The sequence below is a fragment of the Saimiri boliviensis genome, chromosome 13, assembly GCF_048565385.1.
Source record: "Saimiri boliviensis isolate mSaiBol1 chromosome 13, mSaiBol1.pri, whole genome shotgun sequence".
Classification (NCBI taxonomy): Eukaryota; Metazoa; Chordata; class Mammalia; order Primates; family Cebidae; genus Saimiri; species Saimiri boliviensis.
Window position 1 is genome coordinate 21,355,307 of NC_133461.1, and position 72,089 is coordinate 21,427,395.

Below are 72,089 nucleotides of genomic sequence, written 5' to 3' on the forward strand. Positions count from 1 at the left end.
TATCTGCATTAAGAGGAACAGTTTGTGGGTTTGTGGGTGTCAGGAAAACTTGGCTGAAACAGATATCGGTTTTATTGTGGAAGAACACATAAAGCTTTCTGAAGATTAAACACTAGTACGATCATCAACTGTCTTACAGAAGCCGATTTAAAAAATTCATGTATCTGTTCCCATCTTTGGCAGAATAATAAGGGAAAAAATAAAAAGACTATATATCAAAGTTTACATTACCACAATCTACTTCATAAGGCCAAATAAAAATAAGTTTCTTTGTATTATTCATGACAGGATGTTCCTGATACATCCTCATTGACAGATAATATGAATGCTGTACTGTCAGTGATTTCCAATATTTTGCATAGCAGACTGCTGCTTTTCCACCAGGATTTCCTAGCCTGCATGCTCCTATGCAAAATAAAGTGTGCTTGGCAGTTGATTTGGCTTTATGTCAAGCATTTTGGTTTGGGAAATATGAAACTTGGGACTGGGTCTCCGAACCCAAGTATAAGAAAGAACGAGTTTGCCCAGTCCCCTGGAACTGAAAAATACATTTGACATATAGAGACCTCAGATAACTGGAGGATTTAAAGAAGATGGTTTTCCTAATGTGGGTTTCAAAACTTCTTCTTATAGTCCCTTGTAGAAGGTAGATGGAACATTGTCAGGTAGGTAGAAATTAAGTTAGAGTCACCTCCAAGTCTAGGGAGGGAGAGCCATGGTAGCTGCACATGTGAAGTTTTGGGAAATGGCTGCGTATTTTTATCCAAATCACTGGAACAGTTGGTGGGAATGTCCAGGAGAGTGGACAAAAAAGCCAGAGAAGAATGTCATTTGGGTTTCTACTGGGAACTGACCTGATGACAAAATACTAGAAGAAACCACACACAGTCAAAAATAGCCATGTCCAAGCAGAGATCAAAGAGGGCCAGAGCTGAATTACTTGCACCTCCATGTACAGGGCCAGTTAGGTCTAAGTTCATGAGCATAAAGCCAAAATAACTCCTTTTGGTGGCAATTAAATATGCAAGGTGAGTTTTTCAATACTTGCTTTCAAACCCCTCTCTGATATGGACATATATCTGGGTTATGAGGATCCCAATTTGTGGAATGCAAATTGACTAACTCAAAAATTTGGAATAACCTTTCTCATTATGAAGTCTGAACCCAATTCAATGCGACTCATTTTCAGATCCCAACAGATGTAAAGGGGATTTTCGCGGTGAGACATCTCCCAATGAAACCAATATTACCACCATGTGGGGCTGAACTGTGTACATTTTCACAGTTTAATGTATACACAACTGTTCCACAACTGCTAACAAATAGGCACCCATGCATAAATAAAGTTCACTGAACCAAAGGGGAAGATCTAGCTCAAAATGAAAAATGTTGCTATTAAGACCACAATGCATCACACTGCTAAATTTTTAGCCTCATGCATAAAATTATAGCACTGATTGGCAGTTGCTAATTATAATACTACACTGTTAACACAGAACAATTAATTGTTCAGACCAAGTAGCACAAATGTAGAAAATAATTATTCTTTTCAACAGAGCAAATGAACACAGATTGTTTCTTCAGCAAAATATGAAACTGTAAACTTTGGGCTCATTCTGCAACTTTCCCCAATCCAGCATAAACAAAATCCAAAGGGGGGGGGGGAAAAACATACATTTTTCTTTTTAAGCGCACCTTTTTTCATCTATTACAAAAGCACAACCTAAAATGTATAAAGCTTTTTTTTTTCTTTTTTCTTTTTTTAAATCACAGTTACCAAAAGAAACAGTGAATAATTTATTACATACGCTATAATAACATTACTCTAAACACTATTGTCTATGAGGTATATCTGAGAAAATTCGGTAAGGAATTGCGCGGTCTGCATTGCCAACGTGCCCGGGTTCATAGTAAAGCTTTGGAACCGTGAAGAACTAGAAAAAAGGGAAGAACGAGGGAGGCAGAGGAGGAGACACAGAGAAAGAACCTTTGGTATTAGTACAAATCTTGTTCTTTGCAGGGTTGCATTGCAAAGCACCACAGTACAATAAGCCCACCAATTGACTGTATGGAGGCCCAGTTGAAGCTGAGGTATTCACAGGAAGAATTAAAAAAAGCACAGAGAGGTCCAGACTGGCTAAATCGTTGCTTTGGTTCAAGCAAGGCACTCGTCCCGTGGTTATGTCACACTTTGCAAGTGAAGCATGAGGCTGGGGTGGGGGGGTTGCTGAGGAGGTGTCTGCCAAGTGGGGATGTTTTCTGTGTTCAGGCTGCCATGGCTCTTCCTAGATCCTCTCTCGTATGGGTGTAGCAGTAGGAAAATTGGGGAAGGTGATGTTTGCTTATAGGGGAGTTCTGCTGCTCAGTGAATCAAGTCATTTTTGCTCTGTCTCCCAGGGATTCTGAGAGTTCTATTTCCAATAGGAATTTGGGAAGAAAACCAAAGCAATGTGTTCTTTGGAAGGAAGGCCTTACAGGTCTGCCTTGTATAGGGAGAAGATGGGGCTTTGAGCTTGTTTAGACAGGAGGGAACTTTCACATCAGGTGGCAACTGAAAACTTCAGAAAGAGGGTAACAGTGTTTCAATCTGTGATCTATATTCCTCTACTAGCTATGCTTTGTTGAGGCATGGAACTGATGAGTTGATTGGTCTTTTCCTCTCTTTGCTTCTTTGCCTAAATGGTCTCCTTAAAAGCTCAAAGATAACTACATTATGTGAAATGCAAAAGAGCAGCACCCAAAAAGAGCTATATGGACTAGAGGTGGATCTTTGCATGTGTCTAAAACCCATTTGGTCAAAAGCTGAGAGACAGATTCATTGGCTAACACACAAATCATGTTGATGAATGGATCTTAATAGTGATTTAATCATTTAATGGAATCTAAAGAAACTTGCAGAAGACCAATTAATTTCATGAGTAAGAAGGAAAGAGAGAAGCTACTTTAAGTAGCCATTTCTTAAACTGGCATATCCATTCCTCTGTAATTTTGGGGTCATTTTTCATTTACAATGAATAACCCTTTGTTATCAAATGATGTAAGGCTTAAACTTCTCTCATAAATACAGAGTTGGCTTACAAATGAAATGTCAACACCTATAACTGAAAAGGAAAAGGCTGAAGAGATTAAATGTCACATGTGCCAATCGTGGTCAAATTCCCTTTCTTGATAAATACTGACTTTAAAATACCCATGATAATTAAATCCAACAAGCCAAGAATGGACTTTCTTCTCCCTCTGAATTAAAAACTTATTTATACAATGCTTTGTAATGGAAAAGTTCAAAAGTGATCACACTATTGGAATCAACATGTATTTCCTAGGGCAAAAAGTCTTTGTATTGCAAGGCATGCCACCTTCATGAAGCCGCTGATCACATGTGACTACGTTGAGATACTAATGGGACACTGAAAATGCTTGTGACTATTTTTACAGGCTGAAAATGTTAAGAGAGAAACCTCAGTCCCTGTTCATTGCTAACGGATGGCCACTGTTCTATTTGTCCATGTGGGACCTGTCTCATGCAGAGGCAGCACTGCACAATAGGTGGAGTGCTGGGGCAGGAACCAGGAGGCGTGTTTGGCTTTCACTCTCGAGAGTTATTTGATTCGGATAACTATTTCATTCCTCCAGGCCACCAGGGCTTGGACTAAATGATTCCTAAGGTCTCTTCCAGCCCAACTACTCAATGATCAGAGCTTCTGAGGTTCAGTAACTGGCAACCTTCACTGTGATAGCTCCCAGCAGGGACAGAGGCCACGGCTAGGACTGAAGGCCATTTCCAAACAGTTTCCTTCCCCAATTTGGAATCAGAATTTAAGGAATCCAATTACAGCAGCATCTGAACTCACATCCTGAACATGCGGAGGGGACAGCAAACAAATAAGACAAACACAGAAAATATCCCTTTCCAAATTAGCAGCCGCCGTCACATAGATAATTATTTCTTTGGGGTATCTGAGCTGTGGCTGTACATACCATATGTCAGAGAAAATCGTTCAAATTATAAAAGAGCACAAGCAAAATGCAGACCGCACAGAGAAAGAAATCTTTGGTATCTTTGGTGTCATCAACACGATTAAAATTACAAATGGAAAAAGTCAGTGAGGTAGCCTTCTTTGGTTCTCACTAGAAATAGAAAGTTTTTCCTTTTTTTTCTTTTTTTCTGCTTTTTTTTTTCTTTCCTTTTTTGTTTTGTTGCTTTACATACACACAGAGTTCATTCTTGGAAGCAGCTAGTGTAAGGGTTTCTCTCTTTTTGCTTAACGATTTTTTTTAAAATTTATTTTTCCAGTTTCTGTATAGAAGCCCCGAAATCCAGGCTGGTGAAGCAGGGTCTCGGCTTATGTTTTCTGAATGCACAGGTTCAGGTTGAATAGTCATTGCTTGTCCACAAAATTAGCTCTGTTGTTCTGACAGCAAACAAACTGCAGTGCTCTCTGTTGTTTTAAATAAAAAATATAAACTATATAGTGCACCTTTCACAGATGCTGAATAAGTTAAATAAATAAGTTACAATATGAAGGCTCTGAGGGCCACAATAATTAAGAAGTGAAGTTCACCTGGTACCAGGTGGGGCTGCGAACTTAAGTTAAATAATTTAATAATTGTTACTTAGATTATTTTAAAAGCTAATTTAAGAGGGAAGAATATCTCAAATTCTCTTTTTGTAACCTGTATTTCTTCCCTGTCTGTAACAGAATTTCACTGCTTTATAAAGCAAACTAAACTTCAAGAGTATTCCAAGTAGAATTTTGCATCTCTGATGCACCATCGGTCTCGATTTTGATAAATAAGCACAAGGACTAAAATCAAACTAAGAGAAGATGGTCAAATAATTACCCAAATCCTATACATTTATGTACTAGAAACTAATTTAAATAAGTTAATTACATTAATGATACTCAGATTGTTGGGTCATAACCCAAAGAGTCAAGATAAAAAACATTCTGTGGGGCGGGGTGGGGGGGTGTCTTCATTTTTTGACTGACAACATGTATAACCTCTTTTAATAGTCTAAATAAAAATAGAGCAAGAAATTATAACCTCTGAAGCTTTCTCATGTTAAAGACCACTTAGATGTGACAAGCATGAAAAATATCGCCACTCCCCACTAGCTAATGCAGCCTCCCCAGGACTGCAGTTCCACTGTCACAACCCTGGAAACCAGAGCCCACTGTCTCCCCATTGGTTTGCGCTTGACTTTACTATTTTTTCTTCTTTTTCTTTGTTTTTTCTTTTTTTTTTTTTAATCCTTTCTGTCCTTTTTCAGGTCTTTGGATTTAGCTTTAGTTATGAAAGATCCAGAATAAAGCTATTCAACCGAAGTCATCAAGCATAGATGTCATCCTAACACAGATGATTAAATAATATAAAAGGTTTTTGAAAGTTGAGTTTATCTTGGATGGGCCCAAATGAAATTAATTCCAAGTGTACAAGATGAAGATGCTGGGATACTTTTGTTTTCCCTGCACTTTGGTTTTCAATGTTACAATAAATAATGAAAACAATGTACATTGTAAAAGTACCACATACATGTTAGATGATGATTTAAAATCTATTTATTGTAACAGATTACAGTTTATATGTATGAAACATGTCTGCACACACTTGTATGTACACAGTCTAGACACCTATAGGTAACGTGTATTGTTTTAAAGATGTCTGTGAGAATACATGTTAAAATATGTATCTAAATTTGTATACATCCAAGCCAACAGACTGTATAAGCTTTAGGCAGACTTATCTGCCAAGGTTTATGTGATGCGAAATGCCTGCTGCTAAAGATGGAGCAGAGTGGAAGACTTCCATAGGATGAGCAAACTGGTAACAATGTGTTTTTTTTCTTATACACATTTTCTCCACTAAAAAAAAATATTAGCTGGTTAATTCCAAACAACTAACTCCAAAACCTCTAAGGAAAGCTTGGGCTCTAGCAATAACTGCTTCAGGCTGTCAGTCATTTTGGTGTCTGAGAATAACGAGCCTCATTTAAGGTCCCGTGTGATTCACACAACAGCCCATCAGCCACAATGGTAAGTTCTGGATCTACCTATGTGAGGTCCTATATATTTTAATAATGACTTTTGTATTTTATAAGTATTCTGAGACTTTCTAAAACAGATAAACCCTCCCTTCTTTCCCTCCCTCACCTTGGAAACAAACAAATCATTGATAGAAAATAGGCATTGAGTCATCCATATTTAAAGCCAACATCATTATCCTATAAGACTTATACAACCAACTGGGGTGCCATTCTTTATTCAGTAAGGATTTTTTGTGGCCTTATTTTCAAATTAGAATCTCCTGTTGTTTCAGAGGTGACTTGGTCTTAGCTAAAGATACAAAATTACTAATCTATCCAGTTTGGCAGACAAGTATCAGAAAGTTATAGGTACATCAGCTCTATCCCTTCTCCTACCATTTCCGCTTACTCTTCCTGGTTAGGCTAAGAAGTCCGAGTCACACAGCATCAGCAACAACAAAAACAAAAACGTCAGCTCTAACCTGTTACGAATCTAGAAGGTTATCGCCAAAGTAGTTGTGTCTGGACCTTGTGGTCCACCTCCACCCCATGTATCATCTTTTTCTCCACTTTTTGATAGCGTCCATTATTCTTCAACAACATTGCAAACAGGACTTTTCTTCTTAGATTTTAAAATATCCAACTAGTCAAACTCCCGAAAATCCGAGTTCACTACAAAGGCATACTGTCATGACGCTTTGGTAATGATAATCAAACAGACATTCCTATAATCCTACAAACATTTTCAAAAGTGGGGAAGTTTCTCCCTCTACCCAGATAACAGTGATTTTAAAATTCGTTCGACTTTAATTTACTGGCACTAGTAGGTGGATGCCCAGTATAGACAAGGGAAAATAACTGATTACCTAAAAAGTATTTAGTTTTGGCTTTGAAATATGTTGGTTGACTTAGAAAAGTAAGTGTGTATGTGTGTATCAGATTAACATTCCAAATTTTTATTTTATTTTAGCTTGAATTGAAAATTATTTTTGACTTCCTAAAGCCTACAACTGCCAAGAGCCTACAGGGGGAAAAGGCAGCTTAGAGGCAACTCTTTCTGGATTTCTCCAGAGGAAGTGCCATGCTTCCTGGCTCAACTAGCCTGTACCTTTATACATGGTGCAAGCTAAACACTTCTTTTACATTTTGGAAAAGCTTTTAAATATTGGTGTTGAGTTTTTATTGTTGTTACTGTTTCCTTTAAAAAAAAGTACTGTCTCATTATTATTATTATTATTATTATTTCCTGGAATGAAATAACTACATCCCTAGTACCAAAATCACGCTAAAACAAAAACAACGCAAGCCTATTTGTGTAAAGGAATGAAGGAAATTATTTTTCCACTTAATTTCTGTGAGAGTTTGGATTTCTGTTGCCTCAAGAATAAGAAATTTGGTTAACCGTTCCTTCACAACGTCCCTTTTGCTGATGGCTGCGGAATGCCTGGAATTTTCCTTGGATTGAGGTGATGGATCCTAAACTATAACCAAATCCAAATGAGTATCTTCTCTGAAATTATTAACTTAAAATAAAATTTAAAAATCCTTGAGTGAACTCACTGGGTTAAATTCCATTACCTTTCAATACAGCATCTTTTTCTGTTAGATTTCTAACAAATTGAAATTCTGCAGGGCTTAAAATTTTGACACATAACTATACAGATACACACATATTTATATATGTATGTAAATAATTTTTTAAAAGCAAGAACTTCTGTCTGGTATGACATTATCTGGCATGAGACATTTGTTAAAGCTCCCGGGGAAAAATTCTTGCCTTTTTTTTTTCAAATATTATGACATGTTCTTCTGATCACCAGAGGACTGGTTTGACCAGTGTTGAAATATCAGGTCACAAAGGCAGCCTCTATTGGTCTAGACATCTTCAGAGGATGCTGGAGACCCAAATGCTGAGATTAGAGTGTCAAAGAATCACTAACCAAATCAAGCAGGCTCCACTCCTCAATCCAGTCTGGAAAAGAGCAATCATTTCCATTGGCTACATGTTATAAGGACTCGTTTAGAAATACCCAAGTTGAAATCAACCCACCTGGGAACATTCCTCTGCTGAAATATGCTCTTTTCTTAGTCCTTTGACAAAGGAAACATGGAGGATGAGCAAGGGACAAAAGGACACAAGGGAAAAGCCAAGGAACAATCTCCCAGGCAGGATGGATGATAAGCATTGTGGAGAGTTCTGTTCTCTCACAGCCCCTGCACAGGGAGACCCACATAGCGAGAAGGAGGAGCTGGCACAAAGAACAACAATGAGGCTTCCCAGGGGCAGGACTCTGGGAGTCTCCCCAAAACTGCTTCACTTTTTCTCTCCAGGATTGAGACACTCTCCCCCACCCCACCCAACACCACTGCCCACCCCAGTGCCAGCTGTGGTTGCACATAGGCTTGTCAAAATACAAATTGGTAATTACCACCCTGAGGAAATCTATCAACCCATTGCAACAGAAGCTGGACTTCCCCTATGAGAAGTCCCTTTGGTGGATCTGCTCACCGAGGGGGTCTGGCACACCTAGATGGGACAGGGCAGCTCCTGGAGAACAGATTTCTGGGCTGGCCTCATATTCTATAACTGGTGAAAATGGATCAGTGAGCCTTCTCCAGCAGTTACAGAAGATGAGCACCCCACTGTCAGGGCCCAGTTCTGGGCCGAGTCTGGCGGATGTACCTCACTCACCACCTTGTCAAGGCTGAGGCATAGAATAGAGATGACTCCGAATACAAATAAAACTCATTTACACCATGGATCCATTTATCAACAGGTTAAATGTTGAAATGCTTGATCTTGACTTTAAACCTTTCCCAGAAACTTCCATAGAGATCTGAATACTTCAAATCATCCACAGTGGCAAATTAACTCTGGAATGGCATGAGAAATGAGAAAAATTCTGAACTGAATACTTAACAAATGAAGCACTGGACAAAAACAAGACATGAATTTGGACAGCAATAATTTTGGGTTATCACCAATGTCAAGTTGATCTATATACGTATTTATATATTATATATATCTTTCTTTAGAAATGCAACTTTACAGCTGAATTTTTAAAAAGCTAATAGAAAAGTAGAAACTGGCAATTATTTTTACATGTTTCCCCCCACCCCCAAATGAAGCCCTGTTAGGATGTAGCAATCATGTGAAAACGAGGCTGTAAATTCCTCTATAAACTCTTTGGTTCTGTGGCTCAGGAGAGGATGCATCAACAAGACCCCTATCCCTGACCCTTACTCCCTTTCCCTCCCCTGATGATGAGACTCTGAACATAGAAGGAACCAAGTCTAAGGGTTAAGCAAAGAACATTCAAGTGATAATGTTATTCCCTACTCTTTGCTGAGCAGAGAGACAAGAACTGTTCAATATCTCAGCATCTTAAACTCGGAGTGCATGGAAACTTCTGAGAGATTCCATGTTGGGGTAAAAAGCTATAAACCAAAATTAAAGGGAAACAATAAAATCAAATAAATGGCCCTTTCCTTTTGTTGCTCAGAGAAACATAATTGATTACCTTTATACAGATCAATGGCGCTATTAGTATTTTAGCCAGGCAAGAGGAGATAATGAACTGAAACAAAAGGTGTGAGAAATCCTCATCTTTGGTATTGTAGCTGTTGAGGTTTCTGTTGCTCTGTTCCGTGTTCTTTTGAAAAACTGCATAGGCACAAATTAAAGACAATCTTCAACTTTAAGATTACCGTGTGAGTTGTCAAATGAAGCAGCAGCCACTGAGGCTCTTCCTTATTTCTATCTTTGTCTCAACCCTTTCTTTAAAATCTGCTTCCAAAAAATGTCCCAAGAGGTCTGTTTGAACAGTGTGTCTCACTGTTTCTTTTTCTTTCTCTTTTTGTTTGTTTGTTTTTTTCTGGCGTGCTTCCTTCTTATTGGTGGTGATTTCCATTGATTTACAGATTTATTTATTCATTTTTAATGGGACAGTTTTGTTTGTTGCAGAAGTAGGTGCAGAAAAAGTTTCTTTGGTTTCGATTAAATAATTCATAAAAAAGTTCAGTCTCAAGTGTCTGTAAAGAATCTTTGCAGCGTTTGGCTTGCTTTGAACACCCCCATGGTGCCCACCTGGGGCCATTCACTGGTAAATATGCACATTGTGACTTTCGCAATCTCCCAGAGTTCTGTAGGCGCTCTTCCACTTGCTATGGGAAGGTGACAGCTGGCATGGCACAGCCACTCCACTGGGTGGCTTGGCTAACGTCTTTGGCGTAGCTGGTCCGCTCAGCCCGATGGTGCGCCAAATGCGAGAGCTGAATGCCATTCGGAGTTGCAGAGGTTTTCTGATTTCTAAAAGTAATCACAGTATTTTTAGGCTAGAAAATGACAAGTCACAAATGTCTTTGGTTTGCAGTGTTCTGCTTCTTTGGTGTGCTGTGTTTTCTTCAGATTTATTCGGCTGTTTTGCAAGGATGATTCAACAACAGAAGAGATTTAGGACTCGATGACAGTCATGAGTAACATGTATGGAGGTTTGATTGATTTTTTTTTTCTGGCTAGAAAACACAGAAAACATCCCTACTAATGGTATAGATGAGGAAAAACCCCAAATCAGAAAGAGTGAGAATGGATTACGTGGTGGTCATAATGCACAGTAGGAGGGACCAGATGACTGATCAACCATGAAGGACATATTAATGATCTAAAAAAATCTAGATCTTTTAAAATGCTGCATTTGCTCCATGTACCATAACAGTTAAATTGGCCTCCTGAGTGTGCGTCTGCATTACATACAACAGAATTTGTAGCAAACTGCAATGTGCTGGAAGCCATATTCTCATCAATTCCCTAATGACTTCACAGTAGATGTCTTGAAAACCTAGATGTGGTGAACCCAGAACCTTTCTTACTTCTCTTTATCTTTGTTGTGCTTGATACTTTGAGCTCAAGTGAACCGATTGGTTTTTGACGGATCCAAGACCATATGAGATTTTCAGGAGGTAAAAAAAAAAAAAATTGTAAGCTGAATCAACTTGAAGCTTTCTAAATCATTCAATGAAAAGATGTCTGAGCTGGAAAAACAGGTCCTTGGATTGTTTTTCTAGTGTCCATATTTAAAACTTGTGCTCAGTAACTACCATTCTGATGTTTTTTATGTTATGGCTGTGAACTTGGACGTACTGTGGTATAATGAGGCTAAGCACGTGGAAAGCAAATGAGGTCATTCTTGTTGCTAGATTCTTCTCTTATTGTTGCGTCTTGGAAGCCTAAACTCAGAGTATTTACATAGGCCAAATTCCCATTGTTACTCGTAGGAACTCTGACTGCAAGAAACTGACAGGACCCGAAGTGGGACTGATGACATTTTAAGTAATCCTGAGCTTGGGTGACACCATACTGGAATTAACTCGCTTCAGGAAGGCCCCATTTGGGTTTCTGGGATGCTTAGCATGCTCAGAGGACAGTGTCTGGTTGTAAGAGATTAACTTTTTGGCTTGCACTTGGACTCCATAGCCATTAAAAACAAAAAAACACCTGGCCTATGATTACAGCTAGAATAGAAGTTTCTTTGCAAGAGAATTGTGCTTTCAAATCACCAGTGAAGGGCCCCAGCTAGGAATCCGGTGTTTTTCCTTTGTTTTCTTTTGGTATCTGTTGTCCTCATTTGGAGGTAACTTGTGCCCAAGTGAGAGTCCTTCCATCATGCTTTGGTACACGTGCTGGAGGTGGACGAGGAGCCCCCGGTGCTCAGATCGTCTTGCCACTTCTCCAGGCTGCGGCGCCGGGCGTTCATGAAGAAGTTGCTGACAGTTGTGAGCTCCAGGCCCAGCTGCTGGGAAATGGTGATCTGCATCTCCTTTGACGGGCGTTTATTCTCCTTGAAGATGGCGAAGAGTGTTCGGCGTTGGAGGTCAGTGAACACCAGGCGGGATTTCTTCTGGGAATTGTTCCTGTCTTTGTTTGGTTCTTGTTCTTTGCGTTTGCACGCTGGAAGGGAAAGAGAAGAAGGAGAGGAGTCAGTGGGCTCACCCGAGAAGGTGATCCATGGAAAACATTGACAAAGCTGTACAGAGAGATGTAAACCGTTAAACTTTATTGTGCGAACTGCCCAGCTGTCAATAACCAGCCTTTCCCGTCATCCCGGGGTGATGGAAGGCATCAGAGAATGAGTGGGGGATGGGAGAAGCGAGAAAGCAGCAGGGCTGTTTCACATAGTCTGGTTTTGAACTAACTGCACTCGTCTTTCCCTTGCTCCAGCATATTCTTGAAACTCTTCATCTCTGAAATCAGGTGCTGTGAAGGCAGGGAGGACTCCAGACCCCAGGGTAGCGGAAGCCTGGTGAGGCAGTTCCTCTTTCATATTCCCCCTCTCGAATTGTTTACAGCTGACTTGAAATTACCTTTTGGAGTCAAAACATAAAAGTGCATAGTTTTTCAAAATCAAAGCTTCTACCCACGTGACTCTAAAAATTGTTAACAGAAGGAAATTAGAAGTGAATGATGGTATCATCCCAACCCAAATTCCTTTCATCCAGACTTTTGAAAAATTAGAACAGAACAAAACAGAAGACCAAGGGAGGGAAAGACCATAGAAAAACTGGTTTAGCCAATTCTCACTTGGCTAGTTTGAAATTTGAAGCCAGTACAAAATGACAAGGGATAAGGGTGGGGGAAGAAGCCCAACATTACAATAGGACTTCAGGCTTGTAGGTATGTCAGTCAGTATACGCAAAGTCTCCGATTTAGCACAAATGAGTATCCATGCCTGGGTTGACATATGCAGTCAAGGACATTATGTGTCATGACCTCTCCCTTAGTCTAAAAGTTCCTAGAAGGCAGCAACCAGGTCTCTGTAGTACTCCTGACTGCCTCTTTTCGGAGTGTTTGGGACAATGAGGACAAATAGCTTCTTGACTCTTTCAGGGAATCTGTACACTTCACAGACAGGTTCGATGTCTCAGAAAAGTGACCTGTAAAGGTTAAATAATACGGTATTACAAATCACAATGCTAAAACATGAGAATGTGTGTTAAAATCACTTGAAATGGCTGGGTGCGGTGGCTCACACCTATAATCCAGCACTTTGGGAGGCAGAGGTGGGTGGATCACGAGGTTAGGAGTTTGAGACCAGCCTGGCCAACATGGTAAAACCCCATCTCTACTAAAGATACAAAAAATTAGCCTGGTGTGGTGGTGTGCACCTGTAGTCTCAGCTACTTGGGAGGCTGAGGCAGGAGAATCGCTTGAACCTGTGAGGTGGAGGCTGCAGTTAGCCAAGATTGCACCATTGCACTCCAGGCTTGGCAACAGGGCAAGACTCTATCTCAAAAAAAAAAAAAAAAAAAAAAAAAAAAAAACAAAACAACAACAAAATCACTTAAAATAAATCCCAGCTCCCCCTAAAGGTGTGGTGGGAGTGTGGCCTCAACAGAAAGAACTGGGGGAAGGCTGGGAAGGAGCAGAGGCGCAGACGGGGCAGTCACCCTCAGAATCAATCCCACTGGATATTCTGGTTGGAGGTTGAGAATCCCTTTGCACTGGACTGACATTCTTCCAAGGCTGGCACCCACGGTACTGCTCAGATGATTTTCTATGCTTCTCAAAGCCCCGGCTTGTATATTTTGTTTCCTGGCCTTCAGTCACAGCATTTCCTACTCATTGAGTTCTGCAGGCAGCATCTTACGTGGAGAGTCTGCTACAGTGTCTGAATGTTTATGTCCCCCTCAAAATTCATATGTTACAATCCTAACATCCAAGGTGATGGTATTAGAGATGGAACCTTTGGGAGGTAATTGGGCCAAGAAGTTAAAGCCCTCATGTATAGGGCTAGCGTCCTTATAAAATAGTCCTGAGAGAGACCTCTTGCCCCTTCCACCATGGGAGGCCACAGTGAGAGTCTTTTCTATGAACCAGGGAACAGACTATATTGCCCGACACTGAATCTGCCAGCACCTTGATCTTGGACTTCCCAGCCTCCAGAACTGTGAGAAATAAACTTCTGTTGCTTATAAGCACTAAATTGGGGTATTTTATTGTTGTGGTTATTACTGCAGCCTTACCACACAAAAACAGGATTTAACCTGAAGACAAACACTTATGGAAAAGATATTTGGAAGCTGAATTTCCTACCTAACTGGCCACCCTCCCTGCCGGATGCTGTGTGCTATAAAGTAATATGAAGGAATCACTTCTGAAATAATCAAAATGCACTGATACTCTCAGCAGGAAGAGGAGAGCCCCTAAATGGGAAAACTGCTAGGCTGTATCAGCTTTGCTAAACTCTTTCTTCCAGATCTTCCTTCTCTCATTTCTAAAAGTATTCATACTGTCTTCAAAAATTAAACACACACACAACACATCCACATAAAAACAATCTGTTTTTATCTTGAAACTCATTCTCTTGGGGCGTTTGGGCTTTCTTGGATGAGGAGTGCCTCCCCTGCAATGGGAGCTCAGACAGAAAGGGCTAAGATTGGTCACTGCCATCTTTCTTCCAACAGCTTACTGGTAACCATTTCTTCTTTGCTCATTCCTGTAAGGACTGCATATTTTTGTTGGATTCTGATGATTCCTGTGTGGTGGTAGCATACAGAAATAGCCTATGTCGGGTAACCTTGTTTTGAGGTCTACTCTCTCTTGCTCAGTCTGAAGTCCCCTACAGAAGTGTTGCTAAACTTTAAGGTGCATGGGTATCATCTGGAGGGCGCATCAAAGTGCAGATTCTCATGCAGTCAGCCTGGAAAGGTTCTGGGATTCTGCATTTCTCATGAGCACCCAGGTGATGCTGATGTTGCTGGTTCACATGCTTCAGTTTGAGAGGCATGGGTCTGCCTGATTTCTACAGTCTCAGAGGAGCATGTTATGCAATGGAAAGCTCTGGATTCAAACCCAGGCTTCCCCACCTCCAAGACCTGGGGCCTTGCAAATTACCTAACCTCTTGGTGCCTGTCTTCCTCATCTGAATAAGGAAATAAAAACGCTCAGTTCTAGAGACGCTTAAGTGAGATAACAGGCACATCTCCACTTCTCACTTTCCTTCCCATTGTATTACCCCAGTAACTCTGAGCTAGGCAAATCAGGTAAAATGATTTTCATTTTAAAAGGAAATACATGGAGACCCTGGAGTGTGAGTGATGACACTGACACCACATCCCAGGTTTGCTGCAGACCCAGGGAAAGAAAGAATGAACCCTTCTCTTGTAGGGAATGGCATCCATACCTGACTACACGTCAGAGGGGACCTCTTTGCAGGGCAGTCTCTGGGTCTCCACCCCTAGATATTCTGATTTTCATCATGTGGGGCCAGGTTCTGGAATCTGTGCTTCTATAAACCTCTGTAGGCCCTTTTAAGATGTAGAAACCACTATGCTTGCCCCTACTGCCACCTCAGGTTCCTGGACCACCATTCCTGCCCCTACCCCTGGGACAACTGGTACCAAGCCTTCATCTGGAGGCTTCTGAATAAACAGTGATGCATGATAATCTCCTGATAACAAAATTCAGGCAAATATCTTCTGCAAACATTGGCTGAGGTCTTCTGTCAATTCATGCTCCTTTGGATTAACCACATAGCTCTCAATTTTCATACTGATATTGATTATTCCTCAGATAATGCTGTCTTTGTGCTTTTAATAGGGTGATGAGACAGTGTGGGCATATACGTCCACATTGGCTTGTCAGATTATATTTTGTGTGATATATATATATATATTTAACATTATATATATATATACACACACACACATACTTGAGAAAAATGTTAAAGACGATATGAAGCAAACTGCACAGAAAGAACAGATCAATACATCCTGCCTATGACTTCCCAATAGCTTTCAGAAGCCACCAGGTGCCACAGCAGCAAATGCAAAGCTGTAGCTTGGAATCTAGAAGTGTATGGGAAGTCCAAAAGCCCCAGATAATCAGGCAGTATGTCCTTATGTTGCCCTGGGTTTTTATAGCCAGCAATTGGCAGCCATTATCCGACAAAAGCAGTTGGTCAGGAGCTAAAGGAAAATAAAAACAGGAGGGAGAACACCTGCCTTGAAAGTCTAAGAAAAAGTAGACAGATCCAGTGACATCTGGGAGCTGGTGTGAGGTTGTGACCTCAGCATCCTCAGACCCAGGCTGAGAAGCCAGGTGTGCCAGCAGGCACAAGCAGAGTGCAAATGACTTTGGTGCTGGTCAATTGTTACTCTATAGTTAACATGTGTCCATTTCTGAAAAGCCAGGAAAGTGCCAAGTAGCTCCCTCCAACCCAAGGATGCATTAGAAACCCAGCGAAACAGCTGGTGTTCCAGTGGCAGTGATGGATTCCGTCTCGGCACAGTCACATGCTGGTTAAGGTCTCCGGGACTCCAGCTGCTCAAAGCCAATTCTGCCATGGAAGGTGCGAGGTTAGCCCAACCCCGTCTAGATCAATTGGATCTGTTTCTTCTCCTCTGGTTTTTTAGGAGGAAAGCAGGGAGGGCATGCCAGGAGCTGATATGTCACTATCTGATGGGGAGATGGGTGTAGACCCTGAAAGCCCTCAGCCGTTCCTGACCTCCCTCCCTCTCACAGGGAAGCGGGTCCTATGTAAGACCATGTGGAAGGCCAAGAGCTTGCTTCCATTTTAAAGATGAAGAGAAGTCATTTGTTTACCTATAATAAGGCTACCTACGCAGATTATAGTACTTTTCCCTACGTTTTGAAAGAAATATTGACTCGGATTGGTCATGCTGGCTGTGTCCTGTGACCCAGGACCTAGTACTGGCAGGCATGCACACATCTGTGTATAATCTGTGATTAACAAGAAGAATGGCAGACAGCTACTGCCTAAAAATACAGGTTCCTTGGTAGATGAATTTTTCAAACGACTGGGCTTCCAGGGTAAAATGAGGGAAGCCCTGGCTTGGGGCACAAGCCTCCTCTGAGATCTTGAGATACCAACTTGCTTTTTCCCTGGTGGCCATTGGATTTTTGTCCCTCAGGAGGTCAGAAACAGGACAAAGAAAGTGCATCTCCAAGGATGTGCCGCTCCCCATAGCTGATCATTGCCAGCTCTAACCTGGAGAGAGAGAACGTCTCTCCACGACTTTTCTCCATGCCTCCCCCATCCCAACCCAACTCTGTGGGGCCAGGTCTACTTTCCTTCCAGAGTGGCTGCTCCTGGGCATCCCAGGAGCTCAGCTGTCCTCTGACACCCAGACTAACCGGCCCTGGCCCTGTCCATTGCCTACCCACGGGCAGCACCAAGGTGTGTGTGGTCAGAGTCATGCAGCAAAGCTCATCAAGCCAGGGATTAGTCCCATCCAGAGGGGACACAAAGGGAGGCAGGACAGGGTGAGGGACCATGTGAGACCGGAGAACACCATGGAGGGCAGGAAAGGCCACGTGGAGTCCTGTGCTCTTCCTTCTCCCTCAGCTTGGGGAGGGGACCTTGCTGCCGACTGCAGAGGTCAGTAACTGTGTAGCTTCCCTGGCCAGAAAGGCTGCCTTTCACCCATCATGCATTTTCCTTCTAGTGACAAAGGTCTTTGGATATTTGCATGCCGAGTGATAATGGGGTGTTGGAAGCCAAGGCCTCTGTGCTGGTGGGGAGAGGAAGCAAGGGGAAGGTTGGGGGAGGGCCCATTCCCGGACACAGGGTACAGTGACCTCGGGTGTGTGTGTGTGTGTGTGTGTGTGTGTGTGTGTGTGGTTGTGAGTGTGTGGTGTGGAGGGTAAGGTAAGGGGGACAGTATCTGGTTGGTTCAGGGAGGCAGATAAAGTTTGGGGAATTACCCTGGAACCATGTCACCTTGACACCTGGTTCCACAGGTGCAGTGGTGTTAGCTCTTCAAGGCACCGGAACATCTTTTCTCTCTCTTAGCAGCCTGCTCACAGAGCCATAGAACCTTAGTGTTTTGTCCAGTCCAGGGTTTCAGTTTCACATAGGGAGCTAAGACACAATGAGGTGAGTCCCTGCAGAGGCCAAAGTCTGGATCCTCCACTGGGAGTTTTTTTCCACGGCATCTTTGAGAGGAAGGTGGGGCAGAGGTATGGATTCCCAGTTTACCCTTGGCGAAGGACACAGGTTTGTTTAGGGTGACCCAATTAGCACCGGATCCTGCATTTGATCTTGGAAAACCCCTTCCCAGCCTCCGCAGTTCCTGGGAAGCCTGTGAATTAAGAGCAACTCAACACAGGGTCAGAATCCTCCAGTCCTCCCTGCCCTGGAACTGAAACTCCTCATTCAACTTGGATAGGCTGTCTTGGCCCAGGCCATCCTAGACAGGGCAGCCCTAGCTGACCCAGCAGCTGACTGCATAGGCACCCTTCAGTCCAGCTGAGATCAGCCAAGCATGGCCTGTATCAGCAGACACACCCTGCCAACAAACAGGCTTCTGGGCAAAAATAGATGTTTATTGTTTTATACCACCCATGTTGTGGTTCTGTGTTTTGCAGCATTATTGTGGTAACAGATAACTGATACAGAAGACAAGAATGACCTTTGTCTTCCTGCCTAGGGGTGAGTCAAATGTACTGTAAGAAGCTCAGATGGAAGACAAGACCCCATTTTCTACTCCCCGTCAGTCACTTAGCAGCTGTAGGACTGTGAGCCTCGGTTCCAACTATAGAGTGGGGATGCTAATGCCCACCACTCCAGGACATCAAGAGGCTTGCTGTAACACTGGACACACAGTAGACACTCAGGAAATTTGAACATTCATTCTTCCTTCCTTAGAGAAAGCAGAAAGACGGTGTGTAAGGTGAGATTAAGAATTCATGATTCTGGCCAGGCACGGTGGCTCAAGCCTGTAATCCCAGCACTTTGGGAGGCCAAGGCGGGTGGATCACGAGGTCGAGAGATCGAGACCATCCTGGTCCACATGGTGAAACCCCGTCTCTACTAAAAATACAAAAAATTAGCTGGGCATGGTGGCGTGTGCCTGTAATCCCAGCTACTCAGGAGGCTGAGGCAGGAGAATTGCCTGAACCCGGGAGGCGGAGGTTGCAGTGAGCCGAGATCGCGCCATTGCACTCCAGCCTGGGTAACAAGAGCGAAACTCCGTCTCAAAAAAAAAAAAAAAGAATTCATGATTCCAAGTCTTTCTCAACAGTAGACCGACTGCCCAGAGGCCTAATGGCAAATACAAGGTTAAAGATGTTTGTTTTCTTTGTGAGGCTGTCTCATAGCCTACTCCCAGCCTCATATAAGAGGTAAGACTATGATGCGTTTTTACATATGTGTCAGAGATCCTAACAGGTCTTGGACCACTGGAGTTTCCTAACATCACTAATTTATGTCCAAATACATTCTACATATGATGAGTATCGTTAGCCCCTAATAAATAATGCACGAGTGCTCTATTCTCCTTGCATTCAGTAAATACTTTCCCTGAATAGTTCAATGTGATCTTGCCAGGGCAAGGGTGGGGGTGGGGAGAAAGACCATCCAGGGTGTGCATTTGTCAGCAGACACTTAGCCTCCAAGGATATAGGTTTGAAAAGCATGCCTGCAGAAGAGGCCTTTTCACCTTTCAGCTTAAGAGCTTGCAGCTCCCCTCCTAGGAGGGCTTGTGCAAAGTGGGGAGCATGACCCTCTCCACTAAGGAGAGAACACTCCTGGGAGGGCACAGGGGCTGCTGTTCTACTGGAAAGATTCACTAAGGCAGACAATTGGGGTTATGTTGGAAAAATCAATTACAAAAGTAGGCTCACATTTGTCCCTCTGGCCTTATTCCCTGAGAAACCTACAGGTGCTTGAGGTAAGAAAAATGGAAATAAACACCCTTTACTTCCCTGCTCTGAACTGGTGGCCCCTTCAGTACTGACAGAATGGCAAGATGACGGGAGAGGTGATGGTGTCCAGGAGAGCACCTTCCTCTGGAACTAATCTGCATGATCAAGAGCCTTTAAAATGAAAGTAGTATCACATTCCTTGAATTCAAACAAAGAAAAAAGACAATAAAAGAACCGTACACCTAGCTGATACATATTTGATGTCCAGTAAGCCATAAATGCTGGTAAATAGCAAGGCATGTTTCTCAGGGCCAGCACATAATTAGGTGTCAGCACGTTGCCACAGGGACCTGGGAAGCGGGGGCCTAACACACTGGACTTGGGGCTCGGGCTCTAAGCAGCTCCCCTGGCCACTCAGGATGAGCTGGCACCAGAAGCACTGATCACCCACCTGGGAGGAGCCAGGCCTTGATGGAGGGGGAGGGGCTGTCTTAAAATCATTATTCGATTATTTTGTGTTCCCTAAATTTTGGAAACTATAAAAGTTCCCAGTTAGATACCTTGCAAGTTTCCTTCTTCACTGTGAATTTTGCTGCATCACCAAAGGCCACTTGGGTTCAGATGACCATGGAGCCAGTACCATAAGCCTGCCTGCCACCCCCAACCACTCCTAGAGCTAAACTCTAATTTGGCTCTCGTTTCTCCAAACGTGCCTGGCCTGAGTCAGATGAGAAATTTAATGGCTTTGTCTCAAGGATGAGAGCTGGCTTTCCTCAGAAACTTGACCTTCATGCACCAGATGCCAATCCAGGCATGCAGTGGAGCCAGTGACGTCCAGACCAACATCCATTTGGGAGGCCAAGGGCAGAGACAGGCTGAATGCTGTGCAAATGGATATGGAGCCATTCTTGGTGGTTGGGCTCCCCACCTCCTTTCACTCCCTTCTAATTGTGGGTATAGGCACAGCCCTGGCAAGACAGACCTCTAACCCACCTGGCAAATTATCCTGCACAAGGTACTCCAGCATGAACCATCTATGGGCTGGTTGGAGCACTGCCGTCTGGCTTAGTAGAACAGATATTGAGGGTGGAAGAACAGCGCAGCAAGAAGAAAAAGGAGAGAGGAGGGAGAAGGAACGAGAGGGCAAGAGGGGCCATGCATGACACACACATGCACAGTCCCCTCATCCTGGAGATGCTGGAGAATGGGGGTAAAGTCCCCAAGTTCAGAGATGCCTGGAAGCCTGGGAGGCTCTGCACTGCCCTGGAATGTCAGTGGGCTTTACCTCTGACACAGGACAAATCTCTGACCCTGGGGAGATTTCTTGTAGTACGCTCTTCCTCTCGTGGATGATAGGCCAGGCATGGCGGCTCATGCCTGTAATCCCAGCACTCGGGAGGCCGAGGCAGGCAGATTGTAAGGTCAGGTGTTCAAGACCAGCCTGGCCATTATGGTGAAACCCCATCTCTACTAAACCCTGTCTCCCCTAGAAATACAAAAAATTAGCCAGGCATGGTGGTGTGTGTAGACCCAGCTACTTAGGAGGCTGAGGCAGGAGAATCACTTGAACCCAAGAGATGGAGATTGCAGTGAGCTGAGATCATGCCACTGCATTCCAGCCTGGGTGACAGAACAAGACTATGTCTCAAAAAAAAAAAAAAAAAAGGAAAAGAAAAGAAAATGTGGAAAAATGTGGAATGGCCAATCTCTGTTCTTTCTCCACACCACTGCCTCTGCTTTCACTTGGACATTGGGAGGATTATGAACAAGCTGGTCTTGACAAGCTTGTTCTAGCAACTCCCCAGTGTCCACCTACTGTCGGATGGAGGCAGACCACACAGCGACCATTCTGTGTTCCCAAGCTTCAAAGACATTCTCTGAAAAAAACAAGTTTTATTTCCTGTCTCTATTTTTACTTTCAATACAAAGTCACTGAAGGGGACTCAGGAAATGAGGGCTTTTGGATGTCTAACAACTTTTGTATATGGAGGTGGGGCCTGGCAAAGGCCCAGAGTGCCCTCAGTGGGCAAATCTCCCAGGGGCAGGTGCAGGCCTCCGAAGCTGCCTGCAGGTGCTGTCTGTAGGAAGCACACTGGAGCCTGCACACCGAGTGGGGATGTACCTCTCACCTCTGCTTCCCTCTAGCAGAAGCTAACATGAGAAACCTCATAGAACAGGTTTCCTCATAGCAGATGGTCCAGGACAGCTGGTAAAACCACAGAATCCTAGAGAGGCAGGATTTTAGAGAGCACTTGGTCTAACCTCGTTTGTAGAGGTAAGAGATCAGAACTCCCAGCAAGGACCACCTAAGTAGTGACACATCCCTAAGGACCCATATTCCCTCCTGGGCTAGACAGGAGGGGCTTTTACTTCCCACCTTTCTACTAGAATAAATCGTTTGGGGCACTCAGGCTTTGAAATCACAATTCTCAGTCATCTCTTCTGCCTATGCAGAAGCCTGGCAAAGAGGGATCTTTAGCTCTATTGCCAAGCTGCATGCCTGCAAGCCATCCAGGAAATCGTGAGTTGCGAAAACAAATATTTAATTCCAGATACAAACATCTGGCTTAAGATGACTAGGAGAGGATGGGGCAGCTTCCTCAACTTTCTACTAAAACCATCTCGAAGTTCTATAATAAAACATAAAACTAGCACACCAAAAACTAGAACTGCAGTCAGCCTGTTTTGGGGGTTTCTGGGGAATTTTCACTTAAATGCAAGGCCAATAGAACTAGGTTGAAAAGGGACAGCAGGATTGAAAAATAACACCCGAGTCCTCCAACTTCTGAGAAATTTAAATTCAGCAGCCATCCATCTACTTGGTAGGTGCTGCCTTTTGAAAGAGCCAGAGTGGTCCCCACTCCCTTCCATCTGCAATTAAGAACTGCAACTCTCAGAAAACAATTAGAAAAAAAAATTGTGGGGTGGAAGAGGGACATCAAGGCTGGTATATCACTCTCTTGGAGAAGTAGTTTCCAGAGCGCTCAAGGTGAGTGCAGGAACAAGAGGAGCCCTCGATGTGCAGTATATCAGCGGCTGCGTGTGTGTTCCATTTGATCAGCTTCTCAGCAACCCAGGATTGGATGCAGGAGAGGAGTGCACATCAGTCCAGCAGGGCCACATGACAAGGAAGCTGGTTAGATGGAGGCTTGCTTAGGGGTATCAACTGGAGATTTAGTATAGGGCTTAGAGAACGAGTGCACTAACATCCAGAAAGGAGGTCATGAGCAAAACATACACCCTTTCGACTGATCATGGCAAGCCAGAGTGAGTCTTGTCTCATTTGAGAATGAATAAACAGGACAAAAGAGACAATTGAAAAAATAGTAGAAGACAAAAAGAAATCATTATCTGAAAATCAGAGAAAATTTAACAGATAATATCATCTAGAAACTTAAAGAACATTTTAGAGAATCATCTGATATAACAAGATGATGCAAAAGAGGTGGCTTTTATGAAACAGGAAGAGAAAATTATTAAGAAGAAAACAGACAGCAATTTGTAGGTAGCCATATGTCAAGACAAAGAAGTAAGATAAAAGATGGGCTGGGCGAGGTGGCTCATGCCTGTAATCCCAGAACTTTGGGAGGCCAAGGCAGGTGGATTGCTTGAGCCCAGGAGTTTGTGACCAGCCTGGGTAACATGGCAAAACTCTGTCTTTACAAAAAAAAAAACAAAAATTGCTGGGTGTGGTGGCTCACACCTGTAATCTCAGCACTAGGGAGGCCGAGGCAGGCAGATCACCTGAGGTCAGGAGTTTGAGACCAGCCTGCCTAACATGGTGAAACCTCGTCTCTACTAAAAAGACAAAAAAATTATGGCAGGCACCTGTAATTCCAGCTAGTCGGCAGGCTGAGGCAGAAGAATCTCTTGGACCCAGGAGGTGGAGGTTGCAGTGAGCTGAAATTGCACCACTGTACTCCAGCCTGCAGAACAATAGCGAAACTCGGTCACAAAAAACCAAAACCAAAACAAAAAATCAGCCAGGCATGTGTGGTGCGTGCCTGTGGTCCCAGCTACTCAGGAGACTGAGGTAGGGAGAACTATTGAGCCTGGGGGGTAGAAGCTGTGGTGAGCCATGATCATGCCACTGCACTCCAGCCTGGGTGACAGAACGAGACCCTGTCTCAAAACAAACAACCCTCTCCCCCCACACACACAAAAAAAGAGGAGTAAGATTTTAAAATTTGCAGGAAAATGAGAAATACAGTAGTAACACTGGGGGAAATTGAGAACAACGCTGACACTGTGGTGGCAATGCTAGAATTTTATGCAGTTCAAATGGTCTTTCCTGTAGAAAGGCATTCTTTTTTTCTTTTTCTTTTTTTTTTTTTTTGAGACGGAGTTTCGCTCTTGTTACCCAGGCTGGAGTGCAATGGCACGATCTCAGCTCACTGCAACCTCCGCCTCCTGGGCTCAGGCAATTCTCCTGCCTCAGCCTCCTAAGTAGCTGGGATTACAGGCACGTGCCACCATGCCCAGCTAGTTTTTTGTATTTTTAGTAGAGACGGGGTTTCACCATGTTGACCAGGATGGTCTCGATCTTTCGACCTCGTGATCCACCCGCCTCGGCCTCCCAAAGTGCTGGGAATGCCAGAAAGGCATTCTTAGTTATTTAATAACTCAAAAATTCTATTTATAGACTTTCTTTGAAAAGAAAAATAACTTGAAGACATACTCCAGCTTACTAAGAATTTAATCAAATTTAAAAGCTCAAGAATGTAATAATGACTTCAGAAAGAATTGGCTAACAGCCCTATGTGGCTACGAATATCCCTGAGCTCATTGCAAACATATTGAAAAGTCTTATTACATGAATGAAGAGCACCTCTCAGTTAAGACTATACTAATGAATCTGTAGGAAGGGAAAAGGGTCGGTGTCTCCATTCACAACCAAATCCTGATGTTTAAAAACAGATCGTTTAATTATTGTTTTTCATCTTTATGTGAATAATATGGTTTGAACAAAAAATATGCCTTTGGAAAATATCTCTGTCTTGCACAGTTTACCACCAGATTTGAAAGTCCAGTCAAAGATGATTTTAGATGCATCAAACATGAAAAGCAAAATAAAACATGCCTATAAAAAAAACAAACTAGAAAGAAATGTTTCAAAGTGTTGAAATTTCAGATGAAGTGTATAAGCACCACTATGATTCAATATTACATTGGAAAAGCAGCCAATACAATAAAATAAGAAAAAATAAATAAGAAGTGAAAATTTAGAAAGAAAATCTATAAAGGAATTCAGGAAACTGAGTTGAATGTTCATTATTTAACAGGCACAATTCTAAGTGTATAAACTCATTTTATTTTTACAACCACCTGATGAGGCAGTTTATAATTAATTATACCAAGGTACAGAGTGTTAAGCAAATTACTTCAAATTATATAGTAAATAAAGGGCTAGGATTCAAATTCAGGTTGTGTGACTCCATACTTCTTTTACTTAACAGCGTCTTCAGGCAGAAATAGAATCCTTATAATTGTAAGTTAATATGAGGTCTTTCTTTTTTAACCTAGGAAACTCAAGATTTTGAAAGAAAAATTACTAGAAAGAATTAAAAAAGTTCAGTAAGATGGCCAGTTTCAAGATGAACACAGAAAATCAATATTGATTTTGTGTACCTAAAAATCCAAGAGAATACATGATGAGCTGTTAGAAGTAGTATGAAAATTTAGTAAGATTCTAAGACTCAAGTCAGTAAACAAAATGGATTGTATTTCTCTATAACACACCAAACAATAAATGAAAACAATATCATTTACAATAGGATCAAAACATAATAATGTACATAGAATAGATCTAGCAATAGGTATACAAGACTTTGACAGAGAAAACTACAAAATTTTGTTAGAGAAATTAAAGGATATCTAAATAAATTGACTGGAAGACTCAATATTGTAAAGAGTTTTAATTCTTTCCATATTGATCTACAGGCACGATGCGGTCTCTAATCAGAATCCCAGCAGACTTCTCTCCCTCTCTTCCTTTCTTCTTTCCTCTCAAGAAGAAAGGAAAGTAAGTTTGAGTTGGAGAAGCTGAGTCTGAAATTTAACTGGGAATGCAAAAAAATCAAAGAATAGTTAAGCTATTCCAAAGAAGAACAACATTCTTCTTTCTGTTTCAACCTACCAAGATCTTTACTGAGGGTACAATGGTGTAGCACTGCAACAAGGACATACAACTCCAGACCAGAGGAAAAGAAGAGAAACCCAGAAGCAGATCCATACACACATGGAAAATGAATTCAAGGACAAGGCTGCATATGGAGAACATGAGGAACATGTGTTCTCTCCAACAACGGAGAAAAGAAAACAGGATAATTCTTCATAATCACAGGAAAGATTTCTTAGTTGTCAAAAAGTACCAATCCAAAAGAAAAATATTTCTGTATTGGGGCCCATTAAAATTAAGAACTTCTCCTGTGCAACATAGTGAGACCCTGTCTCTACAGAAAATAGTTTTAAGAAGTTAGCCGGTAGTGGTGGCGCATGCCTGTAGTAGTTCCAGCTACTTGGAAGGTTGAGGCTGGAGAACTGCTTGATCCCAGGAGGTGAAAGCTGCAGTGAGCTATGCTGTGCCATTTTACTCCAGCCTGGGTGACACACAGAGATCTGTCTCTTAAAAATAAAATTTAAGAGCTTCTGTTTCTCAAAAGACACCAATGATAGTAAAAAGGAAAGCCACAGATATTTTTGACATATATGAGTGGCACAGGGCCTGAATCCAGAATATATACAGTCTTCTGGAAATCAATAAGAAAATGCCAAGCATTCCAATAGTAAAACAGGTAAGAGACTTGAACAGGCACTTCACAGAAGAAATCCAAATTTTCAAAAATTACATGAAAAGATGCTCAAAATTATCAGGAATCCAGGAAATGCAAATCAGACAACATTACACACCTACCAAAATGGCTCAAATGTAAAGGTCAATACCAAGAACTGGCAAGGACGCAGCCCTGTGGGAGTTCTCCTAGGCTGCTGGTGGGAGTGCAAACTGCGACAGCAGGTTGGAAGACTGTTTGGCAGTATCTGCAATTGTTGAATATGTATGTGCCCTACAACCCAGAAATTCTCCTCATGGAAAGACTCTCTTGTAGCAGATTCTGTCGTGTGCTGGCACACTCTCTTGGCCTTCAACACCGAGGGGCACGCCAGCCCAACTTCTAACTGCCAGTACCTTCAGCTCTTTGCATGAGGGCTTTCTCTGGCTGCCAGATCCTACCCTGCCCCCATGCAGTGCAGGCCAGAAGGGCTAGGACAGGGTCCAGGAGATTCCCTCAATTAGTAAATAATTGGAGCTGCCAGATAAATACCCCAGCCCAGCACTCTTGTTTTCTAGCTGGAACAACACTAAGGCATGTTTTCTATGGTGTTTCACAGAGTTACTCAGCAGGATTAAGCTCCAGTTGCCCACTCTAGTAATGTGCTTCATGAAGTGACTCTTATTGGGTTTCTTTCTGTCTCTGTCTTGCTTCTCTACTCTTTTACTAGTGTTTTCTGGAATCACCTTTCAAACAAACTACCCGTACTTGAATTCTTGTTTCAGGGTCTGCTTCTGAGGAAACTCAAATTAAGAAAACCCCACCCACAGAAATGTATGGTTAAGTATATCAGGATGCATGTACATGTACCAGAATGTTCAGAGCAGCTCTGTAATTAGACTGGAAACAATCCAAATGCCCATCAGCTGGAGAATTGATTAATGGTGGCATACGAGTTTAATGGAATATTATAGAGCTATGAAAAAGAAGGAATAACTGCTGCCACATGCAGCAACACACAACAGCATTAAATGTTGAAAAAAAGAAATCAGACACAAAGGAATACACGTAATAGTGAGTCTATTTATATGAAGTTAAAAAAAAAACAGCAACGCAAAACTGTAGTAGTTAGGATACTTGAGTGTCAAGAACTACAAAACCAAAATGCAGCAGAAAAAATCTTCACAATAGTAACAAGTAACCAGAAATAACTCTAACCAAAAAATAAAAAGGCCAAAATTAAAACTTATTTTTCCTTGCTGAGGATGTAAATAAATACTTGGGATCCAGGTGTGGTGGCTCATGCCTGTGATACCAGGGAGGCTGAGGTGGGAGGATCACTTAAGCTCAGGCATTTGAGACCAGCCCGGGCAACATAGTGAGAACCTGTCTCTACAAAAAATACAAAAAATTAGCCTGGCGTGGTGTGTATTCCTGTAGTCCCAGTTACTCAGGAGGCTGAGGCAGGAGGATCACCTGAGCTAGGGAGGTCAAAGATATGGTGAGCTGTGATTGTGGTACTGCCCTCAGGCCTGAGCAACACAGTGAGACCCCGTCTCAAAAAAAAAAAAAAAAAAAAAAAGATTAGAATAAATAGAACTCTGTGCTCTATGTATAATTGAGAAGATCAAAATAATATATAAACTCAAGCTAATTCTATAATTTCTATGGAAAATTGAAAATACAAGGAAGGCTAAGAAGATGTAGAAACAGAAGATGAAGACAGAAAATATGTTCTATCAGAGCTCAAGATATATCATAAAGTGAAAGTAATTTAAATAGTACTACGTTGACACAGGAATTAATAGATCCATAGAACAAAATGGAGTGCAGAAACTGACCCAAGTATATAAGGGAATAGAATATAAAGAAAGTATTGCATCTCAAAATAGTGAGAAGAGATGAATTATTCAGAAACTGTTGGATTAGTTGGCTATCCATTTGCATTTTAAAAAAAATAGATTCCAATTTCACATAATTTACAAAAAGAAACTTCAGACAAATTAAATAACAGAGATTCAAATGTTTAAAAATGACCCAAGGCCAGGTATGTGGCTCACGCCTATAATCCCAGCACACAGGCTGAGGCAGAAGGATTGCTTGAGCTGAGGAGTTTGAGACAAGCCTGGGTAACACAGCGAGACTCCATCTCCATTTTAAAAAATAGTAAAATTAGTTGGATGTGGTGGTAGGCACCTATAGTCCTAGCTCCTTGGGAGGCTTTAGTAGGAGGATTGCTTGAGCCCAAGATTTCAAGGTTGCAGTGAGCTATGATTGGGCCACTGCACCTCAGCCTAGGCAACAGAGTGAGATCCTGTCTCTAAAAAATACATAAATAAAATAAATAAAAATGACCCAAGAAGCAAAACACATAAAGTAAAACAGCAGCAACAACAAAAATATTAATTTGACATGTCAAAGTTAAAAGGAGGCTTATTAAGTTTCAAAATAATACCATGGGAGAAAATATTTTCAATATATTATAGTTTATCCCTCCCTTTAGATTAATGTTTGCTTTATATACCTGGGAGCTCTAGCGTTGGGTGTATAGATATTTATAATTGTCATATCCTCTTGTTCTATTGACCCTTTTCTCATTATGTAGTGACCCTCTTTGTCTTTGTTTACAGTCTTTGATTTGTAGTCTATTTCACCTGATATAAGTATAGCTACTCCTACTCTTCTTTGGTTTTCAATTGCATGAAATATTTTTTTCTACTCCTTCACTTTCAGTCAATGTGTGTCTTCATGGGTGAAGTGGGTTTCCTGACGGGAACATATAGATGGGTCTTGTTTCTTTATCCATTCAATCACTTTATGCCTTTTAACTGGAGAACTGAGACCATATTTGCAATTTATAAAACAAAAGATGTGCATCCAGAATATATAAAAAACAACCCCCCCCAAAAGGATATGAACAAGACATTCTCAGTAAAGGAAATAGATATATGACCAGCAAGTATATGCATATATCAAGGCTCACTAGAAATCACAAAAATATAACAAAATAAAGCAATCACAAAATGCTATTTTTAAATCCAGCAATGATGCCAAAAAAGTAAAGTGTCTAATATATTAACTTTTGGCAAGTGTAGGGGAAATAGGAGCTCTCTCCTCCATTGCTGATGGGGAGCCAATTTGGAGGACAGTTTGGTAGTGTCTATCAAAATTACAGTATGTGCATCTCTATGACCTCTCACTTTGCTTCTCAGTGTTTACCCTAGGAAGCACTCCCACAGGTACACAGGGAGGAATGTACAAGGATGTTCACTCATCATTGCTTCGCAAATAAGGCAAACAACCAAAAACGATAAACAGCCTAATTGTCCATCAATACAGAAATGGCTAAATAAATGAAAATAGCCATGCCATGGGATACTCCCCAACAAATTTGGGTTGGGAGAACCTCAATTATATGCAGAAGCTGGGTAGGCATACTATGGAATGAAAGAAGGGAGTTTTGGAATGATGCATACAGTGTGATGCCACTTATGTGAAAACAATGCACAAACTATGATATCTATCTATCTGTCTTTCTACCTATCTATTTATATATAATATATTTGAGTATATATGCTGGTAAATAAATGGATTGGAAGTACCTAGATTGGCAGACCCACTCTTTGTAGCCAGAAGAGTGGTTACAGCTGGGAAGTAATGAAGAAGACTGATATTAAAGGAGATGAGCAAAGAGGACTTCATTCTGATCATTAATGTTTTGATTTTTATAAGTAGAATGTTTTCGTGCATTGCTTAAATAATTAAAAATAATTTTAACAAAAGCAAAACATTAATATGGCAGAACCTTTATAAAAAATGTTTTTTTGTTTGTTTGTTTGTTTTTACAAGCATCACAAACTGGGAGTGTTTTTTAATTTGTTTTGAAATTAGTCTGGACTTACAGAAAAGTCATGATAGTAGTACAAAAAGGTATCATACACCCTTCACAAGAGTATAAAAAATGTTTTTAAGAGATGGGGTCTTGCTCTGTTGCTCAGGCTAGAGTACAGTCGCTATTCAAGGCAGTATTCCACTACTAAACAATATAAGAGTTTTGAACTGCTCTGTTTCCAGTATAGGCTGTTTTATCCTTCACCAACCTGGTGGTATCCCACTCCCGGGAAGTCACCATATTGATGCTGAACTTAGTGTGGACAATTGATGGGCATGGTGTACTATAGTCCAGAACTCAGGCTCAAGCAATCCTCCTACCTCAGCTTCCCCAGTAGCTGGGATTGCAGGTACATGTCACTGCACTCAGCTTTTTTTCTATTTTTAATTTTTTTTTAAATTGAGCAAGCAATATAAATAAATAATCTTTCTTTGAAATTGTGGTAAAATACACATAACAAAATGTACCGTCTTCATTACATTTAAGGTTATAGCTCCATAGTTTTAAGTATATTCACATTGTTGTACAATCTCCAGAACTTTTATATTTTGCAGAACTAAAACTCTATACCCATTAAATAACTCTCCATTTCTCTCTCTCAGGCACCTGGCGAGCACCATTGTACTTTCTGTTTCTATGAGTTTGACAATTCTAGATACTGCATGTAAGTGGAATTATACAGTATTTGTCTTTTGGTTATTGGCTTATTTTACTTAGCATAGTATCCTGAAGACTCATTCACATTGTAGTATGTGTCAGATTTTCCTTCCTTTTTAAGGCTAAATAATATTCCACTGTATAAAAACTCCATATTTTGTTTATCCATTCATCTGCTGATGAACTGTTGGGTTGCTTTCACCTTTTGGCTTCTGTGAATAACACTGCAGTGAACATGGGTGTGTGAGTATCTCTTTGAGACCCTGCTTTCAGTTCTTTTGAAATATATACTCAGAAAAAGTATTTCCGGGTCATGCGGTAATTCACGCTTTAAAATTTCTGAGGAACTGCCATACTATTTCTGTAGTGGCTACACCATCTTACAGTCCCACCAACAGCACACAAGGTTCCAATTTCTCCACATCCTCACAAACATTTGTCAGTTTTTGTTTTCATTTTGTTTGGACAGCAGCCATCCTAATGGGAATGAGGTCAAATAGAGACTTTCAATTGGAAGAACTGGATGTCAGAGCTCTGAGAGGGAACCAGGTTTCCAAAGTCCAGCTCAGTGTCTGGCCACACGTCTGATGAAACTGAAGAGACTCCACCTTCATTACTCTATGTGTAAGTTCTCAGGGAAGATTTTACTCTATTCTGTCCTTACCCCAGGTTCCAGAAGATGTTAAAGTGATGTTCAAATCCCTGAACTCCCTCCCCTGTTCCTACTTTCTTTTCTTTAAGACGACCCTCCCCTCTGCTTCCCTAGACCCCCTCTAGAAGACCAGTCCTCACTGCAGGCTTCCCTTTCTCCCTGCATCCAAAGGGCAGGATGAGGGTGCAGCTGTAACTAGATCCCTTCAGAGCTGCTCGAGATGCTCCTGTGGATCAGAACTAATGGCATTAGGCAATCACTCACGGAACAGAGCTGCAATTACCCTTGGATGCTTTCTCCAGGATGACCACATGCAGAACACCAAGAAGGAGAGAGTAATGAATCACCAAGTGAATTAACTGGAAGCCACTCTAATTAGTGTTATAATTTTTCATGAAAACACTAATGAATATGAAATAATGTGGCCATGAAACCACTAGGACAATTAATGCTTGAAAGTAATTTGGGGTCAGGAAAGGATAGTAGAGACTGTTTAAATAAACTTGTATGTTGAGAATTCAGTGGCTTACAGCTTCAAAATATTATCAAATAAAGTTGCTACTTCAGAAAAAGCAACATCGGGATGACTATAGATTTTCTTTCTTTTCTCTTTTCTTGTTAAGGATCCTCATTTGGGAATAAGATGATGGTGTGAACCAAAACAGGAGCTCTCCAGGCAGTTAAGTCAGAATCTAAGTAAAGAGATTTGAGGAACAAGGTAAAGAAGCAGGGCCCAGACATATCAAACACAGAAAAGAGGGTAAAGAGGAAGTCATTCTCCTTAGCACATTTAATCTCATGACAACCTGTGTGTCTATAAAAATAACTTTTTGATAAGACCCCTCAAACATGTGATCATTACAGAGACAGATGAATTGAGCCTTGTTGGCTCAGCTGCAATTTTTATATGTGAACTTCCATCAAATATAGAATGTCTGCTCAATACATACCAGACTTGCAAAATGGATTCTATTCCAATGTAAACCTGTAGGGATTCAGTCAGAAGCTACTGTGTGCACAGTCAACTTCTGGGTTCTAAGCATGAGCCCAGCAAAATGTCCATAATTATTAAGGGAGTCTTGAAAGGACACTGGGGTTGGGGAGTAGAGTCCGGCTGCATCGTTGGCCACTTTGCAAAGAGCATGCCCAGTGATGAGCATAGAGTCTGGGAATCTTGCTCATCCTAAATCTCACCTGAGAAAATGACACAAAAATTATGTTAAAGTACAGATGTGCCCATGTGTAACTGTAGAGCTGAGGAGATAGGAGAAGGTACCAGGTGCCATATACCCTTATGGCATCTCATTTAATCCATACACTAACCAGATAATGTCAGGACCTACCTTGTCCTCCTCCCAAAGAGGAGGAAACTGAGGCTCTTCAAGATTAGACCCCTACCTGACATCACAGAGCTAGTAAATGGTGGGTCAGATGCAAACCGGGTCTGCTGGACTCATGCTGTCATCGACAATGCCAAGCAATATTCTTAATATATGAAAGCTATGAGAATGTTGGCGACTTAGGCAAAATTTCCTGCTGATGTATGGAGAAGTTATAAAAAATTAATCAATCAATAATAATAGCAGCTACTTTAGCAAGTATTTACCATTTACCAGTTGTTGTAAGCATCTATATGCATTAACTTACTTAAGGCTCACGATAACCTTACGATGTACCTACTGTTATTTGACGCAAAGCCATAAACAAGAGACCTTAAAGACCTTGGCAGACCTTGAAGGTTTTAATGAATTCAAAAATGTTCAAAGGCTAATTAACAATGCAACAAAAAGCGGTTCTTTGGAACAATTTTTTTTAAAAAAATATTAAAGCAGCATTTATGGAATGCCAGTTCTTCAATTACAGCTTGAACACCATAGGTTCCCTTACCATAGAATTTAATGGAATAGCTGTCTCAAGGAGAGGCAGGATAAAAGATGAGGAGGGCTTGTTCTTCTGTCCTCAGTAGCAGAGTGGGTGAATTGTTCCTATGTCTTGTTTCCAAAGACGCACATGGGAATACATCTTCTGACAATTTACCCTATTTGCTTTCAAACCCAAGTTGGAATTCTACCCCTTTGGCCATGCAAATAAGACTTCAGTATGCCCCAAAGAAAGCTAGCCACCTTGAGCTGGACTGTGAGTCTGTAAATAAGAGTCCTATGATTCCAGCTAATGCATGAAAGAAGTTATGAATGTAGTTCACAGTGCTCAGCATCTGAATAAATCGGCCTGCCAAACCACAAGCACAAAAACACAAGGACTTTCTGGAATTATAGGGTAAATACATTCAATAACTAGGGACAGCTCATTATGAATTACAGGAGACTACAACTGCCTACTAAGGGTGCCATTTCTTCACATTCAGGGGAACTGTGAGCACTGAGTATCGATTCACAGGATGCCGTTTCATATGTATGCAGGACAAATCTAGCTAAACAAAGTTATCTGCCCAATGGAACTCAAAAATATTTCTCACTTTAATTTTAAACAGACTTCAATGTGAAGGAAATTTAATTATGTGGGTAATATAGAACACAATGAAATGTCCATCAAAATTGCTTCCAAAGGCTTAAAATGTTTTCCTTTTCAGACAAAATAGTCAGAGCAGCTAAGATATCTATGTGAGTACAATGTCTTAAGAATTGGGGCTTGGAAATCAATTTGATCACCTCTCTGAGTTAAGTATGCACAAATTACAGCAACTGAGATCCATATAAATCAGCTGAAGTAGCCCTCTGTGCACCAGATCATTGGAGGACAAGCAGGGAAGAGGGAGGATGCAATAATCACATGATCTGGGGCAAACTCACTAATGAATGACATCCCTTAACACCCACATTAAGAATCAAGACAAATTTTTCAAGTATTTTTTAATATTTCTTATGATTAAAAACAAAAAGCATGCTCCAGATGTAGAATCTAAGGTTAAAAAAAACTTAGACATTGTTAAAGTCACAAATGAGCAAATCTTTTGATCTTTTTGATATCACTTGCAACGTGCTTCTATACTCATTGGTAAACACTAAGCAGTGTTCACCTTGTTTAGATTTCCTTGACACAGAATAATTGAGATCTGAATTGGAGGCCTCAACTTCTGTAGACAACAGACTTGGACCTTTGCTCCTCTGGAATATGATAATTATTGTAGTGGAACAAAATTTAAAAGTTTAAAGTGAAACCTTATTTTAAAATACAGGTTGAGGCTAGGTGTGGTGGCTCATGCCTGTAATCCCAGCACTTTGGGAGGCCGAGGTGGATGGATCACCTAAGGTCAAGAGTGCAAGACCAGTCTGGCCAACATGGCAAAACCCCATCTCTAATAAAAATACAAAAATGAGCTGGGAGTAGTGGTGGGCACCTGTAATCCCAGCTACTTGGGAGGCTGAGGCAGAGAATTGCTTGAACCTGAGAGATGAAGGTTGCAATGAGCCAAGATGGCACTACTGCATTCCAGCCTGGGTAACAGAGCAAGACTCTGTCTTGATAAGATAAGATGAGATGAGATGAGATGAGATGAGATGTAGGTTGAGCTTTATGCAATCACGTGGTGGGGCTTGAGGGGATCTCCTACTGGGACACTAGAGCAGTGGGATGCTGGGGATCATTTAGCCTTGCATATTTACTAAGTGCAAACTATGTGTTAGTCACTGTGGTGGGGTAAAGGGAAGATGCAGCAGAACAAAGGTCATGGTCCCTGCTTGCTATGATCTAGCTGAGAAGATCAAGAATGTCACAAACAGTCACAGTATAAAGAGGCATGGTTCCTGTCAAGGTGGGCATAGGTTTGTTACTTGTGAATGTGAAATACCTCCACACTTATCTTCTGTTGCCAAAATTACTCCTACACTATTAGACATCCTGATGTCCGTATATCACCGCAGCAGTGGTATCTTCCAATAATAAATGAGCGAAAATATGTGGCATGAGGTAGAATGCAAAAAAACAAAACAAAGCAAAACAAAAAACCCTCCAATTTCTCAACCTTACCTTTTCTGTGCCGATGCTTCCTGCCATGTAACTTTGTGGAGCCCTTCCACCCTGTTTCTGGGCTCAGCCAAGTGACTTGCTTTCACCAATGGAACCAACTTGCTTTCACCTCTTGCTTTCCGGGGGTGGAATACTTGGATTCTTGAGTTGGTGTAGCTTACTCACTTAGAAAAGTCCACTTATCTCTGCTGTGAATTTTCCTCCCTTTCCCCTCAACCCAATCACCTATTTACATCACACCCTGCCTTTTTAATGGACTTTCCAGAATCTGCCTATGCAAGCCTGAATATAAGGCTCTAGATGGAGAAGTGGTTAGGGAGTGGGGCTAGCAATATAGATTCCTTCTGGGCCCACCTGTTTCCTTTAGGACGAGGGCAGAAAAGGAGGCTGAAGAAGGAAGTATATAGCTTTTGGTGCCAGCCATATCTAGGCTATGGTGCCCTAGTCAGACAACAGAGTGGCCTCTGACTCCCTTATTGTGAGTCTAAGGCCCTTCAGGGAAGTCTCAGAGCTGCATCCTGCTCAGCCCAACCCTGCCTGTCTCTGCGTCAATGTCAGAGGAAACTTGGTTTGGCTATGCAAGGCACAAAAATGACAGTCACTCATGTCAACTGCCTACCTAGTTATCATGCAGCATAACAATGCATTCAATTAGAGGCAACAGAAAATAAGTCTGGAATGTTTTCATTTTAACGCTAAATTCTGTTCATGAATGCTTTGTCTTCAAATTTGTTACTCATGTGATATGGATGTGAAAACATAACTGTAAAAAAGATGAAATATCATAAGGCAATATATAGTTTACATGTAAGATGTATAGCAAAGAAATGATGTTAGTTTCAGTTTCCTACTAAAGTTGAGATAATAATAAACTCTGTTCTCACTCAATTCCATAGGGATATTGTAAAGGTAAGTGAGGATTTATCCATTCAAATCTTAAATGTACAGTAAAATCAAAGACGACAAGGGTAGTTCATGTGTTCTCACTCTTAACTACTTAGTTCAGTACAGTGTAGGCAGCAATATATTCATCTAAGGAAGAGAATAAACATAAAAATATTAACCTCTGGCTTTTTTCTTTACAGGTAACTTTAAGTTATTAACAATCTAAGCACTTGTACTATCTCAAGTGATGGCCATTTAAATGCAAGTTTAGTTTGCTGATAATTAAAATGACAAAATAAAAGTAGTCCCTCTGATCTGCGTATATGATTGCTGGCACAACTGCTCTGAGGTGGGTAAAATTTTCTATTTTGTATGAAGCAGAACAACTTTTGTTATTAACCAAGATACCATGAGCCCTGTTTTCTCTATATTAAGCTTATGACTCATTTCAGATTAACATAGAAATCCATTTTAAGTTATGTAAGCCAATATTTCTATCAATGACCAAAACATTTATAGAAAAGAATACCTCTTTTTAGATTGGGCGCAGTGGCTCACAACTGTAATCCCAGCGCTTTGGGAGACCAAGGTATATGGATCACTTGAGGTCAGGAGTTTGAGACCAGCCTGGCCAACATGGTAAAACCCCGTTTCTATTAAAAATTAAAAAAAATTAGCCAGGCATAGTGGCCGGTGCCTGTAATCTCAGCTAATTGGGGAGCTGAGGCAGGATAATCAATTGAACCCTGGAGATGGACATTGCAGTAAGCTGAGATCACAGCACTGCACTACAGCCTTGGTGACAAAGTGAGGCTCTGGCTCAAAAAAATAAAATAAAATAAAATAAAATAAAATAAAATAAAATAAAATAAGAAAAGAATACCTCTTTTTTAAAGAGAAGAAGCTAGAAAAGAATGACTGATATAAGTAAACATACCCAATCTATTCTGCCACTGAGTGACTGAAATTAGGGTCTTCTATAAAGATAGGTAGGAGGTCACCAGATGACTTACTCAAAAAAGAATGCCTGGTATGGTTTCAGCCATGAATCAGCAGCCATGGGAAACCCGAAGATATGCCATCTCCCCTCCTGAGCCATGGGGAAGAAAGGAAGACATAGAAAAAACTAGAGAGCAGTGTAAGACCAGAGCCAACAGGCTATTCTGTCCTTTGCAATAATTGCAAATCAAGTTCAGAAAGAAAGATAAAGGAATGGGCCAAAGTTAGCTGGGAAGACTTTGGAGAAGGAGGATTGGAGGTAACTGGGAATAATAGGACCTGGAGAGGGATAGATGAGATAAGAAATTCCAGGTAGAAGGAACAGCATGTGCAAAGACATGAACAGGACAGTGAGGTCAACATCTGAGCAGAACAGTGAGGAGAACTTCCTGACTGGGGTGGGTTACCTTGGGGGTACTAGAGCCAACTGGCAAAATGCGTCCTTAGTCTAGCATCTAGCAATGATCATTTCACATCTCTTGCTCCACTAGTGATAATCTGAAGATCTGGATAAGACTCAACCCTACTTTGAGATTCCCTTTAGAATTAATACATGGTTATAACATTGTAATTTGGGAGGAAAATGACATTGATGAGAACTTGGCATTGTGAAATTCTCTTAAATGATGTACAGGGGCTGATGATTCTTTTTCAGATGCTGTCTACATAATTTGGGGAAATACAAAGGGTAGAAATAGTGTCATATAAAAGAAATATATTTGTTAACTTATTCACAGATATTTATTGGCTATCTCCTGTATGCTGTATCCAACTCTTCTGGATCTTAGTCTAATGGGCTGACACTGACATGTCAGCACGTGATACCTATCTATGTTCTAAATGCAAAGGGAGGAAGGAAATCCCAATTTAGGAGGACAGAGAAGACTGCACAAAGGCAGGGACATTTATATGTATAGGAAGAATGGGATCCTGAGAAGGATTTGGTCTTCAACAGGAAGTCCATCTCTTCCTCTTCAGAAGAATGAAAGAAAGCACGAGAAGGGTTAGTTATTCAAAGTGAATAAAAAATTCACTCTTGTCCCCTGAACATGAACTGAAATGAACTCTAGTATACATTAGGAGGCAACTGCATCCAAGAAGAATTGTTCCCCTACATCTTTTAGATTTGGGGATCTGTGACACTAATTCAGAAGACCATCAAATTATCTTACTCCACACATTTTTCAGTATTTGGAGTCAAAACAATAATAGAAAAGGTCTCGTTTATGTGACAGTTCCGTCAAAATATCTTTTTAAGAGTATACTGGATTCACTACAAAGGAAATGCATTCAGTACAAGTCCTTATAGAATGTAATGTCTCATTTTAATAAGATGCAGTGATGCATATAAAGTAGGCCAAAAAGGCTACACTTACTGTTGCCAAATCCGTGTTTTACTGGAAAAGGTTTTGATAGTATCACCCAACCACTCTTGAGAAGGGTATGTCTGCAAATTTAAAGATTACACAGCTGTAAGAAGCTTCTTTAGCGACTGCTTACCACATGTGTTTAACATCCATTTTTAGACCTGTTCCTGCTCATTTTTAGAACAAAATTTGGGGTATTTGGACACACAGAATTTTTTTTTCAACATCAAATTTGAATGTTCTACCAGGTTTATTTTGTTTTAGGCTGGATTTTCCCTCCTTCTACACAAGACCCACTTGGATCTTAAATTGTCACAGGGAAAAAAAATCTCACTAATCATACCATTGACTCTTAAAGGAGAGGTACTTCTCTGTTCCAATGCTCTACCATCCTGAGAACACTTTAGCAATAAATTAGGTCTGAACTAAAGTTCTTTGAAATAAAGCAAAAATTTTACATTTGAATTAGCTTTGGGAAGTCAAGGGCCATTTTACTCAAAACCCAAAGAAATATGAGTTATGCTCAATCATTGACCAAAAGGACCCACCTGTCTCTTTTCTCTGGAATAAAAACAGAAATAAAGCAGAGCAACTGATTGAAAAAGGCCAGAGTCAGGAGTCAGTGCCTACTGTCAGCTCTCAGCTCTCACCCTGGCTAGTGCCATATGATTGCTTGGAGGAAGTCACTCAACATCTCTGGCCCTTTGTAGGGTGTCAGGGGCAGAACAGGGGCAATGCTTTTCTTAAAAAGCGCCTCATCACCAGGCTCTCAAGAAATCAAGTCCAGTTTCTAGATTTATTGAAGGTGGTGATGCTCCACAGTTTGGCTCTCCCTGTGACATTACTGCTGATATAATATGAGAAAAGTGTTCAATGTAATGAAAGTCATGCTTTCCAAAATCAGAAGCATGCAACTGGGGAAACGAAAGCATACATTTGTGTATACCTGGGGGTGGGGTGTGGGGCAGGCAGACAGTACTGCTTGAAAGGAAATCCTAAATCTAAAATATCCTGTTAAGTGTGGCAATCATGCCTGCAGAAGACAGCAACATGGAGAAAAATAGTTCAACCCCCCTCCCCACAGCGGAGGTAATGCTCTTCCTCTTTAGAAGGAAAGTCTTTCAGCATCTTTTGTCTTCTCACCCAGACACCGCCTCCTCTTCCCTTTATTATCGCTGATCTCACACAGAGAACCGAAAAGCCATAGGGCTCCAGAGGAAAATATGAGGCCCTGCACTGGGGCGCTGAGTCCTGCAGAGCTGGAGTCACTGGTCAACCTCTTGCCTGGATTTAACCCCAGCAGAGGGTCCATCTCCTTTGTGTAGGCTGAGGTGGAGACTCGCTCACACAGCGGTCCTCCATGGCGCTGTTCGTGGTGCTGAAGCCCGTGCCGGGCCCGGAGGCAGCAACCCACCCACAAGCGCCCTGCTACCAGGGACTCCAGGAAGGGGTCCATGTGAAGCAAGTCTGGAAACAGCTGCCCCCTCAACAGAGCTGCAGCCAGCTCCACAGGCTAGCTTCAAGTTTAGCTCACTGGCTCACTTCTTTGCAATTGCAAAACGGCTGGTTTACTTTTTCTCTTCCAGGGGATTTCACAAAGCCCTCGTGGAGTTTGCTGATTTGGCATATTTCTTTCTCCATGTCCTCCCTGTAGATGCTAATTCTCTCTCATCCTCTCTCCTTTGTACAATACTTTACCTTTGCAGAGCACCTTACGGTTGGCACAGCCCTCACTGGCACAATCAACTGAGCCATTTTTCTTCCACACATAACCATTCCCTTTCCCTCCCACAGCTATTTTTTGATTTTTTTGCTTCTCCTCCCCCAAGCACAGTCTAACTAAGCAGGAGACTATTGTCTCAATGTGCAGGATGGGCAAATCACCTCACATATGACAGCAGAACTGTTGATTTCTTCTTGGCAATGAATTAGAAGAGGCAGAGGTTAGCGTTTCAAAGGACCAGGAAAAAAGCCCTTTAAGCTATTCCTAGGAAGATAACGTTTGTATGGGTAGTGATCTGGAGTGTGGGGAATGGGAACACAGATATTAGGAACAAAATGAAGGAAGGGGCTTGGACCTTGTGGGAGGTGCAGGGCTTAGTGCAGTTAGCAGACTCCCGGCAGGTGGCACTCTAGTTCACCTGCCGGCAGCGGAATCCCTGACTGCTCCCCGTTCCACTTCAAACCTTCCTTCTGCCAAACAGCCCCTCAGCCAAGTTTGGAAGTCTGTCTTCCTCCTGATCCAAGCACTTACCCGAACTATAGTCCTGCTAAAAGCACTGTTTGCACAATTCTGTTTACTGTAATGCACAGTAATGAAGGGAACATAAATAGAAAATAGGGGGCAGTGGGGGCATGTTTTTTGTGTGATTGATGGTGCTCAGATCAAAACTGTTTAATCATCAAAACATGATTCAGCAGTGGGAAAATGTAAACAAGTTGTGCAACTGCTTGCTTTAGTCAAAACCCTGGAAAGGGCCCAGAGGGCTGGCTCAAGCCCCTGGGAGGGCAGTGCCAGCAGGGTGCGCCCCCACCCTTCCTTCCAGGGCAGAGCTGCTGAGCCTACAGACTGACTGGTGTGACCTTTGGCTTTTGCAGCACACAAGCAGTTGGGCCAGGGTTAATGGCACTTTGCAGGGAGCTCCAATTGAGTAAACAAAAAATGCTTTGCCCTGTTCTAATGGAGCACATTATTCTGAGGCCTAAGCCTTCATCCAGGCCCCTGCAGCTGCTCTGCAGGTCAGTGCTACCAATAAAGCAATTAGCCAATGAGAAAACTCTTCTTCCCGGAGGGGGACTCCAGGGTTTTGCTGCAGTTACTATGCTTTGCTTTGGTTTTTTAAACAAGTGATCCAAGTTGATCTGAGCCTCTTACATCAGACTCTAGGATGAAGACAGTGAAATTGTGTGTTTGCTGAGTGTGATGTTTTAAGGAACTGATCCCTTGTTCAACACACCCTGGAGAGCCCACTGCTTCCTGTTCAATTAACCTGAACCATAGCTGAACTCTGCCCTTTGAACTTGCTCAGCAGATAAATACATTAGCTCACCTACGGAATCATTAATATTTTTCAATCACATAAAACAAACACGAAAGTCCAAAAACAACCCAAGAGATAGCCAATTAGGAATAGCTCATGTACCATGTTGAAAAAAAATCAGAAATGGATGTTATTTAGAGAGCAAAAAAAAAAAAAAAAAAAAAAGGATCAGGGAAGACATGAAATGGGTCGTGCCGATGGTTCTGGAGGCAAAGGAGACTTTCATTTTCATACCTGTGAGCAAGAGGGATACCGAGCAATACCTGGCAATTCCTATCCCATCCACTCTGTTCCACAACAAAAGTTCTACCCCGTTTCCCACTTCAGCAGAACACAGAACTCCAAACCCTCTCTCTTTTTAAGTGACTTTGGTGTTTATGCTCATATACACAGTCCAAAATATTGCATTTCTGGGGACAATTCTTTTTCTGATTTGCTACAAATGAACCAAAATAATTGTGGAAACATCACTGCTTTTAAGTGAACTAGTTTAAATGAATCAAACTAGTGGTTTGGAAATAATTTTTCAGTAGAAAATGACGTTCCTGAGACATTTTTACTCTAGGAATAGAAACAGACTTTCTTTGGTAAAAAAAAAAAAAAAAAAAAAAAAAAAAAGATGCCAAATGCCTCTATTTTGTCTTTATCCCTGCATGTCATTTTAGAAGAATGAGAAAAACATCCCCAAATGGATCATTATACATTTCAGTTTGATTTACTTTCACTTCCCACAATTCTGCCTCTTTACCCCCTCTCTTCCCACCCCCGCCTTTTCATTTTTGTTTGGTTTGGAGTGTGAGCTTAATGCCCAGCTATCCTAGATGAGAACACTTAAAGGAATATCACAAGCACGAAGGGTAAATCTATTGAACGAGGGTCTTTAACTATGTGGTTTCCTTAAAGGGAAAGGTTGGATCAATAGGATCAATATGAAAGGTTTCCCTGGCCCTGCATAAAAGGGTAAGGGCTTCTCTTTTCACTGGTTTAACTTTACTCTCTGACAAATGCAAATCAATGGATCTGTGTTTACAACAGATTCCCTAACAGACTCAACTTGGGCAAAGCCCAGAACCTCATCCTGGGGGGGTGGGGACTCCAAGCTTGCTCCACAGGGACACGCTAGGGCAGAGCTTCCTGCTCAAGGGCCCTGGGGTGGAGTGGGGAGCAAGCTGACAATGGCTGCCAATCACCTTTAAAAGGAGGGGCATGCTACCCACCCAGATCATGCTGGAACTGAAGGAATTGCTGCTGCCTGTGGTCTCTCCAAACAGGGCAGAAAAATGAGCCATCAAACAGGCTCCTTCAAGGATGTCAATGCAACATAAGCAATAAAGCCCACATTCTCGAATTTGGTAAGTCAGTCAACCTAGTTTCCTATCCATAGTGATCTCCGAGGCTAGCTGCACAGAGAAAACTGTAAATGAAATATCTACAAATATCTATTTGTGCTCTAGGAATGCTTCTTCTGCCCTTTCTTAAGTGGTAACTGGCTCTTCTTAGTAACAACAAGGCAAACCACTAACACTGTGGGTTCTTTTCCCCTTAATTTTACCTTCTCCTTTAAAAATGTGATGCTTTCCAGAGATTACATGACTTCAAGTCAATACCAGCTACAGAGAAATTATTTTTCTTCCTGAGGGAGAAAGTATATGTATATTTGATTACAAGAGCCAAAGTCCAATGCTGATTAAATTACATTGGAGGTGTGCTTCCAACCCAAACAAAGTCTGCTTTCCCCAGAAGAGAAATGGATCTTCAAATGGTGAAAGAGGCACCAAAGTGGAATGCAGAGCCTCCCTGCCCTCTGGGACAATATGTGTGGGACAGTTTTTCATAATAAATGTCCACAGCTTCTAGGAATCCTGTCCCCGAAGTAAGGCTATCTATCTGCACAGTCCACAGCCTGCAAGTCTCGCCCATCTGCACCGTGTCAGGCATGAGATGCGCCTGGGTCACCCAGTCCACTTCCCTGCCTCTTCCCCACCTGCCCCTACAAAAACCTGTGCACATTTTCAGTTATTGCCTTGAATGAGACTGGGAAATCAAAAAGCCTTTTCCCCAAAGGCATTGAGGTTGGTTAGGGAAAAAGCTTGGGTGATAAGATGGGATGACAAGGCCCCACAGGGTGAGTTAATCTGACCAAGCTCTGTACCTGACAGCATAAATCACCCAAGGGCTTCTTCATCATAGACTCTCCCCTCCAAAAAGAGTTATCTCCCTGGAGGAAGTAACTTTTCCCAAGTCAGGAAAAACAAAAGTTCCTAAAAGGGTTGCAAGTGACACAGCCCAGGGAGTCTAGATGAAGTTTAAGGCCCAGGGTGCCTCCAACTTCACCCTCCTCCCCAGAGCCCTTTATCCAGGCAATTATTTCTATTTATTCCCTCCTAATTTCCCTTCCTTTGGCAAGAGCCCAGAAACTAAATCTCTCTGCTTCTCCCTTGAGGTTTTCCTTCCTCCAGGGATCCTCCTCCACCCTTCACTTTTATGAAGACAGTTTCTGCTAACTCCAGCCACTAGCCATAGAGTGTGGAGCCTAGGACTTTCTTCCTGAGAGTTTTTCAGTCCTGTTCCTCTGGTCTTCCTTTAAAAGAAGAGGGTGTCTAAAGGCCAGAAAACCTGGTGGGGAGGCTCTCTCCCACATCAAGGGGTAACCCTAAACTGAAGCCTTGGTTTGAAGACAGTAGGAGAGGCTGGCTCTCCTTCACACAGGGCTGAAGTCTGGCACTTGGGATGGTAAAACTGGACCAGGGTGCTGTTGCCTCAAGGTAGACCCGGCTCAAGAGGAGAGTGAAGCAGCTGCTGGTGCCTTGTAGGGACACAGAGAATCTGGATAATTAGTTTATCCTTTGCCTGGCCCTCACCATTCACCAGGAATCCTGCCCAATCTTGGAATTCTAAGATGGGAATGGGAGAGAGTCTATGATTCCACCTTCTAAAGGCCCACTCATCCCTCCCAGAGCCTAGGAGTCTTTCAAGTGAGGACTGTGGGTAGGGAGCCAGTTGTCTGCCATACCAAAGGGAAACCACCTACCCTCATCACTTTACATCTCTGATTACCCAACTATCTCACTGTAGTTTGAAAGGGGCCAGTAGGGCACTTTCTGACTAGGAACCAAGGTGGCATCCCAAAGCTCCCTTCTTTAAGGAAGAACACTGATGGGAAGATGAGGAGGAAATACCAGCCTACCCTCTTCCTCCACTCAAGGCAGAACAATGCACGATTTGCTTTCCCATCGCTCCTTTCCTTCCTCTTATTAATTCCCGTTCTTGGAGAAGGAAGGAAAACACTGCTTTCCCTCCAGACTGAGAGCCCCTCTTGGAAAAGCTCAGCCTTCCACGATAGGAGGGATTAATAATTAAAAAAAAAAAAAAAAAAAAAAAAAACCAGAACAATTAGTTCTCATCCCACCCCCACTTCGATACCTGCTCCTTTTATTTTTTACGTAAAATTCACCTTAGTGGTCCTTCTGGAAAAACAAGCCATCATTTGGCCAGGGAAGTGGTTGGCAGGGTGTGGTGGTGTCCCCCACAAGCAGAAGGAAGAGCTTGAGAGTTCTTTCTTTTGCACGCGATGGGGCCCGTGACCCAGGCCTCTGCTGAGGAGGTCCAGAGGGTGGGAAGGGGTGGAGCAGGGCTTCCCCACTCTGCTTCTCTTAACTTTTTCCTGTCCCAGCCAAGGTAGGACACAAGATTCTTCTCCCTGGTAGACCCGACCAGCCCAGCGCAGAGCCTGCTATTCGGAGGGATGAAGCTCACGATTTTGTTACTAGGACCACGTTTAACTATCCAACAAATGCATCTGCGTAAAAACTCTGTGCGTGAGACTTTTTAGCACGAGAACCGATGAGGATGGGAGGGGATCTGCAGCTAATTAAGCTCTGTCGTTAGCAGGCAGCTTTAGCCACGTCATTTTCAAACTTGGGCTTAGTCACGAGGGTTCAATGGCAATGGCCAAGCACAGGAGAGCTAGGCACCGGTCTGCGAATTGGCTAAGCGGACCCAGCCACCCAGAGGGACCGCAGAAAGTACAAGTAGCAGTGTGTGCGTGCAAGGACAGGAGGAGAGGGCGAGGAGCCCCGCGAGAGGAGAAAACCTCAGGGAAGTGGCTGGGGGCACGCGGGGGAGGAGCTGCGGTCAGACGGGAGAAGCTGGCGAAGGGCACGGCTGGAAAGCTCGTGGGGCCGGGGCGCTGGTGAGCGCTCTTCTGGGAAGAGTGCGCCGTTGGGCTTACTGGAAACGCGCCGGATCAAGTTCCAGATCAATGAAATCTGGGTCCACACGTTTACGTTATTGTTGCCAGCATTAATGCTCTTTTAATCTTCTAAACATTATCAGCATCGATCTCCCTCCATATACACATTTGTTTGAGAAAGTGACATAACCACACAGTGGAAAGCCTGGAATAAAAATAAATGCCCAGCCTCTTGCGCGGAGGGCGCCTGGCTGCCTGGGCTGCAACTCCTGCTCGGGTTCACTCTCCTCCCTCGGGTCCCGCCTCCTCTGCCGCTCCCACCCAGCCTGCTGCGTGTTGGGAAGGTGTTCTCCCGGCACCCGGGACTTGATGAAGCAGAGACTGAGGCGAACTTTTCAATTATTCATCCAGGCAGCCAGCAAGCGAACATATCATCGTCTGTTCTGTACTGGCGCGGGTTGCGTTCAGCTTCTCCAGCTCGGATCTCTAATTAAACCGCCAGGAGAGGTGGGCTGAACCCAGAGCCCGAGCAGCTAGAGAGGAGGTGGGAGGTTGGGGGTAGGGTGGGCGATAGACTGTGCGAAGGGGTTCCGCTCTCCTCGGCTTAGGAAGTGCCCAGCGGCCTGTGTCACCCAAGAACGTCCCGGCGCAGCGGGAGACAAGTACGCATGTGGTGCCCCTAGCAGGAGCCGCTGCGTACTGCCAGGGCTGTGTCCTGTCACTGCGGCTTCAGGTGGCCCAGGCGACATCATGGTGGGTTGGCTAAGAGCCCTCGGCCGCCCGAACAGAACTGGCTTCAGACTAGCCGCTGGAGGCTTGCTGCCAGGAGTGGGCCGCGTGTCGGACTACGGACCTCCGGGGCGGGGGGTGGGGGTGGGCAGGCCGCTGGGGGATCCTGGCTCACTAGAGGCGGAAACCTCCGCAGGGAATCCAGCTGGGCGCTCCATTCGATTTTTGGGCATTGGAAGAAACCACGCCTCCCACGGAGGCCTCGTTTTTCCTCCGTGGGATCCCTGTTCAAGTTCTAGCTTGGGTTCTCTCATTCCCTTCTTGCTTGTGTTTGTGCTTGGTTTAGAGGTCTCTAGGGCCCAACGGCGGAGAGTGTGCGCTCGAACCCGCGGGAATTTGTCCTGGCCACCTCCTGTCAGGTTGATAAAAACCGCCCTGCGAGGGTTGGTCTTGGGGAACCTCCGCGGAGGCCCGACCGGACAGGGTTGCAACCACTTGCCGCCTAGCGGCCCTTTCCAAATGAATCCGTGCATTTGGAGTCAAGTCCTCTGAAATCTAACGTTGGGGCAATCTGAGTTTCTCTGAAGTTTTCTCCCTTTCCCTTTCAAGTGCCACCCTTGGCTGTGGCTACACCGGCAGGTTGGGGAGGAAGGACCCACCTCTGTTGCGACGGGCAGTACCTTACCTAAGGGTGAGCTTTGCCGACGCTGGCCAAATCAGACCTCTTCATTCTCAGCCCCCTAAACCCCGGTCTGCTCGGCTCTTTGGCAGGACCGGTCTGCTCGGCTCTTTGGCAGGACCGGGGGCGGGGCCAAAATGAAAGAGAAAGGGAACCTATAATCTATGAGGAGGGAGGGAGGGAGAGAGAGAAAGAGAGAGAGAAAGAGAGAGAAGTAGTGGGGGGGGGGGGGCGGGAGTTGGAACGGCACAAATCTGGGAGTCCAGCAGAGCCGCCTGCAGAGCGGCTGGGCTTGTTAAACCTCCGGGGGCCGACGATGAGGTGAGGGACCCCCCCTTCAGGCGTCCCGGCAGGGGATTCCGATCGATACTCCGGGCGGAGAAAGCCTCCGCTTTTCTTCTCCATTTGCTCCTGTCCCCTAGCGCTCCGAGCACATAATACCTACTTACCAGTCTCAGCTTCTGCGTCAGTGTCTGAAGAGACTGATCTGCTGACCTCAAACTGAAAAGCCTCCTATGTAATAATAACCACTCAACACACTTGTAGTTGCTGATAAAATGGCCAGATAAAAAGGCTAAAGCTCTTGTCCCTTTTCAACCCGAGGTAATAAAACAGACACGCATTTGAATGCTCGAGCAAAGCGGGGTCCTCAGCAGGCCTTTCCCACTCTCTGGAGGAGGCATTGTGTCTCCCACGAAGGCGGCCTCAGCTCTCCTCTGCAGAAAATCTAGCGGAGTGGGCAGTGCTCTTCCGGATCTGCCCCTGGGAACTTGCACTCTGGGCGTGGGTGGGGCTGAAGACCCCCGGGGATGCCACACGTTCTCATCTCAGCAATGCTTGGCGTCATTGTAAAAGCTGAAACTCGCTAATAGGCGAAGTATTACTTTGCACATCACTTTCAGATATATATGGGCATAAGGCAAGTGTTTTTAAAAGGCTGTGTTCTTTGCGCGACAGGCATGAGGGGGCGGCAGCGCTCTGAGATGAGCAGGAGTAGAATAGCTGTCATCCTGCCTTTAACTGTACCCCCAAGACCAGCTGCCAAATTCCTTCTGGTTCCCGGTGCCCAAGAAGCTGGCGGGTGCTAAAACCCAGTGGAGAGGGTCTAGGACATTTGGGAGGATCTGGGACAAAGGGGTACTACAATGTTAAGAACTAACAGTAAGCCTCCAGTTTATTTCTCACTGCTATTATTATTACTCTCTACTCGTTGCTTTCTCTTGCCCGGAACCAACAGCAAATCAAAGAAAACTGTAGGAGAGGATGAAGAATAAACTAAAGGAGAAAGATTGTATAGATTTCTAAATGCACTCAAAATATCTGGAGTCTACCCATTTGGGGGAGGCTCTTTTCAGGAAAAGCTGGTTTTCTTTACCTTCTTAGATTAACACTGCGGGGTGATTACGGACTGGGAATCGGAATCCACCAGCAGTTGGCAAAGGAAGATGCTGTCAGAGAGGAAACGTCTCCTCCCCAAGCCGGGGCGAACCTGCTGCCAGTCACATTCCCTAGTCCTGTCCGGAGTCAGTCGAGTGCACCCCACAAGCCAGGCTGAGCAGTGCGAGGAAAGCCCGGGGTATCAGGGGTGGAAACCTGAGCTCGCAGCTCCGGAAGCGAGCTGTGCGTGGCCAGCTCGGAACTACGCGCATCCCAAGATCCGCGCTATGCAAACAATCACCACCACGAATGGTTTCCCTAGATAGCCCGCCGATCCTAAAAGATACCCCGCTCCACCCAGTCCACAAGAAGCCGCTCACCCCGGCATGTAGTAGGGTATAGCGTGTCCTTCCCAGTGGGGGGCCTGGACATTTTTCCCCTCTGGGTCTGTGGCTGGCTTCTAGGGGCAGCGCAGTCACCCTGCACACTGCGCGGGGTCCGTGCGCATTAAAGCGCGCAACTGCGTGCCAGTCGCGGTAACTACTGCATCTTTCCCTGTAGCTCACTCACCCGCCGCCCACAGAGAAGGTTTCTTAGCTTCTAGAACAATAGAGGGCTGTACCTCGCGGCTCCGCCGCTAGAGGAGGCACAAAGAGCCGAGCCGGCTTCAGAACAATGTAACCCGCGCCTCTACTGGTCCCCTCCCGCGGGCCGCCAGCCCTCCCCGAGGCCGCCAGTATGCGCACAATCAGCGCCCGCTTAATGCAAAGGTGAAGCCTGCAGCCCGCGGCCAGGATGCATTAACTAATCTGAATTTTTAATTTCTCAGTACCTCTTTCCGCAAGTGCCCAGGATCTCCAGGAGCCCGGGCAAATTCTGCCAAATCCCAGCAAACGCTGCGGGGCAAGGGCGGCCAGTGAGCAAGGCAAAGTGCTTTCCACCTCAGTCTTTTCTCCCACGTCCACCCAAATTGGTGAATAGGACCGTCTCAACCTTACACCCTGCCCTCGCCGTAGGTAGCGACACTGGAGTGGGCCCGAGCCGGTCAAGCCCGTCAGAAAGTCCCAGCGCCAACGCCAAGGCCAGAGACCGGCTCCGGGAGCGCTGTTGTAACCCGGCCGCCGGTTTCCCGCGCGGGCAAGGCTGTGCCTTCGGGCGAATGACCAAATAAGTTTGCCTATATGGTGGGTGGGAGAGTAGAGTGCTGTTTTCCCTCTGCAGAGCAAAGCCTCTCAACTGCCTCTGCACAGGGAGTCTAGGCAGCCAGAAAATTGAAATGTGTTGCCTAAAAAAGACTTGAAGAGCACAGGGGTTTGAATAAGGGCAGGTCCCGGTTTCCGTGAGTCTTGGAAAGACAGGGCTCCTAGAGGAAACCGCACACCCCCATCCCGCCTCCCAGTACCCGGGAAGATGGGAAAGAGGGCAAAGATTGGCACATTGAGAGGAGGGCGAATGAACGGGGGGGCGGGTATCGATCAATGAAAGCTCAGGGACAAGAAGAGAGTAAGGAAGAAAAAACAAAAAGAAGGGAAAGTAGAGGAAGAGCAGAAGAGAAAGAGGAAACGGAAGAAGAAATTAAAAGGAGAAGAAAGAGGAAGTGTGTGAGAAAGAGAAGGAAAGAATCAAGAGAAGTGACTCGGCGCGCAGCCCTGGGCTACAAGCACCCAGAGCCCTCTACCCCGCAGCCCGGCCCCTGGCTAGCCCCGGCCTTACCTGCCAGGCGTAAGGCGGACATGCGCTGGAACTCAGGCTCCTGCAGCCACTTCCACATCCTGCGGAAGGTCTCCCTGCCAGATTTGAGTTTACTCCACGGTTTTGGATTCCGGAGCAGGTCGGAGAGAGTCCCCTGAGACCGGCACAGCACCCTCTGCGCGAAGATCGCCTGCGGGATGCTGTAGCGCTTCAGCTCCGCGGTGATGCGCTGGGCCACCTCTTTGGTGTTGATCTCCTCCAGCTGGCCCGACGTAGCCACCTGCGAGCCCGATGAAGACGAGGGTGGCCGCTCGCGACTGGGCGCCAGCACCGGGCCATGGGACTGAGTGTGGCCCGGGTGGTGCAGGCCGTTGAGGTGCGACATCATGGCCGCAGGCGGTGTGCCCAGGCCGCGGGACAGGTGTTGCTCACCGCGGGTCAGCATGGCAGTGTGGTGCGCGTCGAAGTTGGGACTGAGCATTTTGTCGTGGCCCGGCGGACCGTAGTTGGGTAGACTCTGCTGCGCGTTGTGGAGGCCGCCTAACCCATTGCCCAGCGGCGTCGCGGCCAGCGGGGACAGGCTCTGGCTCATGCCGGGCATCTCCTTGTAGGGGCTGTAGAGGTTGTTCATGGCCGGAAGCCCGCGCTCGTCGCGCATGAGGGTGAAGCTGCCGCTGACGTTGCCGGACAGGCGCTGGTGGTGGTGGTGGTGGTGGTGGTGCGGATGGTGGTGCGGGTGCGGGTGGTGGAACTTGTCAGACACGGTGGAGATGGGTGGCAGCGGCTGGAGCGGCGTCAGCGTGGTGTAGGTGTTGCTCATGCCCATGCCAGGCGGGGACGAGTCGCACGACATGCTCATGGCGTGGTGCAGCGGGATGGAAAGCTCGGGCCGGTAGTCGCCGCCGTCCAGGATCGAGGCCATACTGGTGACCATGGCCGAGCGCGACGCCGCCGCCGCCGCCGCTGCCGCCGTGCCCAGCTCCTGGTGCGCCGTTGGCGGTGGCGGAGGGCCCCGCAGCGAGCCGGCGGCGCCGCGGCCCGCGTGGTGGGGGCTGGGGCTGGCCAGCAGCTCCTGCTCATGGCCCGGGCCCCCGCCGCCGCCCCCGCCGCCCCCGCCGCCGCCCCCGCCACTGCCGCCGCCGGCCGGCCCGTGCAAAGTGCCCAGACTTTCCATTGTCAGCTCCGGGTTCATGGCGCAGCCTTCTAGGTCTTTGGTGAGGCATCGATAGGCGGTGTAGGCAGCCTTCATTCAGTCCATCGGGGCCCGGGGGCGGCGGGGGCGGCGGGGGCGGCGGGGGCGGCCGGCGGGCGGGCAAGGCGCGCGTGGCGGGGCTCGGCCGCGGGAGCGGGGGCAGGCGCGGGAGTGCGGGAGTGCGTGGAGGGGAGCGCGCGTGCGGCTGTGCGCCCCGGGCTGCGGGCGGGCTCGCCCGTGGTGGGGGCGGGGTGGGGGCGGACGGGGCGTGCGTGCGAGAGAGGGGAGGGGACGGGGAGGGAGGGAGGGATCACCGGGCCCCGCCGCTCGGGCCGGCGCGCTGCCTCGCCATGTCCGAGCCCGCTCCGGCGCCGACGTCTTCTGTTTGGGTGAGCGGGAGCTGTCCAGAAGGGCTCTGCCGCTCGCGGGGGCAGCCAACCTACCCTCCCGGACCTGGGGCGGGGCCTCGCCCGACGGGCGCAACTCACAGCCACTCCGAGGCCACGGCTGCCTCGGAGGGCGGGCCTTCTATGGGCATTTACCAATGGCTGTGGAGGGGGCGGGGCCGCGCGTTTCACGTTTGGCTGACGGCTCGGTGCCTTTTTTCCTCCTTTGCTACTGGAATCAAACGTCAAGGAGAGGGAGGGAGGAGAAGGGGGGGGCGCTGGGGAGAGGAAGGCTGGAGTGCTAGCGAGTTAGCGAGCGAGATTCGGTGAAAGAAGCTGCGCTGCGTGCCCCCTGGGCAGCTGCGATCCGGGGGAAGGGGCATTGCTTCAATCGCCTTCGCCTCACGCCAAAGCTTTCCTGGAGGCGAGTAAGCCGGGAGCAAAAGACTCCGCTGTGTGCCGGTGTAGACAAACACTCGTCGCTAGCAAGCCACTTCCCGAGAGAGTCCCTAGCTGAGAGCCAGTAGTTTTAGCCTTTTAAAATGCAGGCGCTAATGTATTCTAATGCACGGTAAATTCCCGAGGCAGAGGCGTGCATAATCTTTGCGGCCAGAGCTACCGTAGCGCCCTCGCCGCCAGCGAGCTGCGGCCGGTCGGCGGCCCACGAGTGGCGTGGGCCGCCGAAATGCATGCAAAGTTAACACAATAACATCATTTAATTACCCGGCGAGCCCATACATCTCAGTTATGAGGCTTCCGAAAGGCCCTGATAGATTGCAAAACAAAACTAGAATTCTGCGAGCTGCCGTTTCAAGGTGACCAAGTGCTTCTCCATCAGCGACTTGGAAGAAGGGGGAGAGTGTAGAATCGGTGGGGTAGGGGTGAGGAAGGTCGCTGGTGTTCCTAGTGAGCAAACTTCTCCTGGAGGCAGAGAGTAAGCACACCCGCGGATCTATCTTACTCCTAACACACGCTACACACACACACACACACATGCTTCTCTCGAATCCCGGGAGAGGAACCGCGGTGGGCAGAAGGCAACGAGCCCATGCTGACATCTTCTTATTCAAACCTTGTTTCTGAAAAGACTAGCGCCCTGGCCGGCCCGCAAAAGCTCCGTAAGCCGAGGCTTTAAAAAGTGCACCTAGGTCTTCCTAGAATTTCCGTTGTTTGGCAACCCCAGGTCCGGAGGTGGGAGTGGAACTGGGGAACAGAGGAGTTGGAGATTTCTGTAGCCCGAGTAGGGGTGGAGGGGTGGTTGAAGACAGCCATAGAGGCCAATCCCCAGCATAAAGTCTTAAAAGTAACAGATTCTTCCAAAGCAGGTTGCGCTCTGTTTGCCTCCGAAGATTCAAGCTAGCTGAGGTTGCGCAGATGTTGCCTTTGTTTAAAGAGACAGTAATTAAGGACAGGGTGGACATAAGTTTGAGAAGCGTGACCTATTTTCTTTTGATCAGCTGTCAAAAGAAGAGCAGGGGGTCTCCTTAAGACAGCCCCCTTCAACCACTTCCAGCTGTTAGAGAAAACTTGATAAGAAAACAAGGGCACAGCCCAGAATACTGTATGTCCCTTCTTGGTGCTAAAGGAAGGTTTAATTCATTTGGAAAACAGTTCTTAGTCTTTCAATGACCTTTTCTGCCGCCCTCCTCTCCCAGCTTCAGAGGAACACCCCCACCCCCACCCTGTCACATAAATGTACAGTGACGTTATTCATAGATCAACTTTATTGAGCTCTGGCCAATACGCTGCCAATTATTCTTTCAAATAGCATCTTCTCTGTGTTGTCAAAGCCTGAGTAAGAAAGCGACAGATCCCCTGGTTTGCCAGACAGACTTTTCTGGCAAAGAGGTTGCTCACATCTTTAGTGTCACAACAGGAGACAGGTAAAATAACTCAGGTTTTGGTTTCTCTGTTTTGCCTCTCCTCCTCACCCCTGCTGTCTCTATCCTACCGTCTCTTTTCACACTCCCTACCTTATCTATGGCAGCTGGACACTTGGAATGATTTTAATCAGTTAATGTTTGAAATATAACACTGAGTTGAACAGAAGTTCACAAGAGTGCAACCTGCTCTTGGTCCATGAGTGCACAGGGACTGAAATACAGCAGGAGAGAAGCAGAACTAGGAAGTAGTGGGTCTGATATGCCCAGTGCTAAGGTAGCCTCCACTGCTACGAAGACTTCAGGCTCAAGGAGCGCGGTCAGCTACCCTAAGCTGACGCTTCCTTCATACAGAAACCTAGGTATATAAATTGCCATTTAAATAATTTTTTTAAATTATAAACTCATTTGCCAGGACACTGAGATAAATCTGCTCCTGGGAATTATATTTCCATGAGCCTGGGAGCAGAAAGGTGAGTTGCTTTTTCTCGCTGCCTTGCTTCCTTCCTTTCTCCCTCCTTTCTCACTCCCTCCTCCCTCTCTCCCTCCATCCCTCCGCCTTCCCTCGATCAATATTGGCGATCTCAGGGAAATCATGAAATCGTATTGGTTTCTTTGTGTATAATTTCATTGGGCTAGATTAAAGCAGATTTTTCACGTTGTTTTTCTAATGGTGGTTTGAGGTTTTATGTTTCAACCCAAAATCCATTTAAAAGGAAAATGGATGTGCTTGTTTAGTGAGCACCATCATTTTTATTGAATTAGGTTTGGATGCCCTTTTCTCTTTCTTTCTAAAAAAGAACAATATTTTCTACTTCAAAGCAATTTTTGGAATATCAATACTAATATGATTTTCAAGTATGCTTTGAAATATTTTTGGTGTTTCTTTCTCTATAATTCTTTAAGAAAATGTAAGAGAAAGTTGCTTTCTAACTGCCCCTTGTTTAGTATCCATACTTTAACCTTCAGAAGTTCTGCTACTTGGAATTTTTTTCTTTTAATTTGAAGTTACACTCCTCTTTTCCCTCACTCCCCACCAGCGTTTGATTTACAAACACACTGTATAGAAATGTGGGGTGGTAAGTGCTAGTTCACGGCTATGAGCATCTGGACAAACAGTTGTACCAGGCATATCAGGACTTGAACATTCACTTAGCATGCCACATTCACAGGTCCAGTTTTCTTCAAGATCAGAAACTTAAATGGGTCAAAAGAAGCATAAAAATAAAATGCAGCTTTGACAACAAGGCTATTATAGGCTATTGCACTGTAAAAGAATGAAACTCGGAACTTGAGTAAAAGACTAAAAATATTTCCTATCGACGTTTTCATATGTGTTTTACACATTAAAATTGTTTTTAAATATATAGAGAGACACACACAGAGGTGAACATTCAATTAAAAGGGAGACTTTATAAATTATTCACGGAAAAAGAGAAACAGACCACAAGTAAACCCACTCTGCACAAGGGGCCCAATGGCTTTGTTTTTACTACACAACAGTAACCACGACCCAAATCCGGGGTAGAGTGGGACTGCTCCTTTCTACCCCAATGCTCAAAATCTCATCGTGTTTTGTGTTAGGGTAGAACACATTTGTGCTACAACTAGGTTTATCAGAGCAACACACGCACGCACACACACACACACACACAACATAATGGTGGGTAGATTTGGAATATTTTATTTTTGTCCTTCCCCAAACCATCTGGCGTGTGAGAGTAGGGGTATTGATCACGGATCTGTGAGCTGCAGACCCCATGCCAATCCATAGCGTTTCTGGCAATCAGCGTCGCCCATGAATTGCAGCTGTCTGTGCAGCTCCCCAACAGAAATCTTCAAAAAAAAAGTCCCCCCCTTATCAAACACCTCTTTCGTTCGGGGGTAAGTCAATATCATTTCTTTGTCATTCTGAGAGCGAGGATTATGTGGGAGAAAGTTTTTTTTGTCTGTTGTAGCTGCTGCTGCGCCTTTTTTTTTTTTTTTTTTTTTTTTTTTTTTTTTTTTTTAAGGAAGGAGAGCAATTTTCTAGCCATTGAATGGTAACGGTTTTCCAGAAAGGCCTCAAGCGTTTGTTAGAATGGGAAAACAAATGCTGTTTCAATATTGTGGGGGAATTTTAAGAGGACAAGGAAACTCTTAGGTCGCTATACGGAAATAATAGTAGTGACAACACAAGGTTCCTTTTCACGACAGAGCATTTTCTTCCCTTTCCTTGGAGCCCCTGGTGATGAAGACACGGCAAGTCTCTGTGATTACAAGTGCATACGGACGGTGGGTGCCTGTGGCGGAAAAGGGGCCCTCGGAATGGCGGCTGTGTTTGAGATCTTCATTAGCTTCAATTTTCTTCTGTCTGAAAGCTCGGGCTTTTTGAGCCTAGGGAGAAAGAAACTAAAACTGAAGCCCGGCCTCACTAATTCTTTTCGGCCTCTCAGGTCAGAAATTCACCGTCACAAGTCACAATTCACCGTCACAATTCACTGTCATCTTCCAGATTTGCAGTTGGATCTTGGAAAGTTTTTGTTTGTTTTAAGTTTTCTGGGTGGTGAGGCCAAACGCGCCCTTTTTCGTCTCCTTCTTCTCCGTTAATCTTGTTAAAATTCAAAACGCCAGGTTAGCAGAGCTGGCAGAGGACGCGGGGGTAGGGAGAGATATGGGGTTGTTAGGCTTGTGCTAACCCTCATCCGGCCTCTTAGGAAAAGGAAAAAGAAGCTTGAGGAGCCCTATCCGCTGGCGGAAGGTTCTCTCCGAGTCCCAAGCCCAGCGCCTTGCTTGTCAGGTGGGGAGTGGGGCTGCGGGAAGCAAACTCTACAATTTCCTCAGAAGTCCAGAGTGGGCAGGCTTGAGGGAGGCGAAAGGGGAGGAGACCCCACCCCAAAGAGCTTTGACACCTGCTCTGGGGAATGTCAGTCTGTAGCGGAAAGCAAAATCCCAGCTCTGCCTAGCTAAACTGCTAGCGCGTCCACCGATCTAGTTTGAAAGAAAACCAGGGCTGCCGACCTTGATCGCCCTCCTCTATCCATATAGATGGGGGACTGTTGAAGTTTCTGTGTCTTCGGGAACCGCTTACTTCTCCGAGATACACACACACACACACACACACACACACCCCGTACATTTCTTTGCGACTCCGGCTCCCTGCCCTCTTTGGGTTCCCACAGCCCCCTCCCGTGAGAGTTTGGGTGGAAGTGGGTGGCCGGGCCTCTGATCCCGGCCGGTCCCCGGAACTGGGCGCTGGGACTGCGGTCTCTGCCAGGGACTTTTCTTCCTCTGAATTCGGGGCCCACTGCCGACCCTTTCTGCAACGCCCCATCCACCCGTCTTTTCGGCTGCTAAGGCTGCAGAAGCTGATGGGGGAAAGAATTCTCCCCTTTGGGAAAACGTAATTCAAAGGAGGGAAGCTTGAGGATTCGAACCTGCAAATATCCAAGGGCTTCTTTTTGTGGAAGGGGTCGGGGGTGCACAGCTCTTAGGGGAACGGAGATTTTGCTCTAGAAGAAAGTTGCGTTTTAAATAGACAACTAAGTCTGAGAACGAAGACAGCATTTCTCCTCACCGACTTCAGTTTTGTTCCGGCTGTCTCTTCTCCCCCAGAACCCCATAGCTTCGATTTTTAAGTTGTGAGATCTGCCGTCACGTTTTCTCTTTAAAGGAGGGTTCCAAAAGTACAACTCAAGTATGCTTAAAATAAACTTTTCCTCTCCTTCAGTTGTCACCCCACAAAAGAAAAACTGGCGTGATGTCCCTTTGTTCTGGTCAAGTTGTGCGTGAAATCTTTTTGTTGTCCTTTCCAAAGGAAGGCAAAAGTTGCAGTTGATTGTAAAAAGGACAAATTTAACTCCCTGAAAGTGGAGCTGTTTTCAAGTTGCCCTAAGACACTAAGCACCACGGGTGTTGCTTTTATTTATTACTCTCTTAAAACTCTGGAAATAATATTTGATTGGAGATTCAATATTGTTTAGGCATTAGTACAAAAACTATTACGTCCCCTCCCAATGCAAATCCGAGAGTTAAAACATCTTTGTGTATAATTTCAATTGTCTAGGTACCATGGAAAAAAATTTCATACGGAGTATTAAAAAAAAGAGACTTGGCTATATTTCAAACTTGAGAAATATTACCTCTGATTTCAAAAGGCAGTATTTCTACTTGAAAACTAACCAAACCAACCGAGGGGTTGAAATAAGCATGTGAATCAGATCGTTTTTAAAAATCATCTATTTTATCAGATTCCTCGAGTATCATCTCCCAAAGAAGTCAAAGAACCAAATGTATCTGAGCTGATCTTTTGGGGTAACACGATCAAAAGTAACAGAGTGCATTCAGATTATTTTAGGATCATTTTAGTTTTGGATATAAGTGCCTCGATGTCACTATTACGAATGTTGTTTTGCTTGCCAACGTGGAAGAGAAAGCGACTCCGGCGGACTCCAGGGTCGCAGGGGGCCGTTTCGCAGCCGCGGGGGCCGTGGTCGGAGAGGGACCTGCTCCCCGTGGCCCACGCGAACCGGCGCCCGGGCCCGGCTCGGTGGGCTGTGCGGCCTCGAGGGAGTACGAGCGCCGAGCGCGTCCCGCCGGCCGGGCTGGGAGAGCCACGCGGGCGGCGCTGCCGACTCAGAGGGCCGCGAGAAACCTGTTGGCCTCGAGGAATCGTTGTTGGCGTGGTGGCCACGGCGTCGAGGCCGCAGGCGCGGGGTGGCGGCTCCCTTCGCCGGCTCGGCGGAGCCTGGCGGCCCCTAGGCCCGCTTCTCGGGGACGGGCCGGCGCGGCCCCGCGGCTCCGGAGGCGGAGGGAGCCGGCAGGATTGATGTCTAAATCAATGCGGTTTCTAGGCGCTTCTCCCGGCTCCTCTCCATCTTCCTCAAAGGCAAAGCGCCTGCCGAGGGTGGAGTTCCGCGCCCTTGGCGAGGTGTGCGCGAAGAGGGTGTCTGCGGGCCCCGTGGCCGCGGCCCCACGCCGGGCAGCCGGGAGGGCCCCGCCGAGCCGGAGCTGGACCTCGGGGGGCCCTGGCCTGCGCCCTCATCCTGCCTTTCGCTCCCCACTCACGGGGACTTGCTTTCCCCCACGCCCGGAATGGCGCCGGGTCCAGGCGGCTCCCCGAGCCTCCGCTCAGGGCGAGGCCTGTCCGCTCCCCGCGCTGCCCACCGGCCCCCCAATTTGACAGGATCCGAGAGGGGCGCCCCCTCATCTCCCACTCTAGGCAGGCCCGGCGGCCTTTGATTTAATTATTCGCTGATGAATTAGACAGCTGCAATGGTCGTGAAAAGTCAGCGGCCACTATTGATTCCAGGGCCGAGGGGAGGGCGGGGGCGCGCGGGGACCGGCGGGGAGGCAGTGCGGGCCCTCGAGCGTCCTCGGCCGCGCGACCTCTCCCGGCCCCGGCCGCCGAGCCTCAGGGCCTCTCTCCGCGCTCGGCCCGGCCGGCCGGACGTGCTGGCGCTCGAGGGGCCGCGGGCCTGGCTCCCGGCTCGGGCCTGCTCTCCCACCCACCGGGCGGCGGAAGCGCCGGGCGAACTGAGGACGCGGTGGGGGCGGCAGAGACGCCCCCTCGGGGGCCTGCGGGGAAGAGGGCGGCCCCCGGGGCGCTCGCGGGGCGTCCCGAGCCCGTCCCAGGCCTGGAGCCCGCGGCCTGGAGGCGGAAGGGCGGGCGGTGGGCGCTTCCGGTCCTCGCCGAACTAGCGCCCGGCCTGGGAAGGCCTAGGGAGGCCGCGGCGGGGCTCACGGCCGCGCCGGGCGAAGGTCAGCTGCCGGCGGGGCCGCGCGGGCCGGAGCTCTCCGCTGCCGCACGGACGACTCGGGCCCGCGGCACACGCCGCCCTCCTTGCAGTCAGGGCGTGCCGAGCCGGTGGCTCCGCGCGAGTTCCCGCCGGGGCAACAAGTCCAGGTGCCCCTGGAGCCCCGAGGGCAGTGGGGGGCCGACGCCCCGCTCCCGGCCCCGGACCCAGTCAGTTTTGAGGAGGAGGAGAATCTGGGTGTCCTCAGAAGGATGTGGCACAGTGGCGTGGAGCATACGTGCTAGAGAAGCCACTACGGTTAGAGCCTCACAGTTGACACAGCAATGAGGAAGCCTTTGATGTGTGCAGACAGCTTGACGAAAGCCTTTTAAAATTAGTATCATCCACATCCGAGAAGCACTGGAAGCCGCATCCTAGTCTTTTGGTATCTACATTTTGTGTTCTCTTCATGGGTGGTTTTAAAGCCAAATGACTTTTCATTACAATTTGAAATTGTTTTTAATACTGTGTGTTTAAAAAGTCATGAATTATGCAGGAAACATATAGAGTGTGTCGTGTCAAAACATGAAAGATTTAAGCTCTTTATCCCCAGTATTTCATATTTTTCTCTCCCCGAAACGTCTCAAGTATTTACTATCTTCTTTTGTTGGTGAATGTGCTCTTCAGACTTTATCCTGGAAAGAGTCGAGCACTGACTCTCTCGAGATCAGATATAGAGAGTAAAAAAGGAACCTCGTTACTCCATCTCCTGCTGCATAATCCATGGGGCTGATAGGTCAGTGCACACAAAACGGCCTTTTCTCTATCCCTTACTGACATAGACTAACAGATTTTATAACCGTTTTCCAACTATCAAGACTGGAGAAACCTGTTTTGGGGGCTTCTTGTTCACAAAGACCAAATAGGATGCACTGTGTCAAATTCTTTACCTTATCAACATAATTTGATAAGGTAGTGGAATTATTAATGGAGTTCTGAAACATCTGGTTTTGAAATAGCATTTGTAATTATAAAATTGCCCTTTTTATTCTTGGAGAAAGATGTGGGTTATGGTTGCCTTCAGTTTCTAGTAAAGTAGAGATGGGGTGTGTGGAGACATTTTTAAGAATTCACAGCCCCTCCTTGGTTAGAGCCTTATGATTAAAGCAAATATTCTTTGTATTTTGAAGGGACATAGTTTTTGCGTTTGTAGTTGTTGCCCCTTTAGCGTCTGGACCACTTTGGCCTCCACTTTACCTGGTTAAAGTCAGCTTCTATCCGAAGTTTCAGTGCTCATTTCTAGACCTCTACACTGAACCATTTCTACTCCCCCTGTACCTGGTGAATGGTGAACTTTCTATTCGAAGTTTCAGTGCTCACTTCTAGACCTCATTGATGCTACTGCATCTGGTGAATGCCAGCTCCTATCTGAAGTTTCAGTGCTCATTACTAGACTTCTTCGATTCTGTTGCATCTGGCAAATGCCAGGTCATATTAGAAGTTTTGGTTACCATTTCTAGAGCAATAACGGAGCCATTTCTTCCCCAGTTGTACCTGGTGAATAGTAAACTTCCTGTCCGAAGTTTCAGTGCTCATTTCTAGGCCTCTTCGATGCTGTTGGAACTGATGAATGCCAGCTCATATCTGAAGTTTCAGTTACCATTTGTAGATTTTTTTCGTGCAATTATTTGCATTTCAAATGTCCTTTTTTTTTTTTTTTTTTTTTTTGAGACAGTCTTGCTCTGTTGCCCAGGCTGGAGTGCAGTGGTGTAACCTTGGCTCACTGCAACCTACGCCTCCCGTACCTCAGCCTCCCAAGTAGCTGGGATTACATGTGTGAGCCTCTATGCCTGGCTAATTTTTGTATTTTTAGTAGAGATGAGGGTTTCACTGTCTTGGCCAGGCTGGTCTTGAACTCCTGACCTCAGGTGATCCACTCACCTCGGCCTCCCAAAGTGCTGGGATTACAGGTGTGAGCCACTGCACCCAGCCTTTTTCAAAAAGTCTTAAACTTTTTTTTCATGCCCTATACTTTCCAGTTCTTACTCCCCAACTCGTATTCTAAATTTTATTTTTTAGGGCTTCTTTTTTACTTAAATGATACCATTCATAATGATAACTAACACCATGAGATCACATAGCATATTTTGGAAAAGCCATGTCTAAGCTTGGTTTAGATTTTAAAAATGTTCTTTGACTTGATTCTTGCATCAAGAAGGATTTGTCCTTGTTAAATATTATAACTTAACTGGAAGATAAATGAGACAGTAACCAGGTGCAGTAATTAGGATATGAGAGAGTGCTTGGAAATTGTAAAGTGTTCTACAAAAATTATGATAATAGTCCATCGATTCATTACTTTTTTTTTTTTTTCCATTTAAGAGTTACGTGAGTGCCTACTACGCACCTAATAGAATTTTTGGCTGCAAGCAACAGAAGCTGCCCTAGATGAACAAGTAGGAAAGGATGTCTGAGGAATAAACCAAATAATTCACAGACGTGATAGGAAGTCAGGAGAGTCAAGCAGAAACCAATTCCTAGTTCCCAGGGAGACTAGGAAGAGGAACAGAGCCAAGATCTTGCCCTGCAATAGACTCGTTAGGAAGCCTCTGCTGACCCATTTGTCTCTGCTGCTGCTGTCGCAGCTAAGAGTAACTTTCATGCTACCCTATGTTTTTGTGTCACTTCTGCAAGAGGCAATTAGGGTGTGACCTCTCGCAGAGCATATACAAGAGTCCTAGCCACCAGGGACCGAGAAGGGGGCACTGCATTCCACCTGTACTGAACACTTCAGGGAGTCACCTCAAAATAGAATATTTGAATAGTAAGCAGTAAAAACAAAAACAGATAAATAAAAAGCACCCAGAAATATGCCACCACAGAAGTGCTCACAAGAGAACCATGAATAAGTTAGATGTGGTTCTCATTCTCACAGACCTTACACTTTAGTGAGGTGATAATGATAACTTCATTTTCTGTATAAACAGAAAAAAAAAAAAAGAAAAACTATCATTCAGATCCCATTTCAAAGTAATGGACTAAATTTCCTCATTGTTTTGTTTTTTTCTTGTTCTCCTGTGAGGTGGTTGGATGTTGGTCAGGGAAAGCTATAATGACTGGTTTGGAAGGAGTTAGGTCTACTCCATCACCCTCTGAAGCTCAAGGGTGCAGTGGAAACAAGTTCTGGATCAAGAGGCAGGGCCTGCATTCTGGTCCTAATCCTATTATTATCTAGCTGTGGGACCAAGAGCCTGCCTTTCCTTCTGTAGATGCTCTTCAAGGACCTTCCATACGTAAAGTCTGATTCAATATGGTTCCCCTTTTATCAAAATGGGACCTTTATGATGATTGGGTTAATTTCCTGTGGGCTCTTTAGATATCTTAATTCTAATCCAAATAGTTTGGGGGTTATAGCCTTAAAAATTTCTGATGGGATAAAGGTATAATGATTGACTTCACATTCCAAAAATCAGGATTCTCTTTTTAAAAAATGAATTTTATTTCCAAATGACCTATTATATGTTAGTAAATGGGTTTGTTGCTTTTAGTTTCAAATTGTGTACTGAATTTTTGATTTCTCTCTGTATTTTCAGACCAAGAAAGACAGAAGATACTGAGGACACAGAGAGAGGAACAGAAACGGTCTTAATTTAAAGCGACTGAGCTGAAATTGCTTCAGAGTTATTTGACTTCTTAAAATTTGCTATAGACTTTTGAATGGGCATTTTTTTTATGAACAGATTTTAAGTTATTCCCATCCAAGAACTTAGGAAAAAGTACTTGATGGAATAAAATCCTTGTTTAAACCTTGTTTCTTCAAAGTGGAACTACAGTGAAATTTACTGTGGGCTTATCATACTCATTATAGTATCTGACTGAAGTATGCCAGGACAGTTGCAAGGGTCATATTTAACCTTAGTTTTGTTACACAATATAAGCAAACAGCAGAAACCCTGGATATTTTGTATTCTTGGTGTTTTTTTAAAGAATTGAATGACTATCAAGTGAATGCATATTAAACCAGAGTCACTTGCCTTGTTGAGCCTTCATATGACCAATTTTAAAAGTGAGTAATACCTTGGAATACCAATCACTTAAAAATACATATACTTGAAATATTTATTTCTGCACGTTGGGTTTGCTTACAGTGGTGGGTAGTTGGGATGGGGTGAGTACAGTGGTCAGTGAAGGAGTTACATTTTATAGGAATTTATTCATCCTTAATGGGATAAGATTTCCCTTAGCTTCTCTTCTCCTCTGTGCTACTTCAAGTCCCACTCATATTTTAATACTGTGTCTGTAAACTTTCTGGGTGAGACTCAGCAGGAAATTGATTTTGTGTTGTGATCCTAGTGTATGTGTGTGTATATATATGTGACATATTTTGTGTATATGTTATATATGTAATATACATATATACAATATAACGTATATATATGTATATATTTGCACACACATTTCAGGAAGGAAAGACTTTTTTCTCATTTATATTTTTAATTGATACATTTTATATGTTTATGGTTTACAACATGATGTTTTGAAATTTCTTTATATTATGGAATGGCTAAATTGAGCTAATTATCATACCTATCACCTTACATATTTATTTTTTGTGGCAAGAACATTAAAAAATTCACTCCTTAGTGATTTTCAAGTATGTAATATGTACATTGTTCTTAACTGGAGTCACCATGTTGTATAGTAGATCACTAGAACTTATTTCTCCTAACTAAAATTTTGTATCCTTTGACCAATGTCTCCCTTCTCCCACCCCCACTCCCCAGCTCCTGGTAACCATCATTCTACTCTCTGCTTCTAAGGGTTTGACTTATTCAGATTGCACATGTAAGTGAGATCATGCAGCATTTGTCTTTCTGTGCTTGGCTTATTTCACTTAACATAATATTCTTGAGGTTCATCCATGTTGTTGCAAATGAAAGGATTTCCTAAAAAGGCTGAGTAGTATTCCACACCACATTTTAAAATTAATTTATCTGTTGTGAGTGTGTGTATATATATATATATATATATATATATATATATACACACATACACCACATTTTAAAATTATCTGTTGTGAGTGTGTGTGTGTGTGTGTGTGTATATATATATATACACATACACCACATTTTAAAATTAATTTATCTGTTGATGGACACTTAGGTTGATTTCATATGTAGCTATTGTGAACAGTGCTGCAATGAACATGGGAATACAGATGACTGTTCAACATACTGATTTCATTTCTTTTGGATATATACCCATTAGTGGGATCACTGTATCATATGGCAGTTTTGTTTTTAATTCTTTGAGAAAGGGAAGGCATCTTTTAAAATACCCTGTTGCAGCCAGAGTTGTGTTTGAAATTAATTACTAAAGTATAGAAGCTTTTCTGATGGTGGTGGAATGTGTCTTTTTTTTTTTTTTTTTTTTTTGCCTGTGGTTTGTTTTTGTTTGCTCATTTGGTACATATCATCTAAAGCTTAGTACTGCTGTTGGTCTATGTGGATTATTGGCTGTTTAAGTAGTAAGCACTTGAGGATGCCATCGTGGGGGGAAGTCTCTTAGTCGAATGCCATAACACTCTTGATCCTATCTTGTCCAATATTTTTAGCAAAGTCTTTACTGAAGGTTAGAATGATGCTCATCAAATTTGTAGGTGATACAGAGAGAATGTTTTAACCATAGGTAACATATATTAAAAGACGAAATCAAGATTCAAAATGGAATATGCATGTTAGAACTACAACCAACATCATGTAATTTAGCCAAGGACCAATATAAAGCCCTTTATTTAGGCTGAAAAATGGAAATCAAGGGAGGTTCCTGGATTGTGACAAGAATGCATGTGAGAAAGATGGAAGCATTTATCTACTATAAAAGGAAATGACTCAACAGTATTATGTAGCATTAAAAAAGATAATGCAGTTTTAGGCTGCATTACTAGATATATGGTATACAACTTACAAGGAAGGTAGCAGATTCCCCGTATTCTGGACTGGAGATTAATCTAACTCTAGGTGCCTAATTTTAATATAGATATCAGTAAGTTAGAGCTTACATAGGTCATTAGGATGTGAGGGAAGAGGAAATCATGCTTTAGGTGGAAGAATTAGAGCAAATGTTTAGCCTAGAGAAGAGGCCAGTAATGTGCGTGGTTGCCACTTCAAATATTTGCATAGCTGTCACACGGCAGAGGGGGTAGTTTTTCCTGTTCTAAGTCAGAGTTAGGACCAAAGGGTAAAAGTGACAGAGGGGCTGATTTTGATTGTAATGATTAATGTTGTCTTAGAGGACAGCAGCTTGCTCCATGGAGTGAATTCTTTACTCATGACTGTTTAACAAAAGCTGGCTACCTGGCTAGTGTGCTATTAGTAGAAATCAGTGGAATTAGGCAACAGGTTGAAATAGATTATCTCTTTGTTTGAATCCCAGCATTCACTGAATTGAACATTAAAAAGAATAATATTGTGCTCTCTTTTGAGTTCAACTTTTTTAGTTTCCACAGATGAATGAGATTATGTAGTATTTGTCCCTCTTACCTGGCTTATTTCATTTAACATACTATCCTCTAGGTTCATCTATGTTGTCTCAAATGACAGGATTTCCTATTTTTTAAAAAATAGGCGAATAGTGTTGCATTTCATATATATACTGCATTTTAAAATCCATTCATCCATTGATGGACACTTAGATTGTTTCCATATCTTAGCTATGGTGCTGCAGTGAACATGAAAGTGCAGATATCTCTACAGCATACTGACTTCAATTCCTTTGGATATATACTCAGTAGTGGGATTGCTGGATCACATGGTAATTCTATATTTAGTTTTTTGAGGAATCTCCATACTGTCTTTTCAAAATGGCTGTACTATTTTACTACTTTATAATACTACCAACAGTATATAAAAGTTCCCTTTCCCCCACATCCTTAGCAACACATTTTCTCTTTCATCTTTTTGCTGAGAGCCAACCTAACAGGTGTGAATTGATGTATCATTGTGGTTTTAATTTGCATTTTTCTGATGTTTTGAGAGGTCGAGCATTTTTTTTGTGTATCTGTTTGCCATTTGTGTGTGTTCTTTGGAGAAATGTCTATTCAAGTTTTTTTTTTTTTGCCCATTTTTACATAGGATTATTTTCTTGTTATTGAGTAGTTTGAGTTCCTTGTATATTTTGGGTATTAGCTCTTTATCAGATGTCTGATTTGCAAATACTTTCTTCCATTCCGTTAGTTGTCTCTTCACTCTATTGGTTGTTTCCTTTGCTGTGCAGAAGCTTTTTAGTATGATGTAATTCCACTTGTCTATTTTTACTTTTATTAGCGAGTTCTGTGAAAGCTGAAAAAGACTGAGAGGAACAAGTTGAGAATGGGGAAAAATCAAGTGTTTGTCCATGTTAACTATAAGTGTCTATTATTCAATCAAAAGGAGATATTGAACAGGCAATTGGATATAAGTCAGGAGTCAAGGTTAGAAGTTGGGGCTAGAGACAGAAATTTAAGAGTTGTCTGTGTATAGTTGATATGTGAAAGCCATAGGGCTGGTTGAGATAATCTAGAGAGTGGATGTAAATAGGGAAAACATAAGGATCTGGAACTGTTTGGAAACATAAGGAGAATACTAAAAGAGGCTGAGAATGACAAGCCAGTGAGGCATGTGCTTAGGACGTTGCACACAGTGTGAGCAGGGATAGAATGATAGGAGATAGTGAGGGTAGAAGAGTGACAGAGGATAGCAGAGGTTGAGCCAAGAAGTGAACAAATGAACATGTAGGAGAGTAAGTGTAAGTACTTTTTTAAAAAATGGAATGTTTTTGTTAGGAAATAGTGTCAGTTGTGGTGATGAAACTGGGGCCAAAAAGAGCCTATGATTTTCCTTTTTTCCCTAAGTCCAGGAAAAAAAAAAAAAAAAAAAAAAAGAAGAGAAATGCAGAAAGACTGCAAATTGCACAGACGGTTTTGCATTAGATCATGCAAATCAGAGACTAGGCATTTTCATTGTTGTAAGTTTGGTCTCATTATCTTGTATTTTCTCAACTAAAGTTTGTGGATGACAACTTTGCATTCTTGAAACACTCTTTTTTTGTTGTTTGTTTGAGAGGGACTTGGGGGGGTTCAGTGGCATGATCACAGCTCACTGCTGCCTTGACCTCCTGGGTTCAAGCAATCCTCCCACCTCAGCTTCTATAGTAGTTGGGACTACAGGTATGCCACCATGCCTGGCTAATTTATTAGTATTAGTAGTAGAGATGAGGTCTTGCTATGTTGCCTAGGGTGATCTTAAACTCCTGGGCTCAAGCAATCCGCCCGCCTCTGTTACCCAAAGTGCTGGGATTACAGGCATAAGCCATTGTGCCTGGCCCAAAACACCCTTTGATTGCTTTTTTGTGACACGCTTTTCTGCCTGTATCTCTGGTCAGTCTTTTCAGTCTTGCTAGCTCTTTCTCCTTTATTTGACTTCTAAATGATGGATTTTTTTAGGGCTTGCCCTTAGATTCTCTCTTGTTTTGATTGTATATTCTTTTCTTCCTCATGCAAGGAGATCTTCCAAAGCATTAAGGAACATTTATTTGCCAATGTTATCCATGTTTACACACAGAGTTCAGAACTATTTTCTGAGCTTCAGTCAAATATATCCAATGCTCAGTTGATATCTGGGTGTCTAATAATGACCTAAAACTCAACATGTCTAAGGACTCTTGATTTCTGCTTCCCAAAATTGCTCTTACAGTCTTCCCATCAAAGTAATTGGTAACTCTATATTCCCAATTTTTTAAATTAAACTTTTATTTTGAGTAAACCATAGATTCACATGTGACAGTTGTAAGAGATAATACAGAGTTCCCTTGTACACTTTACCCAGTCTTCCTTAATGAAAACATCTTGCAGAACTAAGCACAATATCACAATCAGGATATTAACATCAATATAATCAAGATACAGAACATGTCAGTCATCACAAGGATCCCCTGAATTGGCTTTTTATAGCCACACTCACTTCCCTTACGTATCCATTCCCTCATTATCCGTAGGAAACCACTAACTAATCTATTTTCCATTTCTATGATTTGTCATCTCTAGAATATTACATAAGTGCAACCATATAGTATGTAGCCCTTTGAGACTGGCTTTTTATTCTGCTTAATTCTCTGGAGAGCCATCTAGTTTGTTGTGTATATGAATAATATGCTCCTTTTTATGGTTAATATTCCATGGCACAAATGTTCCACAGTTTGTTTAACTATTCAGCGTTTGATGTTGTTCCAGTTTTTGGCTCGCATCAATAAGGCCACTATGAACATTTATGTACAGGTTTTTGTGTGAACATAAGTCTTCATTTCTCTAGGATAAATGCCCAGCAGTGCAGTTGCTAGGTCATTTGGTAGTTGCATATTTCATGTTTTAAAGAAATTACACACTTTTTTCCAGAGTGACTGCACCATTTTACTTTCCCACCAGCAATATGTCATTTAATTTCTCTACATCTTTGCCAGCTTAGGTATTGATATTTTCATGTTAGTCATTCTGGTAAGTATGTAACATCTTATTTTAGTTTTAATTTACATTTCTCTAGTGACTGATGATGTTGGATAGCTTTTCATATGCTTTTTTGTCATCTGTATATATGTTTCAGTAAATGTTCATACCTTTGCTCATTTTCTAGTTTTTTTTTTTTTACTTTTTATTTTTACTGTTGAATTTTGAGAATTCTTTTTGTGTTCTAGATATTAGTCCTTTGTCAGTTGTGTGATTTGCAAATATTTCCTCCTAGTGTGCAGCTTGTTTACCCACCCTGTTAACAGGACCTGTCACAGAGCAAGCATTGTTAATTTTGATGAAGTCCAATTTACTAACTTTTTCTTTATGGACCTTACTTTCAGTTTCAATGCTAAGAGCACTTCGCCTGGTCCTAGAGCCTGATGTTCTCACATTTTTTTCTTTAGTTTTGTAGTTTTATAGTTTTACATGTTATATTTAAATCTGTGATCCATTTTGAGTTGATTTGTATAAGGTGTGAGGGTTAGGTCTTTTTATTTTATTTTTTGCCAATGGATGACCAATTATTTCAGCTCCATTCATTGAAAAGGTTGTCTTTCCTTCCATTGAATTGTGTCTGCACCTTTGTGAAAAATCAATTGGGTACAAATTGGGTGTATTTCTGGGTTCATATTCTGTTCCATTGGTCTTTGTGTCTATCTTTTCACCAATGTCACACAGTCTTGATTACTGTAGCTAGACAGTATCTTGAAATCAGGTGGACTAATCCCTCCCACTGTATTCTTTCCTTTAAAAATGGTTTTATCTGTTTTATTCCTTTACTTTTCTATATAAGTTTTAGGTTAATCATGTTTATATCTACAAAAATCTTGCTGGGATTTTGGTTGGAATTATGTTAAACTTGTATATCAACTTGGGAAGAGTTGATATCTTTTAGTATGTTGAGTCTTCCAATATATGTACATATGTCCGTTCAACTATTTATATCTTCTTTCATTTCTTTTTTCAATGTTGCATAGTTTTCAGCATACAAGTTCTGTATACATATATATATATATATATTACAGTTTCCCCAGTAATTTTATTTGTTTTGGGTGATAAAAATTATAAATGATATTATATTTAAAATTTTGATATCCATATGTTCATTGCTATTTATGGAAATACAGTGGATTTTTGTGTTTACCTTGTCTCCTACAACTTTGCTGAACTCACTTGTTAGTTCTAATTTTTAAAAAATAGATTAATTGTGATTTTCTATATAAACATTTAGACATGTGCAAATAAGGAGCATAGTATTTCTTCCTTTCTTATCTGTGTAACTTTTTCCTTTTTTTTTTTTTTTTTTTTGCCTTATTGTACTGGCTAGTCCTTCAAGTACTGTATTGAATAAGAGTTGTGAGAGTGGCTATTCTTCTCTTGTTCCCAATATTAGGGGCAAACATATTGTCTTTCACCTTTTAGTGTAATGTTAGCTGTTGGATTTTGCAGATTCTGTTTATCAAGTTGAGGAAGTTCTCTTATATATCTATTTTTATAAGAGTTTTACCATGAATGGATGTTGAATTTTGTCAAATACTTTTTATGCATTGATTGATATAATAGTGTAATTTTTCTTCTTTAGCCTATTAATATGGTGGATTACCTTGATTGCTTTTGTAGTATTGTACTGGCCTTGTATCCCTGGAATAAACCCCACTTGGTCATGGTATATAATTTTCATATACTGCTGAATTCCATTTGCTAATATTTTGATGCTAGGATTTTTGCATCTAAATTCATAAGGGATATTGTTCTGTAGTTTTCTTTTTTTATATTGTCTTTGTCTGGATTTTATATCAAAATAATACTAGCTTCATACAATGAATTGAGAGTTGTTCTCATATTCTTGAAGAAACTTCACAGAATTGTGTTAATTCATCATCTCACACTTATTAGGATGGCTATCATCAAAAAGACAAGAGATACATTTTGACAAGGCTGTGGAGAAAAGGGAATACTTCTATACTGTTGGTAGAAAGGTAAATTAGTACAGCTATTATAACAAAAAAAGGATATTTCTCACAAAATTAAAAATAGAATGACCAGGTAATCCAGCAATTCCATTTCTGAATATATATCCAAAGGAAATGAAATTAGTATGTCAAAGGGATATCTGCAATCTCATGTTTATTGTAGCATTATTCACAGTAGTCAAGATATGGAATCAACCTAAGGATCTATTGACTGATGAATAGATGAAGAAAATGTGGCACAGTAGTCCCCCCTTATCTGTAAGGCTTATATTCATTCTAAGACCTCCAGTGGATTCCTGAGACTTTTGATACTATCAAATCCTATAAATACTATATTTTCTCCCATATATATGCATATCTGTGATAGAGCTTAATTTATAAATTTGGCACAGCAAGAGATTCATAACAATAACTGATAATAAAATAGAGCAATTATAACAGTATACTTAAATAAAAGTTATGTAAATGTGATCTTTCTCTACCTCTTTCTAAATGTCTTATTGTATGTAATATTTTTGGACTGTGGTTAACTGGGTAACTGAAACCACAGGAAGCAAAGTTGTGGATAATGAGGAGATTACTATGTGTGTGGGTACATAATTTTTTTTTTTTACTTAAATGGGTACATATATGTACCCCCCCACATACACACACTACATATATGTATATGTATATGTATATGTAGTGTGTGTATGTGTATGTGGGTATATATATATATATATATATATATATATATATATATGTAGTGTGTGTATGTATATGTATGTATGTGAAAATATATATAAATATATATTTT

At 43.5% G+C, this 72,089-nt stretch overlaps 1 protein-coding gene across 2 annotated transcripts; it reads right to left on the reverse strand.

Annotated features, from left to right (window-relative positions):
• Window positions 1–5,220: 5,220 nt before the first annotated feature.
• ONECUT2 (one cut homeobox 2) lies at window positions 5,221–52,216 on the reverse strand. 2 transcript variants are annotated; one of them, XR_012513089.1, is made up of 3 exons: window positions 50,629–51,862; window positions 9,547–11,972; window positions 7,248–8,899 (listed from the first exon to the last, which is right to left on the reverse strand). XR_012513089.1 is itself a non-coding variant. In XM_003945144.4 (2 exons), the coding sequence occupies exons 1-2, from the start codon at window positions 51,854–51,856 to the stop codon at window positions 11,686–11,688; spliced, it is 1,515 nt and encodes a 504-aa protein (XP_003945193.3). In that variant the 5' UTR covers window positions 51,857–52,216; the 3' UTR covers window positions 5,221–11,685. The 2 variants fall into 2 exon arrangements, 1 of the variants encoding a protein (XP_003945193.3); XM_003945144.4 differs by having other exon boundaries at window positions 5,221–11,972; window positions 50,629–52,216.
• Window positions 52,217–72,089: the final 19,873 nt, after the last annotated feature.

Excerpts from the sequence above, each read along its gene's own strand:
- ONECUT2 (XM_003945144.4), bottom strand. The coding sequence starts at position 51,856 with ATGAAGGCTGCCTACACCGCCTATCGATGCCTCACCAAAGACCTAGAA. Across the intron at positions 11,973-50,628 it reads GTCCGCCTTACGCCTGGCAG|CGTGCAAACGCAAAGAACAA; the intron begins GTAAGGCCGGGG and ends TTTCCCTTCCAG.